This window comes from Gossypium arboreum, chromosome 2 (assembly GCF_025698485.1).
Source record: "Gossypium arboreum isolate Shixiya-1 chromosome 2, ASM2569848v2, whole genome shotgun sequence".
Taxonomy (NCBI): domain Eukaryota; kingdom Viridiplantae; phylum Streptophyta; class Magnoliopsida; order Malvales; family Malvaceae; genus Gossypium; species Gossypium arboreum.
Window position 1 is genome coordinate 82,762,195 of NC_069071.1, and position 72,089 is coordinate 82,834,283.

The window sequence follows — 72,089 nt, forward strand, 5'->3', positions numbered from 1 at the left end:
ATGGGTCTCAACCACATGGTTTTACACTTATTTTCGTATCATGATCCACTAGTCTGGTTAGCAATATACCTGCCCTACTAGAGGCATCATAAAGGACGTTTTATCTAGAATTTACCCAGATTTGTTCACACATACCTGATCGACTTGTACATTTCTTATATTAGACCTTATCTCCCTAGTTACCAATCACTTTTTATTCATACAATACTTCATACATAACTTTATTGTACACATATAACATCTTTACTATACTTCACAAACTTACCCATTATTTGAGGTTTTATCATTATATATATATATATATATATATATGTATTTACTTGAACAATTACATGCATGAGTCAGAACAAAGACTCACCTGGTACTCACCTACTGTAGCTTAAAGCTCCAAACTCAAAAGCCTTTACGAACCAACAGCTACAACTGCCTAAAGAACATAGATTCACTATCAAAACCCTCATATATACAAATTACTAACATATCAATCATAGATAACCCCCATGTAAGGTCTTGTACTGACAACTTACTATTCATATACCTCTTACAGACTTACTTTTTCAAAACTTAACATGAAGATTTGAATTACTTACCAGGAGACGAAATGACCACTAATTAAGCCAAGAACCTTAGCTTCCATCTTAATAAGGAAGAGATACAATTAGATTTAAAGAAAAGAATTACATAGTAGTATTCAAGGAAAAAGAACCTCTTTTAGAACCTTTACACACACACATATATATAACTCATTCCCACTTAGTGGAACTTAACAAGTGTCATTTAATTCAGAATTTCTCCTTTTTAATGGCCTATAGATTTCGAGAGAAACATAAATGAAAGTCTTGCGTAATACATGTTAGACCAATCAATCCAGTTGGTTCCCAACCAGGTTACTTTACAACCTAACTAGCACAGTACTTAGACAAACAAGGTGTACTATACATTTTACAGTAACTCATATTATGATTCCCTTTTTGCTTACACATTCTTTTTTTTTCTTTAACTAACAGAGTAACCTGAAATAAGATTTTCACCTACTTACATGGCGGTTACTATACACACACACATATTCACCCAAAAGAAGTACATGGGTGGCTTACACTTTGCCAAAGAAATAATTTCACTACTATACGCCTTAACCTCAGATCCACTAGACTTGGGGTGTGACACTTCCTAATTTCCCAAAAAAAATCTAGAAGAAGGTAAAGAGAATTTGGTGAAGATATTCGTTACTATTTGACCAGTCACGAAGAGGGTCTAATAAATCCAATTGACTCTCAACTAATCTCGTTACAAAAACCAACTAGAACAGTGCTCGTGTAAACCAATCGTACTATACCATGGTGGTGAATCACATACAGCGTGGTCTCAAAAGATAATCAAATCTCCTACAATTTTATCATACACTTGATAGGCTCTTTATGCCCATCCAATACTCTGGGCATACTCTTCCTTGGGCATAATCTTTCTTTGCTTGAAGATACCATGTAATTAAATCCTTAGATACCGCTAACAAGTGGATACTTTAACACTAGTATGCACCAATACTCTGACTTGCCATCAAACCGATAGGGTGGCAAATTATACTACCATAGTGCCAAATCAGTTTACATACATACCTTACTCACCTTTTTGGATCTTCCATTTTTGAGGTGTGAAATTAATTTGTTCAATTTCTAACAAATCATTAGTTGCTATCAACATATCATCAACATAAAGCAGTAAATATATGAACAAATTTTCATCTCAATGTTGAATAAACACAACTACCATACTTACTTCGTCCAAAACCAATATTCAACATGAAGAACTCAAACTTTTTGTACCACTTTTGGGGAGACTACTCCAGACCATACAAAGATTTTTGTAGAAGGCAAACATGATCTTCCTTACCTTTAGTTTTGAAGCCTTCTAGGTGCTACATGTAGATGTCTTCCTCAAGGTCACTATGAAGGAAAGTAGTCTTTACATCTAACTACTCTAACTCAAGATTATTTGATGGAACAAAGGCCAAAAGTGCTTGAATAGATGTATGTTTTATGACTAGAGAGAAAACATCATGAAAATAAATTCCATCCACTTGATTGTAGCCCTTTGTGACCAATTTTACCTAGTACCTAGTGTCACTAGAACTCGAACCTTCCTTTTTCTAAAACACCTATTTGCAGCAAGCTATCCTTTTTTCGATAGGTGATTTTATTAGCCACCAAGTCTTGTTCTTTTGAAGTGATTCTATCTCTTTTTCCATAGCAACGAGCCATTTTCTAGAATTTGAGGCCTAAGCTATCTCAGGATAACATGATGGATCGGTTGAATCAATGCTTTCAACAATACTTAGAGCATATTCCACTAGGTTTCCTTTACAATATTTTTTTATGGTTGGATTTCTCACCTTTTCCTATTATGAGCCAACTTATAATTTGTTAATTGAGTGGTGAGGGTACTTTTGTGTCAAATGAAGTTCTAAAATGATCCGAAGTAGCATTTTGATCATGAATAAAGGAATTTCACTGTGACATTGCGATGTCTCGTACTTTCTCATTGGGATGTCGTCCATGTTCGTTGTGATGTTGCGACATTGTGTTTTCTCTCATCGTGACATCACCCACTGTTTCTTTCTTAAACTCCACCTTGCTTGAGACACTCTGGTTAGTTGTGTCTTTAAATGAAGGCGACCCATTTTCTGAATGAAACATAGTAGATTCATTAATCGAAACATCTCTACTAAAAATGGTTTTGTTTGTTTCTGGGCACCACAACTTGGAACCTTTCGTATCAGTAGAGAATCCCAAAAATATACACTTCACGGCCCTTGGTTCGAGATTTTCGTAGCTAACTTTTACATAAGTAGGACAAACAAAAATTCTAAGGTTAGAATAATTGGGAGGATTATTTGACCATATCTCCTCTGGAACTTTACCATTCAATGCTCGATGGGGGGATTGGTTTACCAAATAAGTTACCAAGTTTACGGCTTAAGCCAGAACTACTTCACTAAACTTGTGTTAGAAAGCATACATCGGGCCTTTTCAAGCAAAGTTGTATTCATCCTTTTAGCAACTCCATTATGTTATGAAGTACCTACAACAGTTCGATGTCTTTCTGTTCCTTCCCGTTTGCAATAATCATTAAACTCTGATGAAAAGAATTTGAGACCATTGTCTGTTCTCAACTACTTCATGAACTTTTCAGCCTGTTTTTCTAGTAGTGTTTTCCACTGCTTGAAGATCCCAAAGACTTCGCTCTTCTATTTCAAAAAATAAACCCAAACCTTTCTAGAGTGGTCATAAATAAAAGTTAGAAAATATTGATTATCTCCTTTAGAGATGTTACAACTTGGACCCCATAAATCAGAATGGATATAGTAAAAAGTTCCTTTTGTTTTGTGCACTGTTGAATCAAAACTTACTTGTGTCTGCTTTCTGTAAGTGCAGTACTCATAGAAACCTAACTTTCCAACTTCAGTATCTTTTAGAAAACATATTTTACACAATGTTATCATACCTTTCTCGCTCATATGACCAAGTCACATTGTCAAAGTTTGGTTGAATCGGAATCTATGGAGAAAGAATCACGTCGCATCATTGTGATGTCATAGTGGTCCTTATCGCGACATGGTGACAATTTTGACTCTTCTTCGATAATTGCAGCTGCACCAGTTACCTTTGATCCTTGCAGAATGTACAAGCTGCCCTTTTTTTGACTTCTCATCACAACGAGAGCTTCACTAGAAACCTTTAAGTCGTTTGACTCGGTAATAATCCTACAACCATTAGAGCCTAAAATTCCTAATGAGATGAGATTTTTCTTTAAATCGAGTACATACTTGACATTTGAAAGTGTCTGAATAATTTCGACATGCATCCTAATTTTTACTGTTCCTATTCTGGTTATCTTACATGGAGAATTATTCCCCATCAACACAACTCCACCTTCATCTGAATTGTACGTAGAGAACCAATCCTTATTGGGACACATGTGATAGAAGCACCTTAAATCTAGAATCCATTCAGACATAAGCTTGGACTTTTCACTCGTCAACACCAACATGAAATCATCACCTTTACCGTTGACTGCACTAGCATTAACAACTTCAGCTTTTTGCTTACCTTTCTTGTCATTTTTGGCATCCCTTTTATTTTGATTATGAAGTTTGTAACATTCTGCCTTAATGTAACCCATATTCTTGCAATAGCCAGATTGTTTGTCTCGGTTTCTAGATTTTGATCTTGGCTTAGACCTGCTTCAATCTGACTTTCTAGATTGTTGTTTACCTTTTGCCACAAGGACTGAGACATGCCCGTGTGACTTCTTATTTAGGCCTAACTCATTATTGATTTTATCTTTGCTTATTAGATTTCCTTTCATATCCTCAAAGGAGAGATTATCTCTCCCATAAATCAAGGTTTCCCTGAAAGTTTTGTAAAAATAGGGCAAAGAACATAACAACAACATAGCCTACTCCTCATCGTTAATATCTGCTTCGAGATTCTTTAGGTCATTTAGAAGGGTAATGAACTCACTGATATAAGCCCTAATAGACTCACCTTCTGTCATTCTAAATGTGTATAAATATTGTTTTAGAACTAACCTGTTGGCTAGAGATGTTGTCATATATTAGGCTTTCAGTTTCCTCCATAGTATGGATGTTGCTCGCTCTATCAGAACCTTCTATAACACATTATTTATGAGGTATAATTGAATTGAAAATAGAACTTGTTCATCAATCTCTTCCCATTCTAACTAATCTATATTAGTGGGCTTCTTCTCTATAGCGACCTTTTTCATACCATTTTGAACTAGTATTACATTCATCCGAACTTGCCACATATTGAAATGTGCGATTCTATCGAACTTCTCAATGTTGAACCTTATTCTTACCATCTCTAGACAGGTTGAATGTGAAAATTGAACCAAGCTATGATACCAGTTTGTTGGAGATAAACTTGTCTATGCAACGAACAAGAATAATAACAAAGAAATTGAAAAGATCAAACACACAAATTTTATGTGAAAAACTCCTCAAAAGACGATAAAAAAACCACAAGAAAAAGGATATTTCACTAATATAAAATAAGTGCAAATATGGAGAGAATTAAAGAAAGGAAAAACTTGAAACCCTAAAATAAAAAACCCTTCAAACTAAAAAAACACAGAATTCTCTCAATTTGTATATTTTCTGTTATATAAACCCAGGGTAACTAACGCCTATTTATAGGATGAAATTTGTAGCTTCCCTAGGTTAATCAAAGTTTAATTGGGAAACTAAAATAGTGTTTAACTGAGAGAAGAAAATCGAGAAACTTGAGGAACATGTTGTGAAGTGACTTGCACCATCAAGACAAAGAATGATCACATCGTCAAGATGAAGATTATCTTCTCATCGTGATATCTGTTGCTCGTCGTGACATCAAGCTTTATCTAGTTAGGACGTCACTTACTGTTTTGTCTAAAATGCGAGGCATACTCCATAACTAGTATATGTAGTTGGGTATATATTATTTCATTTATACTTTTTATTTAGTGTTATGTTGCATTATTGTATAAGTTTTTGGTGATGAAGAAAAGCTTTCACTTTGGACATTTTAACAAAAAGAGGGAGTATGGTTAATTGCTACTCTGCTATTAAACTAATTTTGGTTTTTTTGTTCCTTTCTTATTAATGATGATTGTTGTTAAGACTATCTTATTCTGTTACTATGCTACTAAACCTATTTTCATTTGTGTTGCTTGATGATTGGATGATGTAACACTTTAGGAGAGTTTATTTGATCTTGCTTATTTGAGCTCATTTAATGAACTGATGTGATTATCTAGTTTTCTTTGTTATTTTATGTATACATTATGTGGGGTTTTGTCAAAAGTGCCGATCAGGAATATTTTTAGTGCAAAAATATTGTTGTGCTAAATTTTATAAAACATGTTGCAAAAACACATAACATTATTAGTGATAGAATTTGAGTTGAAATTTTTGACTTCTAATCATCCTTATTACTTATACTTATTTCATGATTTAGTTGCAACAAATATAATGATTTTATTTATAATGGGAAACTAGATTATAATATGCATTTCATTAGTGATATATGATATTTTTCCATTTATGGATAAATATAGTTTACTTGTAGTGAGATTCCTAAATTAAAGGGATTATAATGTTGCAATCTTTATCTTGAAGAATTGGTAGATTATCTTGTTGAGTGTAACCAACTGAATCGAGTCTATAAAAAGGAACTATAATCTTCCATGAATGATACATACTTGAGAGCATCAAATCTACTTTATAGGTATTGTTTTTCTTGGTGCAATTGCGTGTCTACTTTCTTCTTGTAAGAAGCATTTCCTGCCTTCAATAGAAAGGCATTTGAGAGCAAGTTCTCGTGAGAGTCTACTTAGAAGTGTACATACTCAAGATTGATACTTAAGATGTACAAACAAGAGGAATCAAACTTGATCATTTTTTGGGCGATGCCCCGCTAACATAGGTGTGTGCACCAAACTGCTTGAACAATTCTAATGCTTTTCAAATTATGGTTTCTACTTGCCTTATTTTTCTTGCACGTATTTTTATGACAAGATTTAATTGCACTAACTATCCTCAAATTGTGACCTTTAATCTAAATTTGTCCTTAAACTTTAAATCATTCTAATTACATCCTCAAACTATCAAGCTTATGTCAATTAGGTCCTTATATAACTAAAATTGTTAATTTAATTGTTAATTGACACATCAAATCTTATTTAACATAATTTAAAATGAAAATTTTAAGAAAAAATAATATTATAAAATGGATGTTTTAAAAATATTATTTTAAGGTTTCCAAAACTTTTACAAAAGGTGTATCATTTACTCTTTTTTCCCTTTTTTTAGTTTTGCTTTATCTTTAATATTTTTTTAGTTTTAAAAATTATGCGACAACGTTTTAATTTTTAAATTTTTCATTTTAAATTTAGCCACAAAAGATGCAACGTGTTATTTAACAATTTAATAACAAAGTGAACTAATTGATATAATATTGATATACTTTATTGGATATTTATTCTAATTTATTTTTTTATAGTAAGTGGCGAGCCAAGGTGGTCAGACAGGGGCCCCGACCCTCTTAAAATAGAAAATTTTCTATTTAAGCCATTTATAATTTATAAAATTTTAAATTAGTAATAATAAAATTACACTTTGCCCCCAAAAATAATAAAAATTAATTTAATTCTTTAAAAATTATAAAAATATAATTTATTAAAATAATAAAATTATATTTTTATTAACATAAAATATACAATTTAATTCTGAGTCTCTAAAAATATTTTTCTTAGCTCCGCGACTGTTTATAGTCATGGTTCCATGTTTTAATGATCACATGGCATTTGTAAATGTATAACTTAGAAGGGAAATCAACTTTGATTAGAACCCAAACTTGGACTGCTCTTTCTTCAAGCGACAAAGTGTTTCCCCTGCAAGTCACATCACACTTTATGCAGGGTCTACTCAATAAATTGAAATTAATTTTTTTATTTTGGTTTAAATTACCGTTCACATAATAAAATGTTTTTATTTAAATTTAAATGTAAAGCATATAAATTTTGTTTCTTAAAATAAATTTTAAATAATAAAATTGTGTTTCCATTTCAACCTAAGTCAAACAAAATAAACCTCCATTTAAGCTAATGTTTTGTTTTGGGAGCATCTAAAATAAGAGGATGTTAACAAATACATGTGTTTGTGTCTGCATAAAGAAAGAATACATATGAAGATCAGAAATTATGGACGAAACTACGTAAACAAGCAAAAGCACATAAGCTGTCTAAAAAAGGAAGCTTCTGAATGAAAATAGAACGGCAAATTTGGATAATACAATTCACATGAAACATAAAATCCAGATAGTACAAAAGCTAACCTTTTCTTTATTACCTGCAAACTCATTATCTAATTAATTAATATTTTATTGTAATGAAAATATAATTGAATAATTAACTTTAGAAATTATCAAAAGCTGTCCAAAAATTTAACCAATATTTAATTTAACAAAATTAAGAATTTTACTTTAAAATAGATTCAAATTTTTTAATAAAATATTTTTCATATGTGATTTAAGTGTAATAATAAGACACATTGTACTCCTTTGAGGAGAACATATATTGAAACATTAGAAATAATATTATTGGAAATAGCAGCCCCAAACATAGACCATAAAACGAATATAAAAACTACAAATAAAATATTTTTCATAATAATTATAAATTTTAATTAAATATTTTAGTTTTAACTCTAATTTAGTATTGTTTCTCAAAATGTTTTGAGGCCAAAAATACTTTTGAGTAAAATTAAAATTTTCTGTTTCTTTTTTGGCTTAAAAGTGTTTTTGTAAATAATTTTTTGTCTCAAAAGCATATTGTTTAGCAATGTTTTTATCTCAAAAGTGTTTTTACCTCAAAAGTACTTCTTAGAAGAAATGTTAAACTAACCCTTACACTTGAAGTAATTAACAATAATATTAAAATAATAAAAAAAGTAGTCAATATTTAACATAATAAAATAAGCAATTAAGGAAGTTTACTTTAAGAGTAAACTACCCGTCATTTACTCTAAATAGAGTTATTACTATTTTGGTTACTTTAAGTTTTTTCATTAATTTTGTCGCTCAAAAAAGAAATTGAATAAAGTGATTACTATACTATTAAATGATAACTGAAGACTAACAATGCATTTGTAAAAATAAAATTTGGGTGATCAAAATAAGAACAGTCCCTATTTAATTAGAGTGACTAACGTGTAGTTTACCCTTATTTTAGAATGACTAACTTGGAAATGCACCGTTAGACTTTCGTTACCAGTTAATGGCAAAGTAATTAATTTGATCTTTTCTTTTCTTTTCTGTTTTTTTTGGGTGACCAAATAAACAAAAAATATTTTGCAGTAACCAAAATATGAATAACCCGATTTAAAGTGGTTAATGAGATAATTTACCCTAACTTTAATAAGCACTTAAATGTTAATGGTAATTAAAACAATTTCTATTTTATTTTAATAAAAGAATGGAATTTAGCAATTGATTTTAAAACTTACCAAAGGAAAAATTTAGCCAATATTTAATTTAACATAAATTAAATTTTTTTAAAAATAAAAATTAATCGATATTAAATCTAATAAAAATATTCAAATAAAGAACTTTTGTTTTAAGAATCAATTAAGCAACTTAAATTTAATAAAGATTTTAATATTAATGACAATAAAAATAAAATAACTAATATTTCATTTCAATAAAAAATAAGACATAATAGTTGATTAAAAATTATCAAGGACATATATGTTTTCAAAGATATATATAAGTAATTGATTTTCATTTATAAAATTGCTAAAATTTTAAATTTTGACCTATTTGGCAATTTTAAATTTTAACCAAGCCATTCTTCAATTCCATCGGGCACTAAATCAGGTGTCGCTATTGATTAGAGAAAGAAGTTAGGAAAGGTTATAGAACAAATTCATGTTAAAAGTGGAGATAATGAAAAAAAAAAGAGACGCATTTAATAAATTAACTTTAGAAATTTTAAATGTCAAATATAACAATAAAGAAAGGAGAATAGTATAGAGTGTGGTAAGGTATATATTAACAAAGGAGTAGATGTTAATGATTCGCATGGAGATAGATGTCAAGAAACCATAATAAGTGAAATGACCAATAAAGATGAAGGAGAGCTTAGCACATCAATATTAGACCGTAATAATTCATAGGCTACTCTACTTAAAGTAGCCCAAATTGTTTAATGGTCAATGCAACCGGTGAGATTATGAGTGAACCTTTGGAGAATGAAAATAAATATAATTGTTCGAAAATTAGGATGGGTTGGCTTTATGAAGAATTGAAGAGAAATAAGGGTTCATAATTAAAACCAAGAAAACTAAATATTATTGAATAGATAGAGGATCCACTTTGATCAAAAGTGATTGTAAAAAACATAAAGAAAAAAAAAGAGTAAATGGAGGAGAGAGTTGTAATCACCAATTACCAGAAATGAACATGCATGAATGAGTCTCTCATTGATTTTGATATTCAAACCTTAGATGAATTTTGTGCAACAGCATAAAGTAGTAGTGGAGGGTTGATTACTACTTCAAGATTGAATCATGATAATTCATAGGTTTTTTTTTTTTAATTTACGTGTCTAAATTCCTTAAGAGTTAATACAACCAATGAAATCATAATCAAACCCTTAAACAATGAAAATAGATATAATGAACCTAAAATTAATGAGGGAAATAATGATGAGCTAACTCATTGAAGAATCAAAAAGGATAAGGGTCCATAATTAAATTTAAAATGAAACGCTTGGAAAGATCGAGAATACACTTTGATTAAAATTAACTATTAGAAACTTGAGATAAAAGAAAGAAAAAAACATATGGAGGAGAGATTTACAGCCACCTATTACCAGAAGTGAGAAATACTCGAATGAGTTCCTTATTAATTTTGATATTCAAACCATAAAAGAATTTTGTGAAAAAATGTAAAAGAGTCATGGAGGATGGATTAATACACCAACATTGGACCATGATTATTCATGGTCTTCTTTAATTTACCTTGCCTAAATTCTTTGAGGACCAATGCAATTAATGGGGTCATGATTTAACCCTTGGAGATTGAAAATAGATATAATGGTTTTAGAATTAATAGATAAAATAGTAATGATTGACTCAAAGAAGAATTAAAGAAGATAATATGTCATAATTAAAATCAATGAAAGTAAAGACTCTTAAAGAGATAAAAATGCACTTTGGTTGAAAGTGACTGTTAAAAACTTGAAAAAAAAAAGAAAAAAAAAAGTAAAAGAGCAAACGTAGGAGAGAGTTGCAATCACCGTTTAGAAGAAGTGAGAAATACACAGATAAATCTTTTACTGATTTTGATAATTAAGACTATAGGAGAATTTTATGCAAAAATGTAGAGGAGGCATGGAAAGTCTATTTGTACATTGTACAATGATAATTCACAAGCTTATTTATTTTGTGACCTAAACTTTTTGAGGGCTATTGCAACTAATAAGGTAATGATCAAACTCTTGAACAATAAAATAAATATAATGAAGTTAGAATTAATAGAGCAAATAGTGATTGACTAACTCAAGCGGATAAAGGTTCATAATTAAAAGTTAAAACTTTTGAAGAAATCGAGAATGCATTTTAGCCGAAAGTAAATCTTAATGGCTTGAGAAAAGAAAAGAAAGAGCAAACTAAGGAGAGAGTTGTTAGCATCAATTAACTGAAGTGATAAATAAATGAATGAGTCTTACTGAGTCCATGTTTCAACCCATAAGAAAATATTGTACAGAAAAAGCATAGGAAGTAAGGAGGATTATTGAAAAATAGTGATGGTATGTTAATCTTCAACAATTTGATTAATTTTGAAACTAGGGTTTAAAGGTTGCATACTGTTTTCATGGCGAAACCATGATTTTTGTTTTTTTTTTTTTTTATCAAAATGGTATTACGCATATATAATCAAATTGTATATGATATAAATTATATTATACATGACAAAGAGAAAGCAAATACAAGGAATACAACAATTTTCTCAAACTGGTAAAGATTCCAATTCATGCTCCTCGGATACATTCTAAATTACATCAAATGGGAACGAAAACAAGGAAATAAGAGAAGGAAACGCACTCACCAACTAAGATTCGATTTTAGCATAACTCATAAAGTTTTTGAATGTCATCGGTTAAGTTTCGATTTATTTGGCCACCATTGGAATTTGGTGCTAAGCCGGTTGCCGGAATTACTATATTTTTTTTATATACATTATGTTCATATATAACTCTGGTGGACTTCAAAAGATGCAACACTTCAGTGGTAAGCCCTTTTGATCGAGCCCTGCCTCCTCATTGCCTAGTAAAATATTATCACCATTTAAATTTTTACGTAACATGCATCAAAGAGAGAATATTTATGCGCTGAAGAATTAAATATATCACAAATAATAGCATTAGTTGATCTATATGCAAATCGCCATAATCTACCAATCCAATACAACCAACATTTCTCCATGAATATAGAGATTATAGGATCTACACACCTTCAGGAGGCTGAGCAAGCTTCCTGTTTTGTGGAGACATCATTTCTTTCTTCAACTGAGTCAATATATCCTCCATTGTATACTCCCTCTGCCAATTAGCAAGCATGGGGAAAAGGCTAGGCTCAACCTGGCAATTTTAGCAGCTATAAGTACATATTGTGGCATAAAAGGTCCTGAGAATAACATCACCTACCACTCCAGTTTCCTGATTGACACAGGTCATGTTTATCCGGGTTTGAAACCTCACACTAGGTGGATTATCTGGATAATCCTTGCCACAGAACAGTTTCAACTGATATATGCATCCTTCGTGAACAGTCTGACATGCAACAAAAAGTAAGCAAAACTTAACTCACTCGCTTCACGGTTTGGCAAGCAATGATAACTTCATTTAAGTTGCGAGTACGCAATTATGCAAAGGACAGAATAACAAGGTTCATCTTATAGTGCATACAGACCTAAAATGGTACCTATGTTTTACGAATCTTATCCATGTATGATAATCCTTTTCCACTTCATAAGATTGTCCAATACAACCCATGGAGGATAACTAAATCAAACCATCCCATCCTCCAATAAAAACCTAATGACCTAGATCTAATCCTATCCTTTGCACCAAACTAGATGAATTACCTAGAATTGACACTGTTTTAAGAGTGAGCAGGAATTTCATGAAGCGGCAATAACGATGACATTTTTGGGGAACAAATATGAAATGATGATGACATATAGCATGATTGATTCATGACGAACAGAGTAATTTCTAATTGGTGGTGAATTTCAATGAAAACGTCTGACATTCTCAAAATGAAGAATTTTAATTAGAGTTCTTATTTTAGTTGAAAGCTGTGACATCGTTAAATAGAATCAGTATATAAATTTTCAGAAGCTGAAGTTTATGTTAAATGTTCAAAGCTGCAGCTAGAGTGAGTTGCAGGAAGGATTATGATCATAAAGCTTGTATGTTAAACTTCTAGGTGAAACAGTTCTAAGGAAGCTCAATGAATTTGCAGGTAATTGGTTAAATTTTCAGACACAGCTTGGAATAAACCAGGTAAATTTTGTGATAAAATAGGGATTAATAACCATCAAGTTTGGACAGTAGAAAGTAGAAACCCATTAATCAACTTTCACTGGAAAGTATCTTCTTCGTGTATTATATATATATAATCGTAAATGATAATAACAAGCTATAATGCCACCTATCAGTCAGTCAGTCAGTCACTCAAAAAGAATGGTTAAACTACCTACCAAGTTTCTGTACTATAAGTTACTGAAAGAGTAAATTAGTCTCTCTATTATAAAAGTGAGCAATTTAGTCCCTGTACATTTAAGTTTGCAGCATTTCTAAAAACATGACAACGACTAAATTGCTCACTTTTTTTTCCACGTCACTTTAAAGCACAAGTCAGCATCTTTTAACGTTCAACCTTACCACCATTTACAATTTTCCATATTTGCTACAAAATTAAAATTGCAAGAACTAAATCGCTCTCTTTTTATAGTAGGACTAAGTTGCTCTTCAGCCAATAGTACAGGGACTCACCAGGTAGTCTAACTAAAATCAGTAAAGCAGTCTTCCAACTTTGGCTACAGCCTAATTTGCCTCGAGCGTTACTTCTTCTCATGTTTTCAGCATCCACACAAGTTTTTGTTTTTTTTTTTTTTTTTTTAATAAAAACATTGTCTAGTTCTCACTAGTAATTAGTCAATCATCTGGAATATCTCAAGGATTGCACCAAGTTGTGAAAATGTGCTTAGCTACAGGTACATGTCAACTTCTAAGTTGGGCTCAGACTCATCATTGCACCTCTCCACTAAAGTTCAGAAAGAAGTGCACCGACTGCCATACAGAGAGAGTGAGAGAGACTCACGTTTGGAGGGCCAATAATAGTCCCAGTCCATGACTGCATGTATATATCATCAGCATCGTCCATCCCATAGCTAACAGTTCCATCTCCAATTCCCTTTTCACCCCTCTCAAGCTCTTCTAGCAATCTGAAACTCCTGGGTACTGCAAAAATAAGATATTTTTTCCTTAGGTCAGGATTGAAACAAATCACATGTGAAGTTTGTATGAAGTCCATCCCAAATGCAGCATCCAAAAATATTAAAAACAAAAGTTTCTTCAAGAAAAAAAGGTAAAACCTAAGACAAAAATGAAATGCTTGCATGTTATGTCAAATAATGCAAAACAGCCAATACAATCCCAGAAACAACCATAATCCCGATAGCATACAATAGCATATGCCACGATTAATCACTCATGAACAATGAATGCGCACAAAAACCAGATTTAAAAACAGAACTACCACTGTCCCTCATAAAAAGCATATGTTTGGCTCCATTTTTCAAAGACATTTGTCCAATATTGTCATTCAATCAACGACAGTTTTTTTCCTGTAAGGTCAGCAGTTGAAGGAATATCCACCCGACATTCAAGTTGGTTTCACAAATGAGATTGCACCCAAAGCCTTCCAAAATCAAATGCCACTTCACAGCTTTAAGTGTCTGTAAGGCATTGATACCAAGAAAATTCACTTCTCAATAACCAAGAGGTGATCATCAATGGCCAAAGGGTATGCCATGAGATGGCTCAGACAAAAAGAAGGATTTGATTTGAGAACCATAGAAGGAAACTTTTAAGGCCAGAAAAAGAGGTCAAGGAAGCTTCCTCAATTCATTGACAGCAGTCTTAGTTTCCCCTAGGAATAAAATCAAATGTCTCTATTTTAGATTAAACAACTATTTACAGGCACCTCCATCAAGCATCACTCACCAAATAAACAGAAAAAAAATCAAGTCATCTGCTGATGGCATAAAATCATTCTCACATGTACCAAAAAATGTTACTTTTCCACATCCTTGGTTTTGATTCAATATACATGCCTGCATGCAAATGGTCTTCAGACCTAAAAAGCTATGAAGTCGAGCAAGAAATTATGAGTATCCCAGATAAAAAAAAGTCATCTATCCTAATACTAACCGGAAAGCATCGTCCAATCCGATTGTCATAACATCTTTTACTTGTTTGAAGTTGAAGCCTAATGCAAAAGGATTGGCTAGTTTAATTGGGATTATTATATGCATTTATTTTCATACACTGTATACTCGACCACACAAACTAGCATCCTGATTTGCACTTATTTCATTTGTTCATTCATTGCATGCTTGACCAGAATTTCATCAATCAATTAGAATGCAGATACAACTAGTCCTGAAATATACAGTCGCATTTCATCATCACAAACCAAAGATTAGGAAATCACAGGTTTCAAGGACAGAAAAATTGTATAAAAAACATTCTGATCCGCTTTGTGTCTCTTGTCTTGATTATCCATCACATGCTCGCCAAGATGAGTTCTCGAAGCCTCAACGTCAGCAGTCATGATTTGGACAACCATTGACTCGAGGATATTATGATGGATTCTACAGGTCGTTGTCTTCTTTCAGCTTAAACAAATCATTGCCATTCCATTACAAGCTTGCTAGCACTCCATTTACAGTTGCATATGCGTCCCATGTCACAAGTGCTATTAATTAATCTCAACAGATTCCTTCAGAAGTGGATCAATGGTCTTGACATGTGAAATGAGTTAAGAAAAAGTAACGTCAGAGCTAGCACAGCCCATGCATCATAGTCAAACGGCCATTTTAGCATTATTTAGAGTTGTCATAGGCTACAAGCCCTAGGCATGGAAAAAATTAGAAGAGATGGATACCATTTTAAAGGTTATTTCTTCTTCTTTCTGAATGTAGCCAGTCAGCATTAATATTCTTTACTTGAAAAGGTACATTAAACAAATGTTGCCAGATGTAATTAGTAATAATATAATGCAATGGCTCCGTTACACTTATAAGTATAAATAATTAAACTCAAAAGAGTACCTCAGAACAGAAAGTGAAGAAAAACAGATTAAAAATAACAGAACTACCTTAATGCAAATTCGAATAAGGGCTTTATCCATTACCGGTCCAATACCAAGGAAAAGGACAAGAACTCAAAGAAATAGAAAAACTGGCTTCATTCATTTATTCCTACAATAACAGATTAACCAAATACAAGGCTACAAATTCATAACCATAAATATCTCTATTATTAAAGCCCAAACTGAAACCGGGAATTAAACCCATTAATATTATAAAAATATTGAAAATCCACTCTCAAGCATATATGAAAACAAGTACTTTAGACTAAACAAAAGAACACCAATATCAAAACTAAACCCTATTTTGTACCAAATCCAAGGGATATCACACCCAAAATACACAAGATGCATATACTTTCGAAGCTCCATCAACAACGGAATGATAACAAAATTTCACGTATAACAAATAAAAATGGGAACTTTGAGTAACAAAAGCGACAAATCTGGGGCTTTGAAAATCGAAAACTTACCAACAACACATGATCCTTCTGAACCCATTTCTTCTTTCAATCGTTTCAATTCAAAGGGAGAAAAAAGAACAAACAGTTATGGTTTCTTTGATTCAAAAGAGAGAATCAAACCCCCACCCAAAAAAAATAGAAAGAAAGATGTAGAAAGAGAAATATTACAAGAGAAAGTTTGGAATCTAAAATCGAAAAAATCAACAACCACTGTTCAAAACTGACGATAAGTGGTCCACTACTGCTGTTTATCGCGGTCAGGCAAGGCAAGGTTGTTAGGAGAAAGCAATTAAATATAAAAAGTAGAAGCCTTTTCTTATTTACAGTGAATAAAAATTATTTAATTATCTGTAACTCTGTTATGTTTTATTTTAAGTGTTCTTTTTAAAATTTTATTTTTATTTTCTGTTTAATAAAAAAATTTTGTTTGATAAATTGCAAAAGTTAAAAGATAAATTTTATTATTAAATTTTATAAGTTCCACACATATTAAAAAATTGTTTGACATTATACTTTATTTTTGTTTTAACGTAAGTAACTGGATTCATTAATTATAAAGGAATTGAAGTTTATAACCCTAGTTTGAAAATAACTAAGCAACAGCAAGATAACAAAAAAATAGCAAATAAACAATAAAATAAACGAAGTGGAAATAAAAGTGGATCGTTGGCTTTGTTAGGACCTTCATCCTCCCCAGATTGCAACCCAGTTGATCAGAGGGGAGCCTCTTCTCACTCTTCCAAAATTTCACCCTTCTGTTTCCTTTTTCCTCTCAAAAGATCTATTGCCATTCCTCGGAGTGGACCCTTTTGGCCATTTCTTGAGTCAGTTAGCCTCGTTGGCCGTCCGATCTTCTCTCCTCCTCCATTTTTCCCACGGCGAACTCCGGCACTTCCCCTACCAGGTAAGCTTGCTCCCTTAATTTTAATCCTCCCATCGCTAAAACATGCGCTTGGTCGTTCCTCTCCCTTGTGTGGGAGAACAAACGGGTTGGAAATCATCTTTTAACGATTTTACATTTTCAATGAAAGCACTTATATATAATAGGCTATATTTTGTTTTCTTTAATTTTTGCAGTTATATTTTGAAATTGTATAAATTTACCATTCAATTATTAGTGTGATTGAATTTTACCACTAAACTTTAAATTTTTTTAAAAAATTTTCATAAACTTTAATTTTTAGTTAAAAATTTAGTACTTAATATAAATTTTGATGACTTGAAAAATTCAACTTTAACTACTAATCAAAAGTTACTTAAAGTTCATACTTTTATGTATTATAGATAGATAAGTCATAAATATTTAATTTAATCAAGTTACATATTCAACTTTAACTACTAATAAATTAAGTCATTTATACTAACATTGTAACACTCTCGACTCGATTTGATTGGTTGGATCCGGATCTTAGGTATTATCACGTTAATACAAATAAAAACTCAATCTACTTTTGCAAATTACGGTCACTTAGGTCTTACTTAATTACAAAATTTCTAATTTGAATAGATAAACATGTACAAGTAAATATAATTACATCACGTGGTAATTAAAATACAACAATATTTAATTTGAAACTCTAATACAATACAGATGCCCCAAATAGGGACTTCTAAGTAATAATTCAGTCTTGGAATACATCGCCAATCTTGCTCTTTATGCACAATAACCTGATATTTCACTTTTAGGGATAGTCCTAACATCGTCCCTCTCAACGTAGACTTACGTCATCTCACTTATAACATAATACATACAGATAAGTTTATAAGAATTTAGTGAGGAAAACATAATTTACATGAGTCATATTTGCACATTGCAATTGATAGTTTAGATAGATGATACCATCGTCCTTAAACTTTCAACTTTGTCTCTGATGAATACTTCCTCAAGTTTTGTTTCCATATTCACATCAGATATCATACCTTACTTTGAAATCACTTCTTCTTATCGAAGTATTCAATACATCATTTACTTCTTTCAATCAAAACAATCATAAATCTTTATCCATTTTCTTTTCAGAGATCAATACAATCAGTAACAACATTACGCTTGCAAACTTATTTCTGAGCCATCAAATCATCACAATTCAAAAGAATGTGTGCACAGACGATAGATACCTCCTTCAAACATACAAATTTTACAGTCTTATTTTTAGACGAGTCATAGCCTTATATAACTCTTTTTTACTGTATTAACCATATAGACATAAAACCTTTCTGATCTTACTGATTTCACTTAAGAGTCATGTTGAATGCGCCTAATCGATTTATTATAGAACCTGCCACAAGAACATTCTTTCCGATATGTCACCGAGGACTTTATTTTGACGTATCATATGGACATTTCTTTCAGAGTTCGTCATGAATGATACTTTTTCATATTGCGCTACGAAGGCGCTCCTTTAGGGTTTGCCATAAGGGTATTTTCTTCCTGATGTGTTTGTGATATGAATTTGTCTAGACTCACATTTCGTGAGATTTGCTTGTCATTATCCTAAGACATGCAGGAAAAATCTATTAGGCTATAGCCATGACCATGGACTTTCCATTCAGGGTTCTTATTTAAAGTCCCGGCGAACCCTTTTGAACATCACCGCGATGAACAGACATAAACTCTTCATGCCCTTATACAGTTTAAACCTAACCTTTTATTCCACCAACATATAACCACATACATTCCCGACTCATAATACAAATTCTAGGCATACATATAACCATACCTCAGCATTGCATTATTTAATCACCATTCATCATATGCTTGAACTTATCATATTCCATACCAATTATACATGCCATCCTCAATGAACAATCATACATTCATAGATCTCCTTTAGTAATTACTCATATAGTTACATACATATCATATCGTACCTTTCGTGATCTCGGCTTCATATTTCATTTAGTATGCCACAGATCTATTTGCATGAATAGTACATATGCAAAAGTCAGCAAAGAGGCTCACCTGACAATCTCACATAGCAACTTAAACTCTAGATCCAACAAGAGATTACAACAACCACTACTTATAAAACAAAAGAACACCATTAAAACTCGTTTTAACCTCTACCGTCATCTTAAACCTAGATAACCCACATATAAAGCCTTACTTCTTTATTTAACTATTCATGCACTTATTCAAACTTAATCTTTCATAACTTTAACATGTAGAGTTACAGTATTTACCTTGACATGTAGTAGTCACTAACAAAAATCTAGATTTACAACTCCAATTTATTGGAGAAAAAAATACTTTCTGGTTTCTCCAGTATCAGATAACAATACTTTAGAAGAAAGAAGGAAAATTTTTTCTTTCTCTACCCTTAATATCGACATATTTAACCTAAGTCCTTATTGGAACTTGACATGTGTCACAACTCGTAAGACTGTTTTTATAAATGGCTTACAGTTGTAAAGAGAACCTAAATAAAAATCCAATAAATTATATATTTGGTTCTTCGGTTCTATCCATTTCTATTGTAATATCCTGATTTTGGGCCTAGTCGGAATAGTGGTTTCGTGACCACAAAATCCGAGATAGAAATAATTATTTTATGATTATTTTAAGGTCTATGATATGATTGCATATTGTGTGAGTTTCGTGAAGAAATTTTATGCATAAAGTGCTTAATTTGAAATTTGGGACTAAATTGAATAAATTGCAAAACTTGTGTTCTAGAAGTATTTTGCATAAAATTGAATTAGATTATTAATTAGAGGTCCTTAAAGAGTAATTTTACCAATTTCTAAGTCTATGGACAAAATTGGACATGGATGGAATTTTGGAAAGTTTAGTAGTAAGGGCATTTTGGTCATTTAGGGGTAAAATGAATTAAAATACAAAATTAAAGCCAATTTTGCTCATCTTCAACCCCATGGCCGAATATAGCAAGGAGAAACCATGGCTAGGGTTTTCAAGCTTCCAAGCTCGATTGTAAGTTCGTTCTAGCCTCGTTTTTAATGATTTTTACGTTTTTGGAGTCCCGTAGCTCGATTTAGCTTATGCTAGCAATAATTTAACCTAGGGTTTATATTTGGAAAAATACCCATAGGGAAATTTGTGTATTTTGGTGTTTTATGATAGAATATGAGGTTTTAAATTATGTTAGACAACTTGTGCTACTCGATTTTAAGTGAAAACGAGCAAAAGGGCTTAATTGGTAAAAATAGCCATTTTCGCATACGAGGTAAGTTCATGTGTAAATAATGTAGCATAATTGTTATTTTAAGTTATTGATGTTAAATATATGATATGCTGATTTTATCATGAAATATATGCTTTGTGGTTATTTTGAATAAAATGCAAGATATGTGTATTATCTGTTAAATATAAAGTGCTACCGAGTATTGGTTTCGGTATTTTACGGAAGATGGCAAGGATATGTGTTCGAGGAAAATCCGTTTGAACCTTAGGAATAGATTAGGATACAAGTGACATGTCACTAGGATGGTTGAGCATCCGAACTCGTTGAGTTGAGTCCGAGTTCACTTATGGATCTGCGTCCGAACTCGTTGAGTTGAGTCCGAGTTCGTGAGATGTAACTAGGCATCCGAACTCGTTGAGTTGAGTCCGAGTTCACTTATGGATGCGAACGCCCGAGCTCGTTGAGTTGAGTCCGAGTTCGCTTATGGGCGGGTTACATGATTGCTTGATTGAATATGTGGCACTTATGTGCAAGTTATCCATGTATCCGAATTATATTCGATGTGTTCAACGGGTAAAGTTCTACTCAAATGGAGGAATACTCAAGATGAAAGGGACGTATTGGTAAGTGTTGTGAAATGGATAATTTGAACAGTATGTACTTAACCCTCGGGTTGAAAACTCGATATAACAACAATATGGTAAGATGATAAATGAAAAGGTGATATGAATGTCTTGGTGATGATTATGCAAATGATGTTTTATGTTTGCTTATATGGTTATGTTACTTGCTATTTGCATGTGAGCTTACTAAGCATTTATGCTTACTCCCTCCTTTTCATTCCTTGTAGTGTTGACAAGCCAGCTCGGAAATTAGAAACGGTCGGAAGCACGCTCACACTATCCGTATACCATCTTGGCATAATGGCTTGTATATTTTGAGTATGCCATGTATAGCATTATAATCATTTTGTATATATGGTCTTATGATATGGTTATTGAGTGGTATGGAAATAGAAATGCTTGGTAATGATTAGCCATTGGAATGGCTAATCATGATCATATTTGGTATTATGTATGTCAAATTGCTAGCTAATCCATGGAAACCATGAAATAGGTAAAATTTACCATAAAATAGATTCAGACAAGAGCAGTGACGTGAGTTTAAAAATCACTAAAAATAGTAGAAATGGAATTAAATAATTAATAAGTTATGGAATCGAAGCTTGATGAGTCTATTTTCATATGGAATAAGCGAAACAAGTATATGAGCTATATTTTATGAGATGTTTAAATTTTTGTGAAACAGGGACGAGTGATTTTGGATCCCCTTCGAATTTGGAAATTCACCATAAATTTTACAAAGATAATTAGAAGTCACGCTTTATATGTACAGATTCCTTATTGAGTCTAGTTTTATTAGAGACAAACGGCATAATCATTGAAGGTCAGTATAGGAGATATCGATTAAGTAATACACAGAGGTCGAGTAGTTGAACCCTGAAACAGGGAGACTTTAACTAATAAACTGTACTAATTGGCCCAACCAAAATTCTAGAAAAAATTAGTAGATATATATATGAGTCTAGTTTCAGGAAAAATTTACGAATTGGATTTCGACTTTCGTAACTCGAGATATGATTTTTAAAGCAAGCTGTGATGCGCTTAGCTAGCTTGTCTGGAAATTTTAAAATGAATTGTATAAGTTGTTTAATTAATGAATTAAGTCCGTTAACACCTCGTGTTCGACTCGGAAGCTTGATCTCAGTGCACGGTGTTACATTTAGTGGTATCGAGCGAGTTTAGTCGGTTCTCGGACTAACCTAGCATGTGTAAAAGTTTAGCTATACATGCCAGCGATCCGTGATAGTGTGATGTCTTCCGACGCGTATAAGTACCGTCTTATTTAGGCAGGTACTCTCCAACCCAGCTGCGCCAACCATGTTCAATGTTAAGTAAAGGTATTTGAGTAAAATTATGATTATGATAAGTCTCGGTTCGAGAAAAGTATGAATAAAGGTTCATGATACATATGTGATAATATGTGAGATGAAAGTTCATGTTGTGATAAATATTCATATTTGCTTAATGCTCATATGATGTAGTGTATGTGGCTTACTTGATAAGATGAACGGAATAAATAGAAAGTAGTAGAGGTATGAATAAAGGTCATAATATTATGATACTGAATGAAAATGTCCTTGTCTTGATTGGATGTCGAATGTTGATGAATGTTAATGGTATATAATTTTTATGAGGTAAAGGATTATAATGAAATGAACTTATCTATGTTAAATTGTTGGACTGAATTATATGATTGTAATGATATGTACATGATGATGCACGAAATGAAAGTTGTGATTGTGATGCAAATATTTATGTTTGTTTGGCCTTATATAATGTCATGAGCATGAATTAATTTAATTAAATGAATGGATAAGTAAAGCTATCTAGAAAACATAGAATGTATGCATAAGTATATTGTCTAAATGGGACAATAGGAAAATTGGTGTAAGCCAACATGAATGAATGACATGATTTTGATGATGTTACTATGATGATGGAAGTTGTGTCATATGTGTATGTATAAGAAAGTCGAGTCAGAGGTCCTACAACCCCTCCCCCTTACCAAAGTGGTACTTATAATGGAATTTCATGAGATTTATATTGAATAAGTTTCTGTTGAAAACCTAAAGAGTTCGGTGATAGAATAATTATAAGTATGATCCGAGATTGAAAATGAGTGATAAGTAAAGTCGAGCGAGAAAGTATCGATTGATATAAAGATTATTGGAATTATGCCTTGTCCCGATTAGAGAAGAATTCTCTTTGGTAAATCGAAATTTATTCGAACTCGACATTCTTTAGTGAATGATTTAATATGAAATTTGTGGGAGAACTAGTTGGGAAATGATATTTCAAATGTGAATTATCTGAGTGTGATGATTATGACCGGACAGATTTAGATCTCTTTTGAGATGTTCTATGTGTTCACCCGTTCTCGAAATATTTCTATGGCTATTGATCTTGAAGAAATTCTTGTTATATGGGAATGTCTTCTAATTTCGTGTTGGATGAAAGCATTGGTAGTCCTGATGGTTTATAATTTATATTGCTCTATTTTATCGGGTATTCTATTTCATTTAAATCGATAAGAATTGATGAGAGAATTCATATGATATTATGATTCTGCTTTCTTCTACTTGATGCTTCATCCGATATATATGTATGGGAAGATATATTGATCTTGTTATATTGGATTTCAGTGGGATTAAATAATGTTTTCTTTTGGACTTTCTTTCTTTGAAGAATTATCGAGGTATTCTGTATTTTCTCTATGAATTTGGTTTTCGATTCTTTGACATAGTATCGTATCTTGGGTTTCTTTATCCCGGATCTCTTTATTCGGATTTCTTTATTCGGTTTTTCTATCTTGGATTTCTTTATTCGGTTTTCTTGTTATCTTTGTTCCATAATTTGTCAATTATGACTCATGTTCAAATCGTTCTTCATTTCGTGATAATCATGTCAAATATGACTATACTTCTAATTTGATCTTGGTAATGTGGTGATTTTAGTATTGGGATTTTTCTAATTTCGTGTAAGGATTTGACATCGATAAAGGCATAGGTGATAAAAGCGCGAGTTTTAGTCGGTATGGTAAATTATTTATTTGAAAGATTTCATATGACAATTATGTCGGGATTATTTTTCCCAAGTTTGATAATAGAATTTCATTTTGTATGATCAAAGAGTAAATAGTTTGAACGAGAAGTCTATATTTATTAGAAAGAGTTGAATATTAGTTTAAGTCACTACGAATGATAAGGTTTCCATCTTGTGAAAGTGAAAAGTTTATTACATGTTGACAGAGTTCGGATAGATGAGAATATTGGTAACCAAGCGTCTGAACTAGACTAGTCTACATTGAGCAAAGACTTCGACTTTCAAGAATGTATTGTTGTATGAATTGTGATGTGTTTCAAGACGGTGAGGTAATGTGATAGTTTAGAGCATCCGATGTTACATAAAATCGGAGTTGTTAAAGGGTTAAAGCCGAGCATTGGGATCTATCAAAATTATCCTTGTCAATGTTGATATTGGGATGGAAATGAGAATGATTATTCTTGAGGCCATATCGAATTATTTCTATGGCGGAAAGAGGAAAATGTGATGTATCCTATTGTTAAATGTTTGGCGAGATCTATAAATCACATCTGTATTGAATGAATTCCTACTCATCGATTCATGGAATTTCAGTCTCTTTGATTGTTGGATTTCTTGGAATTCGGTCTCCATTAAATCAAGTTGAGATCCGGGTTTTATGTCATGATATCATGGGAAATTGAGAAGGGTTGAAAATTTAAGAACAGTTGAGAGTTGAGACCGTAGCTTTTAGATCATATGAGAAATTGAAGAGATGTATTGGAGGTACAGTCTAAGTGCAAGTTCTTGACACCAAATATGAGATTAAAAGTGAAGACCACTTTTACGGTAAGATTTTGGGACGAAAATCCCACGAAGGGGAGAGTTGTAATATCCCGATTTTGGGCCTAGTCGGAATAGTGGTTTCGTGACCACAAAATCCGAGATAGAAATAATTATTTTATGATTATTTTAAGGTCTATGATATGATTGCATATTGTGTGAGTTTCGTGAAGAAATTTTATGCATAAAGTGCTTAATTTGAAATTTGGGACTAAATTGAATAAATTGCAAAACTTGTGTTCTAGAAGTATTTTGCATAAAATTGAATTAGATTATTAATTAGAGGTCCTTAAAGAGTAATTTTACCAATTTCTAAGTCTATGGACAAAATTGGACATGGATGGAATTTTGGAAAGTTTAGTAGTAAGGGCATTTTGGTCATTTAGGGTAAAATGAATTAAAATACAAAATTAAAGCCAATTTTGCTCATCTTCAACCCCATGGCCGAATATAGCAAGGAGAAACCATGGCTAGGGTTTTCAAGCTTCCAAGCTCGATTATAAGTTCGTTCTAGCCTCGTTTTAATGATTTTTACGTTTTTGGAGTCCCTAGCTCGATTTAGCTTATGCTAGCAATAATTTAACCTAGGGTTTATATTTGGAAAAATACCCATAGGGAAATTTGTGTATTTTGGTGTTTTATGATAGAATATGAGGTTTTAAATTATGTTAGACAACTTGTGCTACTCGGTTTTAAGTGAAAACGAGCAAAAGGGCTTAATTGGTAAAAATAGCCATTTTCGCATACGAGGTAAGTTCATGTGTAAATAATGTAGCATAATTGTTATTTTTAAGTTATTGATGTTAAATATATGATATGCTGATTTTTATCATGAAATATATGCTTTGTGGTTATTTTGAATAAAATGCAAGATATGTGTATTATCTCATTAAATATAAAGTGCTACCGAGTATTGGTTTGGTATTTTACGGAAGATGGCAAGGATATGTGTTCGAGGAAAATCCCGTTTGAACCTTAGGAATAGATTAGGATACAAGTGACATGTCACTAGGATGGTTGAGCATCCGAACTCGTTGAGTTGAGTCCGAGTTCACTTATGGATGCGGCGTCCGAACTCGTTGAGTTGAGTCCGAGTTCGTGAGATGTAACTAGGCATCCGAACTCGTTGAGTTGAGTCCGAGTTCACTTATGGATGCGAACGCCTGAGCTCGTTGAGTTGAGTCCGAGTTCGCTTATGGGCGGGTTACATGATTGCTTGATTGAATATGTGGCACTTATGTGCAAGTTATCCATGTATCCGAATTATATTCGATGTGTTCAACGGGTAAAGTTCTACTCAAATGGAGGAATACTCAAGATGAAAGGGACGTATTGGTAAGTGTTGTGAAATGGATAATTTGAACAGGTATGTACTTAACCCTCGGGTTGAAAACTCGATATAACAACAATATGGTAAGATGATAAATGAAAAGGTGATATGAATGTCTTGGTGATGATTATGCAAATGATGTTTTATGTTTGCTTATATGGTTATGTTACTTGCTATTTGCATGTGAGCTTACTAAGCATTTATGCTTACTCCTCCTTTTCATTCCTTGTAGTGTTGACAAGCCAGCTCGGAAATTAGAAACGATTGAGGCACGCTCACACTATCCGTATACCATCTTGGCATAATGGCTTGTATATTTTGAGTATGCCATGTATAGCATTATAATCATTTTGTATATATGGTCTTATGATATGGTTATTGAGTGGTATGGAAATAGAAATGCTTGGTAATGATTAGCCATTGGAATGGCTAATCATGATCATATTTGGTATTATGTATGTCAAATTGCTAGCTAATCCATGGAAACCATGAAATAGGTAAAATTTACCATAAAATAGATTCAGACAGCAGCAGTGACGTGAGTTTAAAAATCACTAAAAATAGTAGAAATGGAATTAAATAATTAATAAGTTATGGAATCGAAGCTTGATGAGTCTATTTTCATATGGAATAAGCGAAACAGTATATGAGCTATATTTTATGAGATGTTTAAATTTTTGTGAAACAGGGAGAGTGATTTCTGGATCCCTGTTCTGAATTTGGAAATTCACCATAAATTTTACAAAGATAATTAGAAGTCACGCTTTATATTTACAGATTCCTTATTGAGTCTAGTTTTATTAGAGACAAACGGCATAGTCATTGAAGGTCTGTATAGGGAGATATCTGATTCGTAATACACAGAGGTCAGAGTAGTTGAACCCTGAAACAGGGGAGACTTTAACTAATAAACTGTACTAATTGGCCCAACCAAAAATTCTAGAAAAAAATTAGTAGATATATATATGAGTCTAGTTTCAGGAAAAATTTACAGAATTGGATTTCGACTTTCGTAACTCGAGATATGATTTTTAAAGCAACTGTGATGCAGTTAGCTAGCTTGTCTGGAAATTTTAAAATGAATTGTATGAGCTGTTTAATTAATGAATTAAGTCCGTTAACACCTCGTGTTCGACTCCGGAAACAGTCTCGGGTACGGGGTGTTACATCTATCCAAATGGTTTTTAACGTAATTGGCACAGTAACTCAATGAACTTGGTATATAATACCTTCGGCAATAACTCCAACTTACAAAATTCTCAATACTCTTACCAAACTCCCTTTCCTTATAGCACAACACATTCTAAGTTCGATCCTTATATAATATTCCAATATCTGCTATGCGCTCAAATTGTACACCAAAACAATAATTGGGCAGATAGGCTACGCCTCACAAATTACTCTCAGTCTACTCGCCAGAACTTAAAACCCATCAAAACTAGGTGTTACAAACGCCGTCGAGTTATTTTAATGGAAAAATTGAGTTATCACTTCTATTTAGCAAATTTTTTCAAATAAGCAAATAATATATATTGTTATTTTAAACAAATTTGTCTAAGCTTTTTTCCAAACATAAATTACTAGAGAAATAAAATTTAGTTTTGCAATTCTGTAAGATTGAAACCTTAATCAATTGAATCAATTTTTTGAAATTTTTTTTCTCATTCTTCATCATTCATTTTCAACCATTAAAGATTTGCAATTGTTCCTTTAAACTTTCATAATCGATCATGGAGGTTTTTTTTCCTTGATATAGAGGTAGGGATCAACATTGAAAAGTCCTCGAGTTGCGGATTTGACGTAGGGCTTTAGACTAAATTGAAGGGAATTGGCATGTAAGCAACCTAAAACACATAAGAAATGTAACAGCTCGATAGGTAGGGGTGTTGAAAAGTGTATATCTGGGACTCTGTTCATGTAAACCAGACTCGAAGTTAATTATTTTGTTAATTAAATTTTGGATAGATAATTTACATGAATTAGGAGCTATTATGGTTTAAGGACTAAATTGCGTAAAAGTAAAAAATTCAATTATAAATTGAAATAAACTAAAAGGGCTAAAGTAATAATTATGTCATTTAATAAATGGTTGTGTATAGGTGCCCGGTCAAGGGTTAAGTGTAATGTGCTTTTATATATTATATATATGTTATATATTAAGTTAGAATAATAATAGTAATAAATAAAATGAAAACAAAATTAAAAGAAAAAAGTGAAGTAGAATGAGAGAGCACATGCAAATTAAAAGAAAAGAAAAGAAAGAACCAAAAGAGGCCGACGATACTAAGGGCTTCAAACTTTCAAATTTTAATTGGTTAGTCAATTTAGCCCCATTTTCTTATAATTTTCATATTTTTGGAATCCCAGTACCTAGGTTCTAATTTTTAGTATTGTTTAAGATTTTAGATGTTGCTATTGTTGAATAGTTTAAGTATTAGGAATTAAATAGATAGATTTTTAAGCTAGAAGTGGAAAATGACTAAATTGTGAAATTAATAGTTGATTTTGAGTAATAGGGACTAAATTGAGAAAATTTTGAAATTGAGGGGTTGAATTAGAAAAGGATCTAAATTTAGTTTAAAGTGAAATTAGTATAAAAATATAAAGTTAAATGTGAAGGTTAAAAATTAGTCTCGATTTAGGGACTAAATTGAAGTTTAAGCAAATAAAGTGTAAAATTTTAATTTTAATGTAAAATTAAATTATGTAATATTAATGTATTTTAATTGTTTTATTCCATAGCTAACGTCGTACCGGAATCCTTGAGTAAAAAGGAGAAGGATAAAATTGATGTCGAATAGCTCAGAATTCATGGTTTGTGTGTTCTATAATCCTAATTAAATAACAGATTGTTGTATAATTAATTGTTTGCATATGGTAAGCATTTGTGGTGGGTACTTTGGTACTTTTGGATTGAATTGAATTCATAGTAAATTTGAAAGGGATTCATTTTGTGTATTATGAAATATGTTGATTATATGAATATTGAATTGACTATATGTTATAGTGTATATATGTGAAACTGAGACATTAATTGTATTGAAAAGTGAAATAAAACTCTATTAACTGTATCGGGCTGAGTTGGATATAGATGGCATGCCATAGGATAGGAAGAGTTTAAGTATTTCTCTTGAGTCGATGAGGCACTGAGTGCCAATTTGCTTTGGTTTAACTGATGAGACATTGGATGTCAATTTATATAGCACTGGGTACAGTTATTATTTTGGAATTAACCAGACACTAGGTGCCAAATTGGTGTGTTGGTTGGATCTGTGTATCTATCCGAGTCTGAGTCATGTTAATAGGGAAAATTAAATAATAAATTTATATGTTTGATATTGAGATGACCATGTTGAGAAATGAATATGAGATGAGAAAAAGAAATATGAAATAATGAAATGTGATGTGAATATTGAAATGAATTCAAGTATCAAAATGATTAATCATGCCATTGAATGAGTTGGACTACTAAATGCTATATATATGGAATATCACTGATATGTGCTTGAACATATGAAATATTATTACCATGTGCTAAATTTTGTGAACTCTATTGAATGTGAATAAAGAATGAGTAAGTTGGCATTATTGATTTGATACATATGTTATATAACATTACTTATTGCATCTTTATATCTTATCTATCCATATCAAGTTTAAATTATTCGGATTATAGAAATACCACTAAGTTTTACTCAGTGTGCGGTTTTGTTTTTTGTACACAAGCTAGGTACTTTTCAACATATCGCAGACTCAGCATCAAACAATAAATCCTGAGCTCAAGTGTGGTTATATCTTATTTTGAAATGACATGTACCGAGGAAGTCTTTGGTTGATAGTTGGTTTGTCAATGTCATGTTATTTTGTTTTAAGGTGAATTGATGGTTACTTATATAATTGTGGTTTAAGCTATGTTTTTGTATGTAGTCTAATTAATGTGTTGGTATGTGTTGGTATGTGTTGTAGTTTAAAACTTGGTAGCCTAAGTAGCTAAAGGTTAGTTCAATATTAGTTAATTTGATATGAATGAAAGTCTTTGAATGGTTGATGTATTTGATGATATAAAATGTAGCACCAATGAGGGTACATTGGCTAGACACTTAAGGTGGTTTATTTGGTTTGTTTTAAGCATGCTTAATCGTATTTTGAACAGGTTAAATGACTGTTAATTGAGTTTCTTAGTGTCTAAGTAAGTAGGAAATGGTAAACTTGAGTTTTAAGGTACTTATAGGTGCATATGGCCGAAACACGGTCTGTCACACGATCGTGTTGAAAAATAGTATAGGTGTAGTTTCCACACGGGCTGACACACGGCTTGGGACACGGTTGTGTAACCCAAGTCAGTGAGTTACAGGGGCAAAAACACGGGCTGGGACACAACCATGTGTTTCAAGTTAGTGAGTTACACGGACTAGGACACAGCCCGTGTCTCAACTTCGAGAGCCACACGGTCTGGGGCATTTTACACGGCTGTGTGTCCCCTTTTTTTAAGTATTTTCAAAAATTTCCTAAACTTTCAGAATTGTTCCAAATTAGTCCCTACTTTTTTTTAGACTATTCTTAAGGTCTCGTAAACTCGATACAGGGACTGTAAGAGTAATTTTTACTTTGAATTGGAATGAATTAGTAAACCTGAATTAAGTGCATTATACTAATATCATCGAAGGTAATAATAGCCGTAATATGGACCAATACTCTGATGCTAATAATTAGAATTGTCTTATTATGTATCCGACTTCTAGCATTCAAGAAGGGATAAATAGTGATAAGAGTGTAGACAGTGAAAGACCAAATTTAGCATTGCATAGTATGATATACTATTTGATTATATAAGACACTACTATGCATTTAGATTGACATGATCTACCCTTGTATATTATGGCGACATTAGTTAGCTTATACTACTACTTGTGATGTAACTAAATGTTTTGATTGGTTAGAAATGTAACATCCCGAATTAGGGCCTAGTCGGAACAGTGGTTTTGTGACCACAAATCCGAGATGGTAATAATTATTTTATTATTATTATGAGGTCTATGATATGTCTCTATGCTTGTGTGAAAATTTCATGAAGAAATTTTATGTGAAAAATGCTTAATTAGACTTTAAGGACTAAATCAAATAATTTGTAAAACTTGTGTTCTAGAAGCAATTTGCATGAAATTGAATTAGATTATTAATTAGAGGTCCTTAAAGAACAACTTGACTAAGTTTTAAAAAGTTGGACAAAAATGGGCTTGGAAGGGTAAAATTTGAAAGAATGGTAAAAAGGGCATTTTGGTCATTTAGGGGTAAAATGAATTAAAAGACAAAAATTAAAAGCCAAATGTGTCCATCTTCCTCCTATAGTCGTGTGAATCAAGAGGGGAGCCATGGCTAGGGTTTTCAAGCTTCCAAGCTCAATAGTAAGTGATCCTGAGCCCCTTTTTAACGTTCTATGTATTTTTAAATCCCGATAACATGCTCTACTCATTTCTTGTAACACCCCGAACCCGAGACCATCGCCGGTGTCGGACACGAGGGGTTAACAAGCCAAGTTCACTTGTTTTGCCCATCCATTTGACATTTCCAGTCAGGCTGGAAAACTGCGTCACTGTCGCCTTAAAAATCATATCTCGAGTTTCAAAACTCGGTAACTGGTTTCGTAAATTTTCCCTGAATTTAGACTCATATATCCATCCATGGATTTATTTCTAGAATTTTTTGTCGGGCCAATTGGTACAGTTTATTAGTTAAAGTCACCCATGTTACAGGGATCGACTACTCTGACCTTCGCGTGGTATAACTTGAATATCTCTCTGTACAGGGCTTTAATGCTGGTACCGTTTGTTTCTAATGAAACTAGACTCAAAATGGAATCTGTATATATAAGGTATGTCTCCTAATTCTTTTTGGATAATTTATAGTAAATTTTTAAAGTTGCGACAGGGAACCCAGAAACCATTCTGGCCCTGTCTCATAATAGCTTTAATATCTCTTAACATGTAACTCCTATGACCATTTCGTTTCTTCCATATGAAAATAGACTCATCAAGGTTCATTTACATAGCTTATTCACTATTTAATTCCATTCCTACGAATTTTGGTGATTTTTCACATTCACGTCACTGCAGCTGGCAGCATCTGTTTTTAAGGTAGGTCTTACCTATTTGGTAGTCTCCATGAACCAACTAGTCTTGCCATACATAGGTTCATATATGATCATTTTAACCATGCCAATGGCTGATCATATGACCAACATTCCCATTTCCAAGCCATAGCCACATCATGACACCAAATATATACATACAAACCACAATTAGTCTAAGTCGATACTTCACTTTTACGAGCCATTTTCGCATGGCCGTACATATATACATCACAACATATTCAACCAACAAGGGGTAGTCCTATACATGCCATTTCAAAGTTCAACCAAAATTTATACCAAAATAGAGGCGTGGATAGTGTGGATGACTTCGACTTTATTGATCCCGAATCCGATTGCTATCGAGCGAAATCTATAAAACAGAGAGCCAAAGTAACGGGGTAAGCATTTTTTTATGCTTAGTAAGTCTCAAGGAATATAATCAGCTCTAATTACAGCAATACATTCACATAGCCAAATGCATCATTTCATTAATACACATTCTTACTTCACACTTCATCATTATATACTTTCACAAAGTATCAATCAATTCAATAACTGAAATTTATTAGTCGATTGAGCGAATGTTGCTCAAACATGTCGACTTTCAATGCACATATAACGTACCTTATCCTTTGGGCTTTTCGAGTGTACTAATTGAATTCATTACAGCAACCAACACTCACCTCCAGCCCAAGATTCTTGAATATAACCGGATATAATCACGTGCACAAATGCCTTGGTCTTAGCCCGGATAGAATAACTTCACGAATGCCTTGGTCTTAGCCCGGATATAGCCACTAGCACAATTGCCTTGGTCTTAACCGGATATAATTTCCAGCATAATTGTCTTGGGGCTTAGCCCGGATATCATTCAATTTCTCATGTACACATACATCAATAATCATTGGACATACATATTTCATTTTCATTACTAAGGCTCAAAACGCAAATATAATCACAAGCATATTCGCCTTGGGACTTAGCCGGGTAGAATTCAAATGCTCATACATACATAATCAATAATCAATACACATCCATACTTTATTTCACATAATTCAAGTAGGGTCACTTCTTGAGGACTTACCTCGGATGTTGTCGAATGGCTTTTTCGGCTATTCGATCACCTTTCCTTCCCTTGTCCAATTGTGGCCCTCTTAGCTCTTGAGCTAATTCAAACAAATTCAATTTATTAAAACCTCATTGTGCTTGCTTATGGCGAATATGACAAGGAGTTTAAATGGTCATATGGCCACTCTTTAGCTTGAATACACAATGGTCATGCACATTTTATACTACATCAAGCAATTCAATAGAATTTATTTGAGCATCAAGGAAAGGCTAAGGCCTTCAATAGGCTACCCAAGGCCGAATATTCATGTACATGTTGAGGTCAATTTTGCACTTAATACCTCACAAAACAGCATGCATTTTACTAGTTAATGCTTTGCACATTGTATTAAAACTTATAATATAGCATCAAGCACTTATATGTGTGCTAGGCGAATTGTGCTTGCAATTTTACAAGCATTCTTCCACATCTTCTTCTTTAAACCAATATATTCATCACTTACTTCATAGCCAAAACATCATGTGCAAACATATATATACAATATGAGCATGGCGAATTTCAAGGTGTCCATAGCCATCCAAAATACAAATTTTAACTAACATGCAAGAAGCATGAACCATGCTCATGAATGCATCATGGCGAATATGACAATCATGCTCCATTCAACTTCAATCATGGTTAAACACAAAAGAAAACTCAAAATCTTACTCAAGAGTAGACAATCCATCATTGCATGCATCATCATCAAGCTTCACACTTAGCATGCAATGGCTTTATCACCATAACAACTTTGGCCAAATACCATTTCCATGGCATAACAAGGATTTGAGCCATGGCTAACATGCACATCAAATTAGCAACCAAACCATGCATGAAACTCCCAACACAACCTCATACATACCTTAATCTTGATGCAAACTTAGCCAAATCTCCTTCTAGATCTCTTCTAAACAAAGGAAATGAAGCAAAATCCTTCTTCCTCTTAGTATTTTCGGCCAAAAGGGAGAGAGCAAGCATGAACAAATTTTTTGTTTTCTCTTCTTGGTTGCACGGCAATGGGGGATGCTACTCTCTCACACATTTTTTTCTTTTCTCACCCATGCTTAGTTGTTTATTATTTCTAACATCATCCATTAGTAAAACATGTTGGGAACATGTTCCTTGCCCATAACCTTGTCATGGCCGGCCACTCCTCCTTAGGAAGGGATTATTTGACATGTAACTCCACCTTTTTGTTAACATGTACTAACAAGCCATTTAAAATTAGCCTATCATATTTCACCATGTTTCACTTTGATCCCTATTTAATACTTTCTCATACAAATGGGTAAAATTAGAGAATGAAATTTCCACATATGCATGCACACACATAGTAAGCATAGAATATAACAATTAATTATTTTTATGACTCGGTTTAGTGGTCCCGAAACCACATTCGGCTAGGGTCTATTTTGGGTGTCACAACTCTCCCCACTTAAGAAATTTTCGTCCCCGAAAATCTTACCGATAAATAGGTTTGGATATCGCTCTTTCATAGAATTCTCGGTCTCCCAAGTAGCTTCTTCTATCCCGTGCTTGAGCCATAACACTTTCACTAGCGGAACCCGCTTGTTTATAACTCTTTCACTTCTCGTGATAAGATACGAATCGGTTCTTCCTCATAACTCATATTAGCTTGAATTTCAATTTCGATAGACTAATCACGTGCGATGGATCGGATCTATAGCGTCGAAGCATCAAACGTGAAAGACATCGTGAACCTTTTGAGTTCGGGGGCAAAATCAAGTGATATGCCATCGACCGACTCGCTCGATATCTCATATGGCCCAATGAACCTCGGGCTCAACTTGCCCTTACGGTCGAACCTGAGTATCTTTTTCCAAGGCGATACCTTGAGAAACACTTTATCACCCACTTGATACTCGATATCCTTACGCTTCAGATCCGCGCTGAATTCTCGACGATCGGAGGCTATCTTCAAACTTTCACGGATTACTTTCACTTTACATTCAAAGCATCCCTAATCAAATCCACCGAAAATCTTGCTTTCACCGAGCTCGGTCCAAAACAATGGTGTACGGCATTTACGACCGTACAAGGCCTCGTAGGTGCCATCTTAATACTTGATTGAAAGTTGTTGTTGTAAGCGAATTCAATCAACGGTAAATACCGTTCCATGAACCACTAAACTCGAGGACGCAACATCTTAACATATCCTCAAGTATCCGAATTATCCGCTCGGATTGACCATCGGTTTGGGGTGAAAGGCGGTGCTGAAATGCAACTTGGTACCCAAAGCTTCTTGCAACTTTTTCCAAAATCGCAAGGTAAATCTCGGATCTCTATCCGACACGATGGAAATAGGCACCCGTGTAATCTCACAATCGAGAAACGTACAATTCCGCTAATTTGTCCATTGAAAATCCGACGTATGGGGACAAAGTGGGCCGACTTAGTCAATCGATCTACCACGACCCAAACCGCATCCTTCTTACTTATCGACAATGGCGGTCCGGATACAAAGTCCATTGTGACTCGATCCCATTTCCACTCGGGTATCGTGATTGGTCAAGTAATCTCAAGGCACCGATGTTCCGCTTTCACTTGTTGACATATTAAACATCTCAAACAAAGTCGGAGATGTCTCGCTTCATACCATGCCACCAAAACCGACGTTTCAAATCATTGTACATCTTCGTACTCCCGGGTGGGTTGCCATTCGGCTACAATGGGCTTCATTGAATTATCGAAATGAGTTCGAATTCTTTGGGACACACAGACGACTTTTGAACCTCAAACAATCGTCATCGTCGATTTGAAACTCCGAGTCCTTGTTCGAACACACGCAGCCCGTTTTGCAACCAACTCGTCGTCGACTTTCTCGAGCTTCTCGAATTTGGTGTGTCAATAATGGTTTGGCTTTCAATTCAGCCACTAACACCTTTGTCGGATCGGATAGACAAGTGCACATTCATCGCTCAGATGAGTGAATAACGATTTACGACTCAAGGCATCCGCAACCACATTCGCCTTTCCGGGTGATAGTCAATGATCACTCATAATCCTTTAATGTACTCGAGCCAACGTCTTTGTCGCAGATTTAAGTCTCTTTGGGTCATCAAATATTTGAGACTTTTGTGATCCGAGTATACATGGCACCTTTCACCAAATAAGTAATGTCGCCAAATCTTTAAGGCGAATACGATGGCGGCCAATTCGAGATCATGAGTCGATAATTTTTCTCATGTGGCTTTAATTGCCTCGACGACAGGCCACAACTCGACCTTCTTGCATTAATACGCAACCTAACCCAAGTAGAGAGGTCGCTATAGATGACAAACTCCTTGCGGACTCGGGTTGCACTAGAATTGGGGTTTCGGTCAAATAAGTTTTCAGTTGATCGAAACTTTTTGGCATTTCTCCGTCCATTCGAACTTAACATCCTTTTGGAGTAGCCGTCATCGGCGTGGCTATCGTTGAGAAGCCTTTACAAATCGTCGGTAATAACCTAAGCAAGCCCCAAAAAGTCTCGAACCTCGTAATATTTCTCGGAGGCTTCCAATTAAGTATGGCTGAAATTTTATTTGAATTCGACTCGAATACTCGATGCGATACCACATGACCCAAGAAGCTAACCTCTTTAACCGAACTCACACTTGCTGAACTTAGCATATAATTGCTTATCCCGTAAAATTTGCAAGACTAACCGCGGTGTTCAGCATGTTCGGTCTCATTTCTTGAATAGACCAAGATGTCATCAATGAACACGACTACGAATCGATCCAAATATGGTCTAAAGATCCGATTCATTAAATCCATAAATACCGTAGGGCATTAGTGAGCCCAAACGGCATCACTAGGAACTCATAGTGACCATATCTCGCTCAAGGTAGTCTTGGGTACGTCAGAATCTCGGATTCGCAATTGATAATAGCCCGATCTCAAATCTATTTTCGAGAACACCGAGGCTCCCTTGATTGATCGAACAAGTCATCAATACGTGGCAACGGATATTTGTTCTTTATCGTCGCTTTATTAAGTCGACGATAGTCGATGCACGTACCGCATGGTTCCATCCTTCTTCTTCACGAACAATCCTGGCGCACCCCAAGGCGAAAAACTCGGGCGAGCAAAACCTCTATCCACCAATTCTTGCAACTGAGCTTTCAACTCCTTTAATTCCGTTGGTGCCATACGATATGGAGCTATCGAAATTGGAGTTGTACCAGGTACCAATTCGATGCCAAATTCTATTTCCCGAACAGGTGGTAAACTCAGCAATTCTTCGGGGAAAACATCCGGGTATTCACAAACCACGGGCACATATTCGGGTTCCTTTTCTAATTCCTTGTCATCGAGCACGTACGCAAGGTACGCTTCGCACCCTTTTCTTACATATTTCTGGGCCAACATCGCTGATATTACGGCTGGCAACCCCTTTAAGTCCGTAGACTCAACCCGAATTATTTCATTATTCGCGCACCTCAAATCGATAGTCTTGCTCTTGCAATTTACAACCGCATCGTGCATGGTCAACCAATCCAAACCAAGAATAACGTCGAACTCATCGAACGGCAAAAGCATCAAGTCTGCCGGAAAACAAGAACCTCGGAACACTAGGGGACTTTTCTTGCACACTTTGTTGACAAGCACGTAATGACCCAAGGGGTTTGACACCCGAATTACAAACTCAAGAGACTCAATGGGCAAAGTCTTCTTTGGATGCTAAGGTTTCACATATATATGAATGAGTAGAACCGTGGTCAATCAAAGCAATCACATTTGTATTGAAAAGAGTGAAAGTACCGGTAATAACATCCGGAGAGGCAAGATCTCTCGCGTGGCGTATGGCATAAGTCCTAGCAGAGCACGAGCCTCGATCCGATGGTAGCATCTCTAGATCCTCTCGACCGCCATCGACATTGCCCATATTTCTAGGTGGCCTACCTCGGCAAATGGTAGCACCGGGTTTCCACTCGACTCACATTCTGCTCAAGCATCCTCGGGCAATCCTTCATAAAGTGGTCGGCCGATCCACACTTATAGCAGAGCGATCACGAAACCAACACTCCCGAATGCCATTTGCCACAATGTGGACACTCCGCCTCTCTCGGCGATCATTTCCACCATCTGGCGATCAAGTGACTCGTGTGGTCACAGGGTCGATCGCGTCCTCGTCTAGAAAAGCCCAAACGCTCTAGACCGGCTCGCATCATCTCGAAATCTCTTCGATGTTGGTTGAAGAGACTTTCCGAGGATCTCTTTCGAATTCTCCAGTTCCCACATCAGCTTTTTGTTTCTCCTTTCTAAGCTCTTGCTTTACAAGCTCGCTCAACAAGTACTACGAACTCTCGTATCTCGAGGATGCCAACAAACATCCTTATACCATCATTCAGCCCATCCTCAAGCGTTTACATAATAGCTTCGGACGAAATGCATTCTCGCTGCGTCTGGCTAAGCCTCACAAATTTTCGTTCGTAGTCAGAATCGACATCGAACCTTGCTTAAGATCAAGGAATTCCCTCCGCTTTTGGTCGATGAATCTCGATCGATATACTTTTTTGAACTCGGTTTGAAAGAATTCCCAAGTCACTTGCTCTCTAGGCACCACGAAGTCGAGTACTCCACCAATAGTAGGCGGACTCGCGTAGCAAGGAGATGGTACACTTTAAGCACTCATCGGGTGTCAGGATAGCTCATCAAGCACCGGATAGTGTTATCTAACCAAAATTCAGCTCGCTTCGGCATCATCATCATCCGTAGCCTTAAATTCAGTGGCCCCATGTTTTGAATCCTATCGATCGGGGCTTACTTGACCTTATTTGGTCAGATCACCGGAGGTATTGTAGGTCGGGGTTGCATTTGTCGGGAATGGAGGTTGTGGAACAGTAGTGTTGGTTCGAATGTATTGATTAAACCATTCGCTCATCACACTATAAAAGGCTTGCCTAGCCTCGTCATTAGGATTGCTGGCCATAGGTTGAGAGTCCGCCGCGCTGTCCCTTGCGCGGAGCAGCGCCACACTCTCCACATCATCAGCTATCGCTTCGGTTGGGATCGGGATCCATTGCTATAAACAAACACAAAGTCAAATTGTCGAAATCACCACACTATCGATTCATCATTTAATGGCATGTATAGCTAGACCCCAAACACATCACGGTAGTCCTAGAATCGACTAAACCGTGGCTCGATACCAATAAAATTGTAACACCCGAACCCGAGACCATCGCCGATTTGTCGGACACGAGGGTTAACAAGCCAAGTTCACTTGTTTTGCCCATCCATTTGACATTTCCAGTCAGGCTGGAAAACTGCGTCACTGTCGCCTTTAAAATCATATCTCGAGTTTCAAAACTCGGAAACTGGTTTCGTAAATTTTCCCTGAATTTAGACTCATATATCCATCCATGGATTTATTTCTAGAATTTTTGGTTGGGCCAATTGGTACAGTTTATTAGTTAAAGTCACCCATGTTACAGGGATCGACTGCTCTGACCTTCGCGTGGTATAACTTGAATATCTCTCTGTAAAGGGCTTTAATGCTGGTGCCGTTTGTTTCTAATGAAACTAGACTCAAAATGGAATCTGTACATATAAAGTATGTCTCCTAATTCTTTTTGGATAATTTATAGTAAATTTTTAAACTTGCGACAGGGAACCCAGAAACCATTCTGGCCCTGTCTCACAATAGCTTTAATATCTCTTAACATGTAACTCCTATGACCATTTCGTTTCTTCCATATGAAAATAGACTCATCAAGGTTCATTTACATAGCTTATTAACTATTTAATTCCATTCCTACGAATTTTGGTGATTTTTCACATTCACGTCACTGCAGCTGGCAGCATCTGTTTTTAAGGTAGGTCTTACCTATTTGGTAGTCTCCATGAACCAACTAGTCTTGCCATACATAGGTTCATATATGATCATTTTAACCATGCCAATGGCTGATCATATGACCAACATTCCCATTTCCAAGCCATAGCCACATCATGACACCAAATATATACATACAAACCACAATTAGTCTAAGTCGATACTTCACTTTTACGAGCCATTTTCGCATGGCCGTACATATATACTTCACAACATATTCAACCAACAAGGGTAGTCCTATACATGCCATTTCAAAGTTCAACCAAAATTTATACCAAAATAGAGGCGTGGATAGTGTGGATGACTTCGACTTTATTGATCCCGAATCCGATTGCTATCGGCGAAATCTATAAACAGAGAGCCAAAGTAACGGGTAAGCATTTTTTTATGCTTAGTAAGTCTCAAGGAATATAATCAGCTCTAATTACAGCAATACATTCACATAGCCAAATGCATCATTTCATTAATACACATTCTTACTTCACACTTCATCATTATATACTTTCACAAAGTATCAATCAATTCAATAACTGAAATTTATTAGTCGATTGAGCGAATGTTGCTCAAACATGTCGACTTTCCAATGCACATATAACGTACCTTATCCTTTGGGCTTTTCGAGTGTACTAATTGAATTCATTACAGCAACCAACACTCACCTCCAGCCCAAGATTCTTGAATATAACCGGATATAATCACGTGCACAAATGCCTTGGTCTTAGCCCGGATAGAATAACTTCATACGAATGCCTTGGTCTTAGCCGGATATAGCCACTAGCACAATTGCCTTGGTCTTAACCCGAATATAATTTCCAGCATAATTGTCTTGGGGCTTAGCCGGATATCATTCAATTTCTCATGTACACATACATCAATAATCATTGGACATACATATTTCATTTTCATTACTAAGGCTCAAAACGCAAATATAATCACAAGCATATTCGCCTTGGGACTTAGCCGGGTAGAATTCAAATGCTCATACATACATAATCAATAGTCAATACACATCCATACTTTATTTCACATAATTCAAGTAGGGTCACTTCTTGAGGACTTACCTCGGATGTTGTCGAACGGCTTTTTCGGCTATTCGATCACCTTTTCCTTCCCTTGTCCAATTGTGGCCCTCTTAGCTCTTGAGCTAATTCAAACAAATTCAATTTATTAAAACCTCATTGTGCTTGCTTATGGCCGAATATGACAAGGAGTTTAAATGGTCATATGGCCACTCTTTAGCTTGAATACACAATGGTCATGCACATTTTATACTACATCAAGCAATTCAATAGAATTTATTTGAGCATCAAGGAAAGGCTAAGGCCTTCAATAGGCTACCCAAGGCCGAATATTCATGTACATGTTGAGGTCAATTTTGCACTTAATACCTCACAAAAACAGCATGCATTTTACTAGTTAATGCTTTGCACATTGTGGCCCAAAACTTATAATATAGCATCAAGCACTTATAGGTGTGCTAGGCCGAATTGTGCTTGCAATTTTACAAGCATTCTTCCACATCTTCTTCTTTAAACCAATATATTCATCACTTACTTCATAGCCAAAACATCATGTGCAAACATATATATACAATATGAGCATGGCAATTTCAAGGTGTCCATAGCCATCCAAAATACAAATTTTAACTAACATGCAAGAAGCATGAACCATGCTCATGAATGCATCATGGCGAATATGACAATCATGCTCTATTCAACTTCAATCATGGTTAAACACAAAAGAAAACTCAAAATCTTACTCAAGAGTAGACAATCCATCATTGCATGCATCATCATCAAGCTTCACACTTAGCATGCAATGGCTTTATCACCATAACAACTTTGGCCAAATACCATTTCCATGGCATAACAAGGATTTGAGCCATGGCTAACATGCACATCAAATTAGCAACCAAACCATGCATGAAACTCCCAACACAACCTCATACATACCTTAATCTTGATGCAAACTTAGCCAAATCTCCTTCTAGATCTCTTCTAAACAAAGGAAATGAAGCAAAATCCCTTCTTCCTCTTAGTATTTTCGGCCAAAAGGGAGAGAGCAAGCATGCACAAATTTTTTGTTTTCTCTTCTTGGGTGCACGGCAATGGGGGGATGCTACTCTCACACACATTTTTTTCTTTTCTCACCCATGCTTAGTTGTTTATTATTTCTAACATCATCCATTAGTAAAACATGTTGGGAACATGTTCCTTGCCCATAACCTTGTCATGGCCGGCCACTCCTCCTTAGGAAGGGGATTATTTGACATGCAACTCCACCTTTTTGTTAACATGTACTAACAAGCCATTTAAAATTAGCCTATCATATTTCACCATGTTTCACTTTGATCCCTATTTAATACTTTCTCATACAAATGGGTAAAATTAGAGAATAAAATTTCCACATATGCATGGACACACATAGTAAGCATAGAATATAGCAATTAATTATTTTTATGACTCGGTTTAGGGGTCCCGAAACCACATTCCGACTAGGGTCTATTTTGGGCTGTCACAACTCTCCCCCACTTAAGAAATTTTCGTCCCGAAAATCTTACCTAGTAAATAGGTTTGGATATCGCTCTTTCATAGAATTCTCGGTCTCCCAAGTAGCTTCTTCTATCCCGTGCTTGAGCCATAACATTTTCACTAGCGGAACCCGCTTGTTTCGCAACTCTTTCACTTCTTGTGATAGGATACGAATCGGTTCTTCCTCATAACTCATATTAGCTTGAATTTCAATTTCTGATGGACTAATCACGTGCGATGGATCAGATCTATAGTGTCGAAGCATCGAAACGTGAAAGACATCGTGAACCTTTTTGAGTTCAGGGGGCAAAATCAAGCGATATGCCACTGGACCGACTCGCTCTGATATCTCATATGGCCCAATAAACCTCGGGCTCAACTTTCCCTTACGGCCGAACCTGAGTATCTTTTTCCAAGGCGATACCTTGAGAAACACTTTATCACCCACTTGATACTCGATATCCTTACGCTTCAGATCCGCGTACGACTTCTGACGATCGGAGGCTATCTTCAGACTTTCACGGATTACTTTCACTTCGCTCAAAGATCCCTAATCAAATCCACCCGAAAATCTTGCTTTCACCGAGCTCGGTCCAAAACAATGGTGTACGGCATTTACGATCGCACAAGGCCTCGTAGGGTGCCATCTTAATACTTGATTGAAAGTCGTTGTTGTGCGAATTCAATCAACGGCAAATACCGCTCCCATGAACCACTAAACTCGAGGACGCAACATCTTAACATATCCTCAAGTATCCGAATTATCCGCTCGGATTGACCATCGGTTTGGGGTGAAAGGCGGTCTGAAATGCAACTTGGTACCCAAAGCTTCTTGCAACTTTTTCCAAAATCGCGAGGTAAATCTCGGATCTCTATCCGACACGATGGAAATAGGCACCCGTGTAATCTCAACAACTGAGAAACGTACAATTCCGCTAATTTGTCCATTGAAAAATCCGACGACGGGGACAAAGTGGGCCGACTTAGTCAATCGATCTACCACGACCCAAACCGCATCCTTCTTACTTATCGACAATGGCAATCGGATACAAAGTCCATTGTGACTCGATCCCATTTCCACTCGGGTATCGTGATTGGTGAAGTAATCTCAAGGCACCGATGTTCCGCTTTCACTTGTTGACATATTAAACATCTCAAACAAAGTCGGAGATGTCTCGCTTCATACCATGCCACCAAAACCGACGTTTCAAATCATTGTACATCTTCGTACTCCGGGTGGGTTGCCATTCGGCTACAATGGGCTTCATTGAATTATCGAAATGAGTTCAATTCTTTGGGACACACAGACGACTTTTGAACCTCAAACAATCGTCATCGTCGATTTGAAACTCCGAGTCCTTGTTCGGAACACACGCAGCCGTTTGCAACCAACTCGTCGTCGACTTTCCGAGCTTCTCGAATTTGGTGTGTCAATAATGGTTTGGCTTTCAATTCAGCCACTAACACACTGTCGGATCGGACGCACAAGTGCACATTCATCGTCGTAAAGTGAATAACGATTTGCGACTCAAGGCATCCGCAACCACATTCGCCTTTCCCGGTGATAGTCAATGATCACTCATAATCCTTTAACAGCTCGAGCCAACGTCTTTGTCGCAGATTTAAGTCTCTTTGGGTCATTAAATATTTGAGACTTTTGTGATCCGAGTATACATGGCACCTTTCACCAAATAAGTAATGTCGCCAAATCTTTAAGGCGAATACGATGGCGCCAATTCGAGATCATGAGTCGGATAATTTTTCTCATGTGGCTTTAATTGCCTCGACGCGCAGGCCACCACTCGACCTTCTTGCATTAATACGCAACCTAACCCAAGTAGAGAGGCGTCGCTATAGATGACAAACTCCTTGGGACTCGGGTTGCACTAGAATTGGGGCTTCAGTCAAATAAGTTTTCATTGATCGAAACTTTTTGGCATTTCTCATCCATTCGAACTTAACATCCTTTTGGAGTAAGCCGTCATCGGCGTGGCTATCGTTGAGAAGCCTTTACAAATCGTCGGTAATAACCTAAGAAGCCCCAAAAAGCTCGAACCTCAGTAATATTTCTGAGGCTTCCAATTAAGTATGGCTGAAATTTTATTCTGGTCGACTCGAATACCCGATGCGAGATACCACATGACCCAAGAAGCTAACCTCTCTTAACCGTAACTCACACTTGCTTTGAACTTAGCATATAATTGCTTATCTCGTAAAATTTGCAAGCACTAACCGCAGGTGTTCAAACATGTTCGGTCTCATTTCTTGAATAGACCAAGATGTCATCAATGAACACGACTACTGAATCGATCCAAATATGGTCTAAAGATCCGATTCATTAAATCCATAAATACCGTAGGGCATTAGTGAGCCCAAACGGCATCACTAGGAACTCATAGTGACCATATCTCGCTCAAGGTAGTCTTGGAGTACGTCCGAATCTCGATTCGCAATTGATAATAGCCCGATCTCAAATCTATTTTGAGAACACCGAGGCTCCTTCAGTTGATCGAACAAGTCATCAATACGTGGCAACGGATATTTGTTCTTTATCGTCGCTTATTAAGTCGACGATAGTCGATCTGTACCGCATGGTTCCATCCTTCTTCTTCACGAACAATCTGGCGCACCCCAAGGCGAAAAAACTCGGGCGAGCAAAACCTCTATCCACCAATTCTTGCAACCGAGCTTTCAACTCCTTTAATTCCGTTGGTGCCATACGATATGGAGCTATCGAAATTGAGTTGTACCAGTACCAATTCGATGCCAAATTCTATTTCCGAGCAGTGGTAAACTCGGCAATTCTTCTGGAAAACATCCGGGTATTCACAAACCACGCAGCACGATTCGGGTTCCTTTTCGATTCCTTGTCATCGAAAGCACGACGCAAGGTACGCGCCGCACCCTTTTCTTACATATTTCGGGCCAACATCACGATATTACTACCGGCAACCCTTTAAGTCCGTAGACTCAACCCGAATTATTTCATTATTCGCACCTCAAATCGATAGTCTTGCTCTTGCAATTTACAACCGCATCGTGCATGGTCAACCAATCCAAACCAAGAATAACGTCGAACTCATCGAACGGCAAAAGCATCAAGTCCGCGGAAAACAAGAACCTCGGAACACTAGGGGACTTTTCTTGCACACTTTGTTGACAAGCACGTAATGACCCAAGGGTTTGACACCGAATTACAAACTCGATGAGACTCAATGGGCAAAGTCTTACTGGATGCTAAGGTTTCACATATATATGAATGAGTAGAACCAGGGTCAATCAAAGCAATCACATTTGTATTGAAAAGAGTGAAAGTACCGGTAATAACATCTGGAGAGGCAGCATCCTCGCGTGCGCGTATGGCATAAGTCCTAGCAGGAGCACGAGCCTCAGATCTGATGGTAGCATCTCTAGATCCTCTCTGACCGCCACTGACATTGCCCATATTTCTAGGTGGCCTACCTCGAGCAGTGGTAGCACCCGGGTTTCCACTCTGACTCACATTCTGTTCAAGCATCCTCGGGCAATCCTTCATAAAGTGGTCGGCCGATCCACACTTATAGCAGGAGCGATCACGAAACCAACAGCTCCCCGAATGCCATTTGCCACAATGTGGACACTCCGCCCTCTCGGCGATCATTTCCACCATTGGCGATCAAGTGACTCGTGTGGTCACAGGGGTCGATCGCGTCCTCGTCTAGAAAAGCCCGAACGCCTCTAGACGGCTCGCATCATCTCGAAATCTCTTTGATGCTGGTTGAAGAGACTTTCCGAGGATCTCTTTCGAATTCTCCGGTCCCACATCGCTTTTTGTTTCTCCTTTCTAAGCTCTTCGGTTTTACAAGCTCGCTCAACAAGTACTACGAACTCTCGTATCTCGAGGATGCCAACAAACATCCTTATATCATCATTCAGCCCATCCTCGGCGTTTACACATAATAGCCCGGACGAAATGCATTCTCGCTGCATCTGGCTAAGCCTCACAAATTTTCGTTCGTAGTCGATGGAATCGACATCGAACCTTGCTTAAGATCAAGGAATTCCCTCCGCTTTTGGTCGATGAATCTCGATCGATATACTTTTTTGAACTCGGTTTGAAAGAATTCCCAAGTCACTTGCTCTCTAGGCACCATAGAAGTCGAGTACTCCACCAATAGTAGGCGGACTCGCGTAGCAAGGAGATGGTACACTTTAAGCACTCATCGGTGTACAGGATAGCTCATCAAGCACCGGATAGTGTTATCTAACCAAAATTCAGCTCGCTTCGGCATCATCATCATCCGTAGCCTTAAATTCAGTGGCCCCATGTTTTGAATCCTATCGATTGGGGCTTACTTGACCTTATTTGGTCATCACGGAGGTATTGTAGGTGCGGGGTTGCATTTGTCGGGAATGGAGGTTGTGGAACAGTAGTGTTGGTTCGAATGTATTGATTAAACCATTCGTTCATCACACTATAAAAGGCTTGCCTAGCCTCGTCATTAGGATTGCTGGCCATAGGTTGAGAGTCCGCCGGCGCTGTCCCTTTGCGGGAGCAGCGCCACACTCTCCACATCATCAGCTATCATTTCGGTTGGGATCGGATCCATTGCTATAAACAAACACAAAGTCAAATTGTCGAAATCACCACACTATCGATTCATCATTTAATGGCATGTATAGCTAGACCCCAAACACATCACGGTAGTCCTAGAATCGACTAAACCGTGGCTCGATACCAATAAAATTGTAACACCACGAACCCGAGACCATCGCCGGTGTTCGGACACGAGGGTTAACAAGCCAAGTTCACTTGTTTTGCCCATCCATTTGACATTTCCAGTCAGGCTGGAAAACTGCGTCACTGTCGCCTTAAAATCATATCTCGAGTTTCAAAACTCGGAAACTGGTTTCGTAAATTTTCCTGAATTTAGACTCATATATCCATCCATGGATTTATTTCTAGAATTTTTGGTCGGGCCAGTTGGTACAGTTTATTAGTTAAAGTCACCCATGTTACAGGGATCGACTGCTCTGACCTTCGCGTGGTATAACTTGAATATCTCTCTGTACAGGGCTTTAATGCTGGTTCCGTTTCTTTCTAATGAAACTAGACTCAAAATGGAATCTGTACATATAAGGTATGTCTCCTAATTCTTTTTGGATAATTTATAGTAAATTTTTAAACTTGCGACAGGGAACCCAGAAACCATTCTGGCCCTGTCTCACAATAGCTTTAATATCTCTTAACATGTAACTCCTATGACCATTTCGTTTCTTCCATATGAAAATAGACTCATCAAGGTTCATTTACATAGCTTATTAACTATTTAATTCCATTCCTACGAATTTTGGTGATTTTTCACATTCACGTCACTGCAGCTGGCAGCATCTGTTTTAAGGTAGGTCTTACCTATTTGGTAGTCTCCATGAACCAACTAGTCTTGCCATACATAGGTTCATATATGATCATTTTAACCATGCCAATGGCTGATCATATGACCAACATTCCCATTTCCAAGCCATAGCCACATCATGACACCAAATATATACATACAAACCACAATTAGTCTAAGTCGATACTTCACTTTTACGAGCCATTTTCGCATGGCCGTACATATATACATCACAACATATTCAACCAACAAGGGGTAGTCCTATACATGCCATTTCAAAGTTCAACCAAAATTTATACCAAAATAGAGGCGTGGATAGTGTGGATGACTTCGACTTTATTGATCCCGAATCCGATTGCTATCGAAAGAAATCTATAAAACAGAGAGCCAAAGTAACGGGTAAGCATTTTTTATGCTTAGTAAGTCTCAAGGAATATAATCAGCTCTAATTACAGCAATACATTCACATAGCCAAATGCATCATTTCATTAATACACATTCTTACTTCACACTTCATCATTATATACTTTCACAAAGTATCAATCAATTCAATAACTGAAATTTATTAGTCGATTGAGCGAATGTTGCTCAAACATGTCGACTTTCCAATGCACATATAACGTACCTTATCCTTTGGGCTTTTCGAGTGTACTAATTGAATTCATTACAGCAACCAACACTCACCTCCAGCCCAAGATTCTTGAATATAACCGGATATAATCACGTGCACAAATGCCTTGGTCTTAGCCGGATAGAATAACTCGCATACGAATGCCTTGGTCTTAGCCCGGATATAGCCACTAGCACAATTGCCTTTGGTCTTAACCCGGATATAATTTCCAGCATAATTGTCTTGGGCTTAGCCGGATATCATTCAATTTCTCATGTACACATACATCAATAATCATTGGACATACATACTAAGGCTCAAAACGCAAATATAATCACAAGCATATTCGCCGGGACTTAGCGGGTAGAATTCAAATGCTCATACATACATAATCAATAATCAATACACATCCATACTTTATTTCACATAATTCAAGTAGGGTCACTTCTTGAGGACTTACCTCGGATGTTGTCGAACGGCTTTTTCGGCTATTCGATCACCTTTTCCTTCCCCTTGTCCAATTGTGGCCCTCTTAGCTCTTGAGCTAATTCAAACAAATTCAATTTATTAAAACCTCATTGTGCTTGCTTATGGCGAATATGACAAGGAGTTTAAATGGTCATATGGCCACTCTTTAGCTTGAATACACAATGGTCATGCACATTTTATACTACATCAAGCAATTCAATAGAATTTATTTGAGCATCAAGGAAAGGCTAAGGCCTTCAATAGGCTACCCAAGGCGAATATTCATGTACATGTTGAGGTCAATTTTGCACTTAATACCTCACAAAAACAGCATGCATTTTACTAGTTAATGCTTTGCACATTGTGGCCCAAAACTTATAATATAGCATCAAGCACTTATATGTGTGCTAGGCCGAATTGTGCTTGCAATTTTACAAGCATTCTTCCACATCTTCTTCTTTAAACCAATATATTCATCACTTACTTCATAGCCAAAACATCATGTGCAAACATATATATACAATATGAGCATGGCGAATTTCAAGGTGTCCATAGCCATCCAAAAATACAAATTTTAACTAACATGCAAGAAGCATGAACCATGCTCATGAATGCATCATGGCCGAATATGACAATCATGCTCCATTCAACTTCAATCATGGTTAAACACAAAATGAAAACTCAAAATCTTACTCAAGAGTAGACAATCCATCATTGCATGCATCATCATCAAGCTTCACACTTAGCATGCAATGGCTTTATCACCATAACAACTTTGGCCAAATACCATTTCCATGGCATAACAAGGATTTGAGCCATGGCTAACATGCACATCAAATTAGCAACCAAACCATGCATGAAACTCCCAACACAACCTCATACATACCTTAATCTTGATGCAAACTTAGCCAAATCTCCTTCTAGATCTCTTCTAAACAAAGGAAATGAAGCAAAATCCTTCTTCCTCTTAGTATTTTCGCCAAAAGGAGAGAGCAAGCATGAACAAATTTTTTGTTTTCTCTTCTTGGTTGCATGGCAATGGGGGGATGCTACTCTCTCACACACATTTTTTTTTCTTTTCTCACCCATGCTTAGTTGTTTATTATTTCTAACATCATCCATTAGTAAAACATGTTGGGAACATGTTCCCTTGCCCATAACCTTGTCATGGCCGGCCACTCCTCCTTAGGAAGGGGAATATTTGACATGCAACTCCACCTTTTTGTTAACATGTACTAACAAGCCATTTAAAATTAGCCTATCATATTTCACCGTGTTTTACTTTGATCCCTATTTAATACTTTCTCATACAAATGGGTAAAATTAGAGAATAAAATTTCCACATATGCATGCACACACATAGTAAGCATAGAATATAACAATTAATTATTTTTATGACTCGGTTTAGTGGTCCCGAAACCACATTCCGGCTAGGGTCTATTTTGGGTGTCACAACTCTCCCCACTTAAGAAATTTTCGTCCCGAAAATCTTACCGGTAAATAGGTTTGGATATCGCTCTTTCATAGAATTCTCGGTCTCCCAAGTAGCTTCTTCTATCCCGTGCTTGAGCCATAACACTTTCACTAGCGGAACCCGCTTGTTTCATAACTCTTTCACTTCGTGATAGGATACGAATCGGTTCTTCCTCATAACTCATATTAGCTTGAATTTCAATTTCGATGGACTAATCACGTGCGATGGATCGGATCTATAGCGTCGAAGCATCGAAGCGTGAAAGACATCGTGAACCTTTTGAGTTCGGGGCAAAATCAAGCGATATGCCTTTGGACCGACTCGCTCGATATCTCATATGGCCCAATGAACCTCGGGCTCAACTTTCCCTTACTACCGAACTCGAGTATCTTTTTCCAAGGCGATACCTTGAGAAACACTTTATCACCCACTTGATACTCGATATCCTTACGCTTCAGATCCGCGCACGACTTCGACGATCGGAGGCTATCTTGAGACTTTCACGGATTACTTTCACTTTCTGCTCAAGCATCCCTAATCAAATCCACCGAAAATCTTGCTTTCACCGAGCTCGGTCCAAAACAATGGTGTACGGCATTTACTTAATCGCACAAGGCCTCGTAGGTGCCATCTTAATACTTGATTGAAAGTTGTTGTTGTAAGCGAATTCAATCAACGGCAAATACCGTTCCCATGAACCACTAAACTCGAGGACGCAACATCTTAACATATCCTCAAGTATCCGAATTATCCGCCGGATTGACCATCGGTTTGGGGGTGAAAGGCGGTGCTTGAAATGCAACTTGGTACCCAAAGCTTCTTGCAACTTTTTCCAAAATCGCGAGGTAAATCTCGGATCTCTATCCGACACGATGGAAATAGGCACCCGTTTAATCTCACAATCGAGAAACGTACAATTCCGCTAATTTGTCCATTGAAAAATCCGACGTCACGGGGACAAAGTGGGCCGACTTAGTCAATCGATCTACCACGACCCAAACCGCATCCTTCTTACTTATCGACAATGGTAGTCCGGATACAAAGTCCATTGTGACTCGATCCCATTTCCACTCGGGTATCGTGATTGGTCAAGTAACTCAAGGCACTGATGTTCCGCTTTCACTTGTTGACATATTAAACATCTCAAACAAAGTCGGAGATGTCTCGCTTCATACCATGCCACCAAAACCGACGTTTCAAATCATTGTACATCTTCGTACTCCCGGGTGGGTTGCCATTCGGCTACAATGGGCTTCATTGAATTATCGAAATGAGTTCAATTCTTTGGGACACACAGACGACTTTTGAACCTCAAACAATCGTCATCGTCGATTTGAAACTCCGAGTCCTTGTTCGGAACACACGCAGCCCGTTTTGCAACCAACTCGTCGTCGACTTTCTGAGCTTCTCAAATTTGGTGTGTCAATAATGGTTTGGCTTTCAATTCAGCCACTAACACACTGTCGGATCGGACAGACAAGTGCACATTCATCGCTCGTAAAGTGAATAACGATTTGCGACTCAAGGCATCCGCAACCACATTCGCCTTTCGGGTGATAGTCAATGATCACTCATAATCCTTTAATGACTCGAGCCAACGTCTTTGTCGCAGATTTAAGTCTCTTTGGGTCATCAAATATTTGAGACTTTTGTGATCCGAGTATACATGGCACCTTTCACCAAATAAGTAATGTCGCCAAATCTTTAAGGCGAATACGATGGCGGCCAATTCGAGATCATGAGTCGGATAATTTTTCTCATGTGGCTTTAATTGCCTCGACGATAGGCCACAACTCGACCTTCTTGCATTAATACGCAACCTAACCCAAGTAGAGAGGCGTCGCTATAGATGACAAACTCCTCCTTGGGACTCGGGTTGCACTAGAATTGGGGCTTCATCAAATAAGTTTTCAGTTGATCGAAACTTTTTGGCATTTCTCCATCCATTCGAACTTAACATCCTTTTGGAGTAAGCCGTCATCGGCGTGGCTATCGTTGAGAAGCCTTTACAAATCGTCGGTAATAATAACCAAGCCCAAAAAGCTCCGAACCTCGTAATATTTCTGAGGCTTCCAATTAAGTATGGCTGAAATTTTATTCAGTCGACTCGAATACCCGATGCAGATACCACATGACCCAAGAAGCTAACCTCTCTTAACCGTAACTCACACTTTGAACTTAGCATATAATTGCTTATCCCGTAAAATTTGCAAAGACTAACCGCGGTGTTCAGATGTTCGGTCTCATTTCTTGAATAGACCAAGATGTCATCAATGAACACGACTACGAATCGATCCAAATATGGTCTAAAAATCCGATTCATTAAATCCATAAATACCGCAGGGGCATTAGTGAGCCCAAACGGCATCACTAGGAACTCATAGTGACCATATCTCGTTCTCAAGGTAGTCTTGGGTACGTCCGAATCTCGGATTCGCAATTGATAATAGCCCGATCTCAAATCTATTTTCGAGAACACCGAGGCTCCCTTGAGTTGATCGAACAAGTCATCAATACGCGGCAACGGATATTTGTTCTTTATCGTCGCTTTATTAAGGCGATGATAGTCGATGCACGTACCGCATGGTTCCATCCTTCTTCTTCACGAACAATCTTGGCGCACCCAAGGCGAAAAACTCGGGCGAGCAAAACCTCTATCCACCAATTCTTGCAACCGAGCTTTCAACTCCTTTAATTCGTTGGTGCCATACGATATGGAGCTATCGAAATTGAGTTGTACCAGTACCAATTCGATGCCAAATTCTATTTCCGAACGGTGGTAAACTCGGCAATTCTTTGGAAAACATCCGGGTATTCACAAACCACGGGCACGATTCGGGTTCCTTTTCGATTCCTTGTCATCGAGCACGACGCAAGGTACGCCGCACCCTTTTCTTACATATTTCGGGCCAACATCGGCGATATTACGGTGGCAACCCTTTAAGTCCGTAGACTCAACCCAAATTATTTCATTATTCGCGCACCTCAAATCGATAGTCTTGCTCTTGCAATTTACAACCGCATCGTGCATGGTCAACCAATCCAAACCAAGAATAACGTCGAACTCATCGAACGGCAAAAGCATCAAGTCCGCCGGAAAACAAGAACCTCGGAACACTAGGGGACTTTTCTTGCACACTTTGTTGACAAGCACGTAATGACCCAAGGGTTTGACACCGAATTACAAACTCGAAGAGACTCAATGGGCAAAGTCTTCTTTGGATGCTAAGGTTTCACATATTTATGAATGAGTAGAACCGGGGTCAATCAAAGCAATCACATTTGTATTGAAAAGAGTGAAAGTACGGTAATAACATCCGGAGAGGCGGCATCCTCACGTGCGCGTATGGCATAAGTCCTAGCAGAGCACGAGCCTCGGATCTGATGGTAGCATCTCTAGATCCTCTCGACCGCCAACGACATTGCCCATATTTCTAGGTGGCCTACCTCGGCAAATGGTAGCACCGGGTTTCCACTCGACTCACATTCTGCTCAAGCATCCTCGGGCAATCCTTCATAAAGTGGTCACCGATCCACACTTATAGCGAGGCGATCACGAAACCAACAGCTCCCGAATGCCATTTGCCACAATGTGGACACTCGCCTCTCTCGGCGATCATTTCCACCACTGGCGATCGAAGTGACTCGTGTGGTCACAGGGGGTCGATCGCGTCCTCGTCTAGAAAAGCCCGAAACGCCTCTAGACCGGCTCGCATCATCTCGAAATCTCTTCGATGCTGGTTGAAGAGACTTTCCCGAGGATCTCTTTCGGAATTCTCCAGTTCCCACATCAGCTTTTTGTTTCTCCTTTCTAAGCTCTTCGGCTTTACAAGCTCGCTCAACAAGTACTACGAACTCTCGTATCTCGAGGATGCCAACAAACATCCTTATATCATCATTCAGCCCATCCTCGAAGCGTTTACATAATAGCCCGGACGAAATGCATTCTCGCGTCTGGCTAAGCCTCACAAATTTTCGTTCGTAGTCGATGGCGACATCGAACCTTGCTTAAGATCAAGGAATTCCCTCCGCTTTTGGTCGATGAATCTCGATCGATATACTTTTTTGAACTCGGTTTGAAAGAATTCCCAAGTCACTTGCTCTCTAGGCACCACAAGTCGAGTACTCCACCAATAGTAGGCGGACTCGTAGCAAGGAGATGGTACACTTTAAGCACTCATCGGTGTCTGGGATAGCTCATCAAGCACCGGATAGTGTTATCTAACCAAAATTCAGCTCGCTCGGCATCATCATCATCCGTAGCCTTAAATTCAGTGGCCCCATGTTTTCGAATCCTATCGATTGGGGCTTACTTGACCTATATTTGGTCAGTCACGGAGGTATTGTAGGTGCGGGGTTGCATTTGTCGGGAATGGAGGTTGTGGAACGGTAGTGTTGGTTCGAATGTATTGATTAAACCATTCGTTCATCACACTATAAAAGGCTTGCCTAGCCTCGTCATTAGGATTGCTGGCCATAGGTTGAGAGTCCACCGCGCTGTCCCTTGCACGGAGCAGCGCCACACTCTCCACATCATCAGCTATCGCTCGGTTGGGATCGGGATCCATTGCTATAAACAAACACAAAGTCAAATTGTCAGAAATCACCACACTATCGATTCATCATTTAATGGCATGTATAGCTAGACCCCAAACATATCACGGTAGTCCTAGAATCGACTAAACCGTGGCTCTGATACCAATAAAATTGTAACACCCCGAACCCGAGACCATCGCCGGTGTCGGACACGAGGGGTTAACAAGCCAAGTTCACTTGTTTTGCCCATCCATTTGACATTTCCAGTCAGGCTGGAAAACTGCGTCACTGTCGCCTTAAAAATCATATCTCGAGTTTCAAAACTCGGAAACTGGTTTCGTAAATTTTCCCTGAATTTAGACTCATATATCCATCCATGGATTTATTTCTAGAATTTTTGGTCGGGCCAATTGGTACAGTTTATTAGTTAAAGTCACCCATGTTACAGGGATCGACTGCTCTGACCTTCGCGTGGTATAACTTGAATATCTCTCTGTACAGGGCTTTAATGCTGGTGCCGTTTGTTTCTAATGAAACTAGACTCAAAATGGAATCTGTACATATAAGGTATGTCTCCTAATTCTTTTTGGATAATTTATAGTAAATTTTTAAAGTTGCGACAGGGAACCCAGAAACCATTCTGGCCCTGTCTCACAATAGCTTTAATATCTCTTAACATGTAACTCCTATGACCATTTCGTTTCTTCCATATGAAAATAGACTCATCAAGGTTCATTTACATAGCTTATTCACTATTTAATTCCATTCCTACGAATTTTGGTGATTTTTCACATTCACGTCACTGCAGCTGGCAGCATCTGTTTTTAAGGTAGGTCTTACCTATTTGGTAGTCTCCATGAACCAACTAGTCTTGCCATACATAGGTTCATATATGATCATTTTAACCATGCCAATGGCTGATCATATGACCAACATTCCATTTCCAAGCCATAGCCACATCATGACACCAAATATATACATACAAACCACAATTAGTCTAAGTCGATACTTCACTTTTACGAGCCATTTTCGCATGGCCGTACATATATACATCACAACATATTCAACCAACAAGGGGTAGTCCTATACATGCCATTTCAAAGTTCAACCAAAATTTATACCAAAATAGAGGCGTAGATAGTGTGGATGACTTGACTTTATTGATCCCGAATCCGATTGCTATCGGCGAAATCTATAAAACAGAGAGCCAAAGTAACGGGTAAGCATTTTTTATGCTTAGTAAGTCTCAAGGAATATAATCAGCTCTAATTACAGCAATACATTCACATAGCCAAATGCATCATTTCATTAATACGCATTCTTACTTCACACTTCATCATTATATACTTTCACAAAGTATCAATCAATTCAATAACTGAAATTTATTAGTCGATTGAGCGAATGTTGCTCAAACATGTCGACTTTCAATGCACATATAACGTACCTTATCCTTTGGGCTTTTCGAGTGTACTAATTGAATTCATTACAGCAACCAACACTCACCTCCAGCCCAAGATTCTTGAATATAACCGGATATAATCACGTGCACAAATGCCTTGGTCTTAGCCGGATAGAATAACTCATACGAATGCCTTGGTCTTAGCCCGAATATAGCCACTAGCACAATTGCCTTTGGTCTTAACCGGATATAATTTCCAGCATAATTGTCTTGGGGCTTAGCCGGATATCATTCAATTTCTCATGTACACATACATCAATAATCATTGGACATACATACTAAGGCTCAAAACGCAAATATAATCACAAGCATATTAGCCGCCGGGACTTAGCGGGTAGAATTCAAATGCTCATACATACATAATCAATAATCAATACACATCCATACTTTATTTCACATAATTCAAGTAGGGTCACTTCTTGAGGACTTACCTCGGATGTTGTCGAACGACTTTTTCTGCTATTCGATCACCTTTTCCTTCCCTTGTCCAATTGTGGCCCTCTTAGCTCTTGAGCTAATTCAAACAAATTCAATTTATTAAAACCTCATTGTGCTTGCTTATGGCGAATATGACAATGAGTTTAAATGGTCATATGGCCACTCTTTAGCTTGAATACACAATGGTCATGCACATTTTATACTACATCAAGCAATTCAATACAATTTATTTGAGCATCAAGGAAAGGCTAAGGCCTTCAATAGGCTACCCAAGGCCGAATATTCATGTACATGTTGAGGTCAATTTTGCACTTAATACCTCACAAAAACAGCATGCATTTTACTAGTTAATGCTTTGCACATTGTATTAAAACTTATAATATAGCATCAAGCACTTATATGTGTGCTAGGCGAATTGTGCTTGCAATTTTACAAGCATTCTTCCACATCTTCTTCTTTAAACCAATATATTCATCACTTACTTCATAGCCAAAACATCATGTGCAAACATATATATACAATATGAGCATGGCGAATTTCAAGGTGTCCATAGCCATCCAAAATACAAATTTTAACTAACATGCAAGAAGCATGAACCATGCTCATGAATGCATCATGGCGAATATGACAATCATGCTCCATTCAACTTCAATCATGGTTAAACACAAAAGAAAACTCAAAATCTTACTCAAGAGTAGACAATCCATCATTGCATGCATCATCATCAAGCTTCACACTTAGCATGCAATGGCTTTATCACCATAACAACTTTGGCCAAATACCATTTCCATGGCATAACAAGGATTTGAGCCATGGCTAACATGCACATCAAATTAGCAACCAAACCATGCATGAAACTCCCAACACAACCTCATACATACCTTAATCTTGATGCAAACTTAGCCAAATCTCCTTCTAGATCTCTTCTAAACAAAGGAAATGAAGCAAAATCCCTTCTTCCTCTTAGTATTTTCGGCCAAAAAGGAGAGAGCAAGCATGAACAAATTTTTTGTTTTCTCTTCTTGGTTGCACGGCAATGGGGGATGCTACTCTCTCACACATTTTTTTTTCTTTTCTCACCCATGCTTAGTTGTTTATTATTTCTAACATCATCCATTAGTAAAACATGTTGGGAACATGTTCCCTTGCCCATAACCTTGTCATGGCCGCCACTCCTCCTTAGGAAGGGATTATTTGACATGCAACTCCACCTTTTGTTAACATGTACTAACAAGCCATTTAAAATTAGCCTATCATATTTCACCATGTTTCACTTTGATCCCTATTTAATACTTTCTCATACAAATGGGTAAAATTAGAGAATGAAATTTCCACATATGCATGCACACACATAGTAAGCATAGAATATAACAATTAATTATTTTTATGACTCGGTTTAGTGGTCCCGAAACCACATTCCGGCTAGGGTCTATTTTGGGCTGTCACATTTCTACCATTATTTTGAGCTAGGGTTTATGTTTAAAAATTTACCCATGTATGACATGCTAGTATTTTGATGTTTAATGGTAGAATATGAAAGATTAGAGTGTATTTAACACCTTTTACTAAGTGATTTTTCATGAAAAAGCCTAAAAAGGACTAAATTGAAAAAGGTGTAAAATAGGTAACTAAAAATCTATTTTAATGAGAAATGTGGGCTGCCATAAGCTTGACTATGGTTCGGCTAGGCTTGGGTAATCAAGAAATTGAACATTTTACGAGCCTAGGGACTAAATTGAAAATATATGAAAAATTAGAGGTAAAATTATAAATTTTCCAAAATATGATTTTGGGCCAATTTGAATAATGTGAGTCCTAAATAGGCTATATTTGAAATGATAGATAAAGGAAATCGAGATTCGAGCTTAAATCGAGAAAATACAAATTTTGGACTAAAATAATAATTTTGCCATTTCCATATTCGAGGTAAGTTTGCGTGATTTAACGAGCATATTATTCATGTTATTATTTTTATACATGAAATATATTTTGCTATGATTGTATTGAATTTGATATTAATGGAAATTTGATGAAAATTGACATTTTAAATGAAATGAATAATTTTCTATGAAAACTAGGTGATATGTTATTTTTATTGTATGGATTAATGCTCAAATAAACATTAAAGTGTGTATTCATGCATGAATTATAATGTTAATAGTCATTGTGAAATATTACATGGGAAAGGTTGTACTAATGAAAAGTTGATAAAGTGTCCCGGTTGAATAAAAAGGGATATCCGATGGATATATCATTTCTTACATGATATGAGATCCTGCATGTGTTGCAGTCAAGGATTTAGACCAGACAGGTAATTCATATATCTCAGTATAGAAAGGATCTAGCCCGGACAGGTGTTCTTTGAATAATCGAGCCTCCTGAAGAATATCTGTGCATTATGGATTTAGCCCGGACGGGTAATCTGATTGAGGACTGAATTTAGCCTGGATTGACAATTCAGATCCGAGCTTATGAGAGCAATTATCGTTGAAAGGGATTTTTCCTGGAGTGGTAATCCCGACATTGCTCTATGAATTTATTCTACGGGGGATTTAGCATGAACTAGTAATCCCGCCGTAAGATGTAAGGTTCGCGGGAGTGCGTATTGAGATGATCACTTGTATGAATTGACGGTAAATGGGCTATCCATCGAGATCCCCGAGAGATTCAATGGGATTAACATGAGAAATAGAAATGGTTGTCATCTATGCTTAGATGATACTAGTATGATGCATATGATTGTCATGTTTGGATGAGTGGTTGTGCTAAGAGATAACACAGGTACATACTCGAAACCTATGAACATGTGTTTGACATGTGAAATGAAAAGGACTTGTGGTAAGAATGCAAATAGATGAATGATACATATGAGAATAATATTTTTATGGCAATCTTATGATGAACATCATTTTGTTGCTCTAAAACTGTTTGGACAGCAGCAATAATCCAACTTTGAAAATCCACTAAAAATTGTAGAAGTCTAATTAAATTCTGAATAAAATATGAAATGAAAGCTTATTGAGTCTAGTTTCACATAAAGAAATGGTATAAGAAAAAGAATTTAATATTATGAGATATTCGAATTCTTGTGAGATATAGTCATAATGAGTTCGGAATCCCTATTTTGACTTGGGAAAATCACTATAAATTGTACAAAAATAATTATGGGTTAGAATATATATGACTAATTCCTACAGACATGAACACTATCCGAATCTCATACTAAGAGATAATTAAGTTTTAGTGAAGAGAGGTCGGAACTATCGGATATGGAAACAAGGGAGACTTTAAAGAATAAACAGTACTTATTGGATAGACCAAAAATTTTGAAAATTTTATGATAAAAATATATGTGAGTCTAGTTTCTAGAAAAATTAACGGATCTTAATTTGGAGTTCCGTAGCTCCAGATACAAATGATTTAGTGACTATGACTCAAGAAAACAGCTTGACTGGATTTTAATAAATAGAGAGAAATTGGAATAGCGTATTAATTCCTTGCTTATTATTTTCATGCGAGCTTACTAAGCGTAAAGCTTACTCTCTCCTTTCCATTTCTTTTAGTGTTTTCAGGTCAGCTCGGGGCTGGAGAACGTTGGAGGCAACATCACACTACCAAGCTATCACCTTGGGATATTGATACATAGGTTGAGAAGTTTCAACTGAGTGGCATAGGAATTAGTTTTTATGATATGTGTTCTATGATTTTTCCAAATGTATTGGCTTATTTTGATTTATTTGTACATGGCCATAGGGTATGGCTCATATTGAGTATGATTTGTAAATCTATCTATCCATGCTATGTTATAATGTTTGTGATGAAATGATGTGAGTATGATGGTTGGCCATGCATGAATGGTGCTGTGAAATGCATGTGTGATGAATGCTTCATGACCATTCGAAGTGGTCATGACCATGGTTAATTATAATAGGGCAAGTAAGATAATAATGCCTTGGACGTGAATGCTGGATGGATAAGTTGATAATCATGGTATAAGAGAATAACTGGTAAAGTATTTGACTTGGTCAAATAAATGAGATTTGGTATGCCTAGAATCAGTATAACGTGAGGATATGTAAAATGTGTATGATGCCTCGAAAATGTCATGTTGTGTCTTAATAAAGAGTGTTTTAATCATTAAAATGTTGCTATGAATTGTGATTATGACGTGTATATAGATGTAAGGGATTGTAGGTAACATGAAGGCTTGGAAAATAGCCTAAGTGTTGGCCACACGGCTGAGACACGGCCGTGTGTCTCATCCGTGTGAGGGACATGGCCTGGTGATACGGGCGTGTGGCCTAGCCGTGCGGTTCAAATTGTATGCTAACGTCATAAACAGAGAGTTACACGGCCTGAGGACACGGGCTTGTCCTTGTGTCCACACGGGCGTGTGACCCTGTTTTATGAGAAAGATTTCTATATTTTCCAAAACTTTCCAAAGTTCTCGATATAGTTCCAGACCATTTTAAATGCATGTCATGGTCCTCGTAGACCCATAATAGGGACACTATGAATATATTCGATTGGTTTTAATTTGGAACAAAATTTTATGGCTCAGATTGTATGATCATTTGCGTTTAAGTCCGGTAATGCCTCGTATCCTATCTTAGCGTTGGACATGGGTAGAGGTTGTTACAAGTAATGCTTGTGACCCTAATCTGACGAAAGAGAGGGGTTAGAGGTGTTACAAGATAGCCAAGTGAGAAAATAAATAATTTAGCAGCAACTTGATGTAAACAAACAATGAAACAAGGAATGATTTAACCAAGATCCCAATGGTTTTTGAATGTGCAAGGATTGACACTTGGAAGAAAGATCCATTCTTGATGAGTTCTCGATAAAATCAAGGTTGCCAAAATTTAAAAACATTTAGTAACAAAAGATTAGTTAATAAAAGAATTAAAAACAAATGAAAAATAAAGGGAAAAAAATCAATGAATAGTTGGCTAACAAGGAAATACAAGAACCGAGGATTTTGTGAACCCTAATATTGATTATTGGTGGAAAAGATGGCTATTGAATAGATTTGAAATAAAAAAAAAAAGAAAAATAGATTAAAAACCACTTAAAATAAATGAAAATAAAATTGAAATGGAAGAGAAAGGTTTGGTTATGGAGAAGGAATGAAGAACGTCGAGAATTAAAGTTTCTTGAAGCAAAAGAAACCAATCTTGAACTATAAAAAAAAAGCCAAATTTATATATAAAATTAAAACACCAAAACAAATTGTTAAATGAATGGAATTTAAGCAAAAACAAGAAACAAGAATAGCAAAAGCAATTGATCAAAGAAAAGAAAGTTAAGAGAACTCATCAAATTATGTAATCTTGATGAAATATAATGAGAATCGATATCTTGAATGATTCTAGATCTAAAAATCGAGAAAATTAATAAAATAAATCGAATAAAATTAAAAAGAAAAGAAAACAAGATGGAAAGATGGACATGGCTAAATGTAAAAGATGGAAAGATGAAGATTATATAGATGAATAATGCCCTAAAAAGACTTTGAATCAAAAGATTGAATAATTCCCTTTAAACGGTTCTAATCTCCCTTCCAAGAATGGAAACTTGGCAAGTCAAAGCCTGAAGATGATCCCAACAATCTAAAAAATTGTAACAAGCAACTTCTAAAATCGAACAAGAAGAAATCTTGCAAAGAAACTAAAATGAGTTTTATTATTATTAATCAAAGCAGAACGATAATAGGGCGGTCTACCATGTGTTTATATAAGATAGCTAATTACATCAAAATAAAATTTCTAATTACAATGAATTTCTAATTAGAATGAAATTCTAATTAATTTAAACAAAAAGTAGTTTTAGTAGAACTAAATTTACTTATTGACTAAGAAATATAAAATTCTAAACAACTTAAAATACCTAAAAATATCTTAAAATTTGGAATAAAAAATAAAATTTTAACATTTAGGGAATGACCATTTACATAAATAAAGCCTTATAAACATGCCACAATACTTGGACTCAAAATGAACATAATTCTACTATCTTGTTGATAGTATGTGATCCGCATTGATCTTACTTTGTGAGTTCCGCAAGTTGGAGATCTACAAATAGGAGAAACAATGATAACAAGCATTTAAATGCTTAGTAAGTTGAAATGAAAATTACAATACTTACTTTTCACCTAAATGAGCTTGCAAACTACCATAGTATTGGCATACATTTGACTGTAACTTGACACATAATTTCACAACTAGATGTATAATAACATAATGTATTCAAATGGGTTAGACATAATAACATATTCAAAAACATCACCAAGTCATTCCAATTCATAATATATCATTACACTTTCATATATTATCATCAATTAACAAAATCATACTATTTCATTTTGATTCTGCCCTGACGTGCGTGTACTAGAGCTTATAAATATGCAATTGGATTTAGAATTAAGTGCAGTGTTTGTAAGTGTACAGGTCAAATTATAATATAGTTAGTTTTACAACAAAACACTAGGAAGTATTCCGAGGATCGTACCCAAGGGGTTGTTAAGTTGCTTCCTCTTTGGCTGTAACTTTGCTTCCCAAGACTTCGGCAAGCTTCTAAGCATTTTCCATACTACTTCTTCATTGGGATAGGTCTTTCCATAGGATTTAAGCCCATTGATTATGATGGTGGATCTATCAGACATAGCTTTGATGTCCTCCTCAAGCTTCATCTCCAACATCTCATAATTAAGGGTAAGAATTCCCACCTTGGATTTTTTGACTTGGCTTGTACCTTTATGAGTGACCTCCAAGTTGTCCCAAATTTCATTGGCATTAGAACATGAAGATACTCTACTATTCTCGTCCGAACTAAGTGCACAAAAAAGAGTGTGAATAGATTTGAAATTAAGTTGTATACTTTTTTTTTATCTTCTTCATTCCATTCTTTCTTCCTTTTAGGAACTAAGAGCTTTCCTTCTTGCTTGAGTGGTATGGATGGACCATCCATGATGATGCCCCATATGACAAGATCGTTTACTTGTATGAAGAACATCATCCTTGCCTTCCAATAGAAATAATTAGCACTATTGAAGTAAGGAGGCTTAGAAATATATCGAAACTCACCAAGAAAAATGGAGTCGGAAGTAGATGTCATCTTGTGTGGTTTGAATTGTCGAAAGTTAAGCTACATTGAGGATATTCTCTTGGTTGATAGATCAACTTTTAGAGACTAGCTTTGATATCAATTAGTAGCTCAAAAGATCAAATCGTATTTGTAACACCCCTTACCCGTATCCTATGCCAGGACAGGGTACGAGGTGTTACTAAACTTAAACACATGCATACAAACAATTTCGGGTCATATACAATTTTGCTCAAATTTAAAACTTTCAAACTTCCTCTTAATGTCCCTAATATGAACCTACGAAGCCCAAAACACATTTTGGAAATGGTTTGGGAATAAACCGAACACTTTTGAAAACTTTGAATAATTTCAATGCAAACAAGGGCACACGCCCCGTGTGGAAGGGCGACATGCCCGTGTGTCCTCTTAACATGGCCATGTTGAAGGCCAGTGTGGCTCACACAACCTGAACATATCGATACATGCCCATGTCCCTAACCCGTGCAGATTTATTTCTCAATTCGAACCTACAGGGGTTTTCACACGGCCTGACACATGCCCGTGTCCATGACCCGTGTCCCTCACAAGACCATGACACACTCGTGTCTCAGCCCGTGTACAAAAACCTTGACATTCTGTTTCTGACGTCATCAACCCTTTAGGGGCACACGGCTAAGGCACACGCTTATGTGTCTACCCGTATAGACAAAAACAAGGCTATCTACCAAGCCTTTTTGTCACCCTTACTTACACCCACCTACAAAAACATCAAGTAATACCAATACCACATAAACACATGACCATATCAGCCAATACCTAGGCATCCATACATCATTTCCAAGCTATTTCCTATCACATAAAACATCTCTTACTTATCAATACAAACCATGCAACGAACACATCCATGAGAATTTTCATCAAATGCATTTAATAATAATCAATAATATTCAACATCAATAGCCTATACAAAATGAATATCACATCCATATGAGCCAACACTTATGGCTAAACCAACATGACACTAAACAAAAAGACCAAGTCCCTATACATGCCACGCTCAAAACATTTAAACTAATTATACCAAAACTTTAGGTGATAGTGTGATCAATGCCTTCGATGTCCCTTGATTTCTGCGCTAGCTTGGCAGCACTATAAGAAAATGGAAAAGAGAGGAGGTAATCATAAAGCTTAGTAAGTCACAAGTAAATAATTAACATCACTTTACCAATAATATCATACTCATAACATATCATACACTTGCATAAAATTCTCAAATGACTATAGACATAACTTACTTATTTTCATCCTTACTACTTATATACACAACCTAAGCTCATTCTTATGAGTTTTGTGTAGGTACCTGTACCACTTGCAATATAATCGTAACTTTTCTCAATCGTGATATAATCTTTAAATCACCCGTTGAACCAGTTGGAATAATGAATGGATACCCGGTAAGCTTCATACAAAAGGGTAAGATCCCAATGCCATGTCCCAGGCATGGTCTTACACTGGCTCTCATATATGGGTGTCGTTGCCATGTTCCAAACATGGTCTTACACTAGCTCACATGTCAAGGCTGATGCCATGTCCCAAACATGGTCTTACACTAGCTTTCATATAAATGCCGATGCCATGTTTCAAACATGGTCTTACACTGGCTCACATATCGAGGCCGATGCCATGTCCCAGACATGGTCTTACATTGACTCACATATCAAAGTCGATGCCATTTCCTAGACATGGTCTCACACTAGCTCTCATAACCTTAGTATCACGGCATGGATAACTGATCTATTCCTACGGTTCAACCAGGAGTTTTACCACATCAAATCTCATCATGCATATTCATAACAAAAAATTGAACATTTCATGCAATATCAATTATTTAATGCATAGTAATAATAGAATTGTGATATTTACGTGCAACTTACCTCGGTATACAAAAAGTGGATGACTAGATTGAATTAGTCTACTAGCTTGGTCTTCCCACGATCTAGGTCTGGATTTCATATTTCTTGATCTATAATGATAAAAATTCACTAATTTAATCATCACATTAATCAAGAAATTTCATAATTCATATTTTGGCAAAATAACCATTTTGCCCTTAGTCTTTCACAAAATTACAATTTTTCACCAAGGCTCGTAAATCAATTTTCATCAAATTTCCTCATTGACCAAGCCTAGCTGAATCTATTTTAAGCTTATTTTAACTCATAATTCCAATTATTTCACACATTTACTACTTATTTTGTAACTTTTACAAAATGGTCCTTTTTTAGGTGTTTTCATGAAAACCCCTTTCACTAAAGTTGTTTATTTAACAATCGTGATTCATTTTCTTCTATAAAAATTCAGCAGCCAATATGACTACTCTTATGGAAAACCCTAGACTCTCAACCAGTTTGCAAAGTAATCCCCCCATTAGTTAGCTTAAGCTATAAGGGCCCCAAAAGTACAAAAATCATCAAGAAAGACCATCAAAATCACTACTTGCAAGAGTCTAAAGTTGCTGAAAATTTCAAGCTTCCAAAACCCCTATTTTTGCTGATATTTTCAGTCGAGAGGAGGAAGATGAAAAGGTGATATTTTTTTCTTTTTATTTTATTTCATTTCTAGTCAAATTTTTCACCAAAACCTTACCTAGCCTTTGACAATCTCATTTTCTTGTCTCTATGACCGGCCATCACTATCTTAAAGGCCTATTTGCATATTAAGGACCTTAAATTGAAGGTTCTCTAGCTATATTACACTTCTAATTAGTAGAACACAGATTTTTCCTTTTTTTTTTTTGAAATTAAGCAAGCAATCGCTAAAATTAGTCCACCAAAATTTTCATTCACCCATATAATCATGCTTTAACATATAAAATAATATTAAAAAATAATTTATCTGGCCTCAGATTAGTGGTTCCGAAACCACTATTTTGACTAGCCCCAAAATCGAGCTGTTACAATATTTGCCAAGAGAAAGGGGTGAATTGGCTTTTAAAAATTTTGTGAAAGCTAAAGAGAAATGATAGAAAAGTGATCAGAAGAATTTAGAGTGGTTCAGCCCCAATTGCCTACTCCACTACCTTAGCTTTACATTACTAAGGATTTTTCCAAATTCACTAATTTGATCAATCTTTGAGGACACGGTTTAACCTTACAACTCCTTTAAGATTTTTATCCAAATCTTACGACATAAACCCTCTCAAAGAGATGCAAAGAAGAAAATAAAGAAATAATCCTTTCAAGATTTACATGTTTGCGAATTAAGATTGATTATAATGAAACACACTTGAGCAAATAGAATAAAATTAAAGCTTGCAAGTGTATGGAAGAAAAGTAAGGAAATATTAGACATAAAGATTATTTGATTGATGATTTTGCTTGAATGTTCTTTCTTATTTTTGTAGGATATTTAGAAGTTGGTATTTATACCCTCTAATTCATTTCCAACCGTTGTGATTGTTAAGAAAATAAATAGAGTCATTGGAAATGAAAATACCAAATTATTAAATTCACCTGCAACAAAAAGTGTCGATACTTTTTTCTACAAGTATTGATATTGTAGCATTTAATGCTTGATTTAGTGATCGTTAAAGTTAGTTTCCACTGATACCAAGGATGATTTATTGATACCTGATAAAAGGTATTGATGTAACACCTCTAACCCAAATTTGTCGCCAGAATAGGCTTACGGAGCATTACTAGAGTTTACAGAACAAATAACAAACATTTCATAATTATTTGGTATTCATATCTAATTTCAATAAAATTTCATCATATAGTCCCTTACATGTGCTCTCGAATCCCAAATCATGCATTAAAATCATGTTGGGACTAAACTGGGTGCTTAGAGAATTTTCCACAAAATCTCAAAATTTTTCTTAGGTTTAAAGGTCACACGCCCGTGTCCCTGGCCGTGTGAACTCTCTTACTTGGGTCACATGGTCAATTCACACACCCGTGTGCTAGACTGTGTGTAGGTGCAAGGGTTACACGGCCAAGTCACACTCCCGTGTGTTAGGCCATGTGATCAATTCTAAGCATTTTATTTTGACATTTTAAAGATGCATGGGACACATAGCTAGATCACACGCCCATATGCTAAGCCGTGTGTCACACACAGCTGAGACACACGCCTTTGTCTCTACCCGTGTGGACAAAAATAGTCTATTTTCCAAGCCACATTCCTTACCCATTTTGACTTCCTCTTACACCAATACTTTAACATATTCATAAACAATTTTAAAACAATTAATTCAAGTCAAAATCGAGTCTCATGCATGACAGGTCATCACATACAACCAATGTGCTCTTAAGCACCTCAGATAACATTTTACCATCATATAACCAAATATACAAAACTTACTTACCAAATTCACCTATATATATATTTTACCAAATATGCTAGAATTAATCATCAATATGCCAACATGATTTCTATCCTTCAACCATTTAAGCACACACCAATCATGTTATAGCTTCATTTATAACCCAAACATTTAATATTTACATGTCAACATTTGCTAATTAACCTATACATCCCATTATAACCATAATTAATTTAGCATATATACCAAGATGGGCTAATGAATAGTGTGAGTGATCTCGACCGATGCTTCCAATCCAACGAGCTTTCAACTTACTATAGAACAAGGGAAAAATAAAATAGAGTAAGCATGAAATGCTTAGTAAGTTCTTATAACATGGTAAATCACTTACCATATATTTATGTTCAAAATAAACATGCAAGACACTATCAACCAATTTTATCACAAGCCCTAAACACATATATCCTCATCATGTTAGCCAAGTAATCACATATAATAGTCCTTAATCATGGATGAACAAAGTCATCAAGCATGATTCATATTCATGTAATAACCAATTCATGCATCATTATATCAGGTAATGTCATTTCCATGTACTTCATGTACATACAGGTAATAGTTCGTTTCTAAGTCATACTATCTCATATAAATATCAAGAAACATGTATGGGCTCAATAATAACCAAATTCTTATAAACATATACTTTCCACATCATGAATTAATATAACATTTACAAATCATACCTCAAGTCCAGATTATTTCATGTTAGGATTTTACTCATTAAATCAATTAAAATATCAATAGAAACCCAGGAAAATACACTCGAAGTGTACAAATCTATAATCTTAGATGAACATATTCATCAAACAAGTTCCATGTTCATATATCACCATGTCATACTTCCTTTCATGTATTTCAGGCAGATACATGTAATAATTCATTTCATGTTCATATTTTCTCATGTTAGGATTTTGATCGTTGAACTTATTTGAAATATCGATGGATACACCTGTAGTACACTCGAAGTGTACAAATAAAAAACCATCAATTCATATTCAAGGGCACCCATTAGGGCATGAAATCAGGGAGCACACTCTTAAGCCACATATCAGGATGTTCATATGAGATATGTATTAGAACACTTATCTGAGCTAAACAGGAAACTCATAAGAGCTTTAATCAGGGAGCTCATAGAGCTTTACAGATAACTTTGAAGAGTTATTATTAGGGAGCACCGGATAAGGTAATAGAGAGTTCAAGCCAGCCATGTCAGGAAGCTCATAAGAGCTTATATCAAGATGCTTACATAGAGCTGCGTTCGTGTTTGCATTATATGCTGGATCACAACCCATCGAATTATGTAACAGGACACTCAAACAGAGTTGCGATAGTGTGCAATATGTGCAAAATCACTACCGATCAGGATGATCGTAGGAACTATATAACAGGATGCTCGAGAGGGCTTATAACAGGATTGCTTGTCCGAGCTATACTCTATCCGCAACATATGCAGGACCATTATTAATACAGGCAAATTCTATCTATTGATTTTTCATTTATTCAAATGAGACTTTACATTTATCAGTCTTTGTTATTTATTAGGCTTTGTCTAATATGTCTTCAATTTCATATAAATATATATGATATTTATGCAATTCACATACACAACATTCAATTCAAGTACACAATTATACATAATTTAGTTACACGAACTTACCTCGACAAATGTTCGTGTATGTAAAATCTACTAATTCGACGTTTTTCTCTTTTTCTCGTTCTAACTCCAAATTTAGTCTATCCAAATCTATATGAGTAAATTTAACATCAATTTACTACAATTTATGTGCAATTCAGTCCAATTCACATTTTAGGAAAAATTACCGTTTTGCCTCTAAACTTTTAATTAATGACGATTTCGTCTCTAGGCTCGGAAAATAAAATTCATGCAATTTAATCCTTATTTCAAGCCTAGCCAAATTTTACAAGTAACATTTACAGCCCATGTATTTCACAAAATTCATCATTTTTCCATAAATTTTACAATTTTACAATTTAGTCCCTAATTTACATTTTCATTAAAATTCACTTTACAAAAGTTGTTTATCTATCAACAACCTTTCGTTTTCTACCATAAATTTTAAAATTTCAGCATATTCATCCATGAAAAAATTTCTATAATTTGATAACTTTTCAAATTAATCCCTAAAATATCTAGATTAGGTTATCTTAATCTCAAAAATATAAAATTACTAAAATGAGACTTTAATACTTACCTAATTTGGCCAAATAAGTTTCTCTTTCTTTCATTCTCCATGACTAGGGTTTTCATATTTATTTGGGAAAGATGATGATAAAATGATGATATTTTCTTTATTTTATTATTTATCATCCTTATTTATCATCTTTCCAATTTTGTCATTTTCTTTATTTTATTTTCCATAGATGATTCATCATCCCTAACAACTAAGTATTTTATAATGGTATATTTGCCATATAAAGACCTAAAATTTTGAAATCCATAGCTATTTAATCCCTTTAGCTATTAGAACTCAACTTTTGCACTTTGTGCAATTTGGTCCTTTATCAAATTAAACATGTAATCTGTAAAATCTTTTTACGAAATTTTTATATGACATTATTATCATACTGTAGATTATAAAATAATATTAAAATAAATTTCTTTTTCGGAATCAAATTTGTGGTCCCAAAACTACTATTCTTATTTTACCGAAAACGGGCTATTACAATCAATATAATTTAATAGGTGTTGACACTTTTTTGTCAATTGTTTAAAAGATCATAAAATTCAATAGGTATCGATATAATTTTAAAAGTATCAATGCTTGTTGTTTTTGTTCAATTTTTTTATTAAAGTCAAAGAGCAATTTTGGTATCGATAAAAAATAAGGTATCAAGAAAAATCATATTGGTATCAATAATTTTGGAAAATATTGATAATTTTGTAGGGCTCATTTTTCAATTGTTTTAAACTTGTTTCAATTAAGTTCAAGAGTTTAAATTCATTTTTGAACTTTGTCAAAAATATTCTAAGTGTTCAAAGCAAAGATTTAAATTTTGTCTCTTAGTCTTGAATTGAAAAATAATTTTTTTCAATTTTATTTAATTTTAACGCTTATTCAAAAACACTTCAATTTATTATATCAAAACATGTTATCAAATAAAGTTTAGTTTAACAATCTCCCTTTTTGATATATTAAAATATTTTGGTAATTTTTTTTGAATTTGTTACTCCCATTTTTAATGTTCAATTTGAATAAATGACTTAATTTTTATG

The 72,089-nt window shown here is 35.7% G+C and overlaps 1 protein-coding gene and 1 long non-coding RNA gene across 2 annotated transcripts; one reads left to right on the plus strand and one right to left on the minus strand.

Annotated features, from left to right (window-relative positions):
• Positions 1–11,491: 11,491 nt before the first annotated feature.
• LOC108463143 (ubiquitin-conjugating enzyme E2 variant 1A-like) lies at positions 11,492–16,772 on the minus strand. The gene is made up of 5 exons (XM_017763092.2): positions 16,471–16,772; positions 13,946–14,085; positions 12,265–12,390; positions 12,072–12,198; positions 11,492–11,884 (listed from the first exon to the last, which is right to left on the minus strand). The coding sequence occupies exons 1-5, from the start codon at positions 16,496–16,498 to the stop codon at positions 11,826–11,828; spliced, it is 480 nt and encodes a 159-aa protein (XP_017618581.1). The 5' UTR covers positions 16,499–16,772; the 3' UTR covers positions 11,492–11,825.
• A 5,740-nt stretch (positions 16,773–22,512) lies between these two features.
• LOC128285393 (uncharacterized) lies at positions 22,513–26,932 on the plus strand. Its single transcript, XR_008275900.1, has 2 exons — positions 22,513–22,560; positions 26,650–26,932. It is a non-coding gene; the product is annotated as an uncharacterized LOC128285393 (long non-coding RNA).
• Positions 26,933–72,089: the final 45,157 nt, after the last annotated feature.

What these genes read in the sequence shown, in the direction of transcription:
- LOC108463143 (XM_017763092.2), bottom strand. Translation starts at nt 16,498, where the DNA reads ATGGGTTCAGAAGGATCATGTGTTGTTG. An exon ending in AGAAGGATCATGTGTTGTTG is followed by an intron (nt 14,086 to 16,470) that starts GTAAGTTTTCGA and finishes TTATTTTTGCAG; the next exon opens with TACCCAGGAGTTTCAGATTG. An exon ending in GCTTGCTCAGCCTCCTGAAG is followed by an intron (nt 11,885 to 12,071) that starts GTGTGTAGATCC and finishes ATATTTTACTAG; the next exon opens with GCAATGAGGAGGCAGGGCTC.